Source organism: Brienomyrus brachyistius, unplaced genomic scaffold (genome assembly GCF_023856365.1).
Source record: "Brienomyrus brachyistius isolate T26 unplaced genomic scaffold, BBRACH_0.4 scaffold118, whole genome shotgun sequence".
NCBI lineage: Eukaryota > Metazoa > Chordata > Actinopteri > Osteoglossiformes > Mormyridae > Brienomyrus > Brienomyrus brachyistius.
The window spans coordinates 1-61,635 of record NW_026042393.1 but is presented as its reverse complement, the minus strand read 5'-3'; the positions used below and the strand labels follow the sequence as shown (position 1 = coordinate 61,635).

Sequence of the window (61,635 nt, the reverse complement as noted above, 5' to 3'; positions counted from 1 at the left end):
CACGGGCACACAGGACAGGGGAACACAGGGCACAGGCACGCAGGGCACAGGCACGCAGGGCACGGGCACACAGGACAGGGGAACACAGGGCACGGGCACACAGGACAGGGGAACACAGGGCACAGGCACACAGGACACGGGCACACAGGGCACAGGCACACAGGGCACGGGCACACAGGACAGGGGAACACAGGGCACAGGCACGCAGGGCACAGGCACACAGGGCACAGGCACACAGGACAGGGGAAGACAGGGCACAGGCACGCAGGGCACAGGCACACAGGGCACGGGCACACAGGACAGGGGAACACAGGGCACAGGCACGCAGGGCACGGGCACACAGGACAGGGGAACACAGGGCACAGGCACGCAGGGCACGGGCACACAGGACAGGGGAACACAGGGCACAGGCACGCAGGGCACGGGCACACAGGGCACAGGCACACAGGACACGGGCACACAGGACAGGGGAACACAGGGCACCGGCACACAGGGCACGGGCACACAGGACAGGGGAACACAGGGCACAGGCACGCAGGGCACAGGCACACAGGGCACGGGCACAAAGGACAGGGGAACACAGGGCACAGGCACGCAGGGCACAGGCACACAGGACACGGGCACACAGGGCACGGCCATACTGGACATGGGCACACAGGACACGGGCACATAGGACACGGGCACACAGGGCACGGGGACACGGGCACACAGGTATTTTACAACAAGAATCTGGGGATTTTTCTTTGGTAGCATAATACAACTATGAACCAATTTCATGTGAGATCTTAATAGTTTTTATCATTGAAACTCAATACAACATACTGCATAAAATTCATAAAACTTAGTCATATACACTCACTGACCACTTTATTAGGTACATCTTGCTAGTACAGAGTTTGACCCACTGTTACCTTCAGAACTGCCTTAATTCTTCATAACATAGATTCAGCAAGGTACTTGAGACATTCCTGAGATTATGGTCCATGTTTATCTGACAGCATCACGCAGGTGCTCCAGATTTGTTGGCTTCACCTTCATGATGCGAATCTCCTATTCCACTACATCCAACAGGTGTTCTGTTGGTTTGAGATCTGGTGACTGAGGAGGCCAGTTGAGTACAATGAACTCATTATCATGTTCAAGGAACATCTGAGATGATATGAGCTTTGTGACATGGGGTGTTATCCTGCTGGCAGTAGCCATTAGAAGATGGGTACACTGTGGTCATAAAGGGATGGACATGGTCAGAAGCACATTTAAACAATGCCCAGTTGGTACTAAGGGGCTCAAAGTGTGCCGAAAAACATCTCCCCATATTACACCCCCACCACACTTCATCCATCCATGCTTTCATGTTGCTTATACCACATTCTGACCCTAAAATCTGAATATTGCAGCATAAATCCAGATTCATCTGACCAGGCAACATTTTTTTCCAACCTTCTACAGTCCAGTTTCAGTGAACCAGTGCCCACTGTAGCCTCAGGTTCCTGTTCTTAGCTGACAGGAGTGGCACCCGGTCTGATCTTCTGCTGCTGTAGCTCATCTTCAAGGTTCCACATGTTATGCATTTTGAGATGCAATTCTGCAAACCTTGGTTGTAATGAGTGGTTATTTCAGTTTCTTGTTCAAAGTCACCATAAAGTTACTAAATATAATTTTTTATAATCAAATCCAGAAACGATTGTGTCACAGCGTCCCTGTTCATACCCAGGGAGTTACCACTGTTATTAATTACCAACTAAAGAACTACAAGGCATCACAACATGCTCTTACTGAGTGAGATGTATGTAGGACAGGGCAGATTACACTGAAATGTGCCACAGAGAGCCAATGATCGGCCTGTTCCCCTGTGTGCTTAATGAACACTCACTCCGACGCTGGAATAATTTTTTGGGGGAAACGGTGACATTTTGGGGATGACGTCCATGATTAGCAGCCATCGTCAACGGCTTAGGGGTCACCCCTCCCCTGAAGGCTATACCAGGCAGCGCAGGGCACAGGTGGGGGTCCATCCGGGAAGGGGCTCATACCACCCTCAGTCTGAGACTCCACTGCACTGTCCACTGCTGTCTGAACATTAATGTGTGTTCAATAGGAATGTTTAACATTGATCTGTGCAAGGTGAGTATTTCTTCAGTTATATGAGTCTAAATAGAGTCTCAAATTGGACCTAAGTGCCATTAGGGTGAGAAAACGTTGAACCTAAACATCAGCCTAAACGTTGACCTGAATGGCGTCTTAAACATCAGTCTAAACATCATCCTAAACGCCGGCCTAAACACTGACCTAAATGCCGGCTTAAATGTCAGCCTAAACACCAACCTAAACACCGGCCTAAACACTGACCTAAATGCCGGCTTAAATATCAGCCTAAACGCTGGCCTAAACACTGACCTAAATGCCGGCTTAAATATCAGCCTAAACACCGGCCTAAACACTGACCTAAATGCCGGCTTAAATATCAGCCTAAACGCCGGCCTAAACACTGACCTAAATGCCGGCTTAAATATCAGCCTAAACACCGGCCTAAACACTGACCTAAATGCCGGCTTAAATATCAGCCTAAACACCAACCTAAACACCGGCCTAAACGCCGGCCTAAACACTGACCTAAATGCCGGCTTAAATATCAGCCTAAACACCAACCTAAACACTGGCCTAAACACCAACCTAAACACCGGCCTAAACACTGACCTAAACACCGGCCAAAACGCCGGCCTAAACACTGACTTAAATGCCGGCTTAAATATCAGCCTAAACACCAACCTAAACACCGGCCTAAACGCCGGCCTAAACACTGACCTAAATGCCGGCTTAAATATCAGCCTAAACACCGGCCTAAACACTGACCTAAATGCCGGCTTAAATATCAGCCTAAACACCAACCTAAACACCGGCCTAAACACTGACCTAAATGCCGGCTTAAATATCAGCCTAAACACCAACCTAAACACCGGCCTAAACACCGGCCTAAACGTCTGCATCGCCCAGAATTCACCAGTGATATTTAAGCACATTCAACTCGACAGTACATAACATGGTAAAAGGGTTTTATTTTGAAATTTGCACTGCATTTCAAAACATTCTGAGGATTTTCCTTTCTCCTGTAATCCTGCTGTCCTTAATCCAACATCTCTGTATGCAGTGCAGAACTTTACAGTTAATGTAGTGCAGTGACAGTGAGCCTGACAATAACACTCACCACACAAACACACTTATAACCAGACAGTCGCCTTCTACAACAACTCACACAAAGCTTTGTATGTAAAACAAAGGATAATAAGAATAAATCTTTTTTTAACTATTTGTATTTAATTTTATTTCCTGGTGTAATCACTCCTCCATGTTACCATGAATAAATAAATAAAAACAAATACAGGCTTCTTCCATCTCTGGAAGACCCATGAATGTCAGAATTCTCTGATAATGAATATAAACTACTTTTGCCCCCCCCCACACACACACACACACACACACTGCACCACATACCACTCACAAGTTCACAGTCACTTGTACAGGGTTTAAAGTATCCAGTTCAGCCCTTTTGACTTGAACCAATTAAAATATTATTAGTCTCCAAGGTTACAATACTGACCAGCAGATGATCATAATGCTCACAGACAGTCTATTCAGTTTAAACCCACAGGTCAGCAGAACTGAGGCAGGGCTAACAGAAGCTACAGCTAGCAGTGAAAATACATGCAATGAACTGGCTTAGACTTCCCAGTAATAATAATACCAACATGTACAAATTCCTTTTCTACTTTTTCAAAATTTCAAATTTTCACACGTCACATCACTCACAAGGAACGGAGATAGTAACCAGGGCTCTGGTCTCACAGTGGAGCCGTCTGAGATCATGGTATCAGTGCCATGACACCAAATCCTGCTTCGCTGTAGGAGAAAATTAATACTCATCAAGTCATCCTGGTTTTTCCATACTGCCAGTAAAATAGCTAAATTTATTCACAGGAGCAGAGTGGAAAGCACTTGAATTATCGGGATTACAGAGACGTGACACTGCAGTCACTTTTGCACATTTGCTGCGGTTCCTTGCACCCTCTCAGGCCTCCTAGACATCAGCACCTCTCTTCCTGCTCAGTTTTCGCTGACTGCAGCCTGTTGGGCCAGATGCTGGGGGCACAGAATAAATTTTCAGAAAGATAAAAGTGAATATTTGTGTACTGAGGGCACATTTTGCATAACTGCTGAAAAACAGAACCCTAACCCCTAACTGCTGAATAACAGAACCCTGACCCCTAACTGCTGAATAACAGAACCCTAACCCCTAACTGCTGAATAACAGAACTCTAACCCCTAACTGCTGAATAACAGAACCCTAACCCCTAACTGCTGAATAACAGAACCCTAACCCTAACTACTGAAAAAGAGCCCGAAAGTGTCTATTATTCAGTTTTGTTACAACGGATTTAAGAATGAAATATATGCATTGAGCTGACAATGTGAAAATCTGGGAAGCTGCTTAGACAAACTTATGTTCATATGCAGTATATTGTGTGCTTGGGGAACTGCGGAGGTTCTCACCTCGGCAGGGGTCATACTTCAGAAGGAACTGATCCAGAGCCATGTAGACATTTCCGAGTCGAACCAGCACCAACCCAAAAAGCCTTCGAACTGAGCATTCAGAGTCCCAGAACTGTGATAAGCAGAAAGAGACCAGAATGTGCAGTTTACGTTTCCAAATGCTGATAATAACAAACCATTTCTGCATGCAGTCCTAAACTCAGCTAAAAAGCACCCGGCGTGGACAGGGATGGATTACGGACCGGGCCAGTGGGGCCGCTGCCCAGGGGCCCTTGGGGTGCTGGGGGCCCGTGGGGCCCCTAGCCCAAAACAATTTGCAACGCTTATCAACAATGTATTTTCGTTTGTCTATTTTAGAGGGCCTACATTCTTTGACCCTATAGGGAGGGCGTTTGGCTGCCAAGGGCCCGTGAATTGTGGTGATTGTGGTGGTGGTGGTGGTGGTTGGGGGCCCTCGCGAACATTTTGCCCAGGGGCCCACACAACCCATAATCCGTCCCTGGGCGTGGAGAACGCCAGCCAAAGTGCTGTCAGAGTGAATGCCCTCTTTGGGAGGTCTGGGCAGACCTTCCTATGAACAGGGCCAGTATGCAAGTGAACATTCATGGAGTGTTACAGGTAGTCTATTTGAAGAATAGTCAGACCAGCTGCTTGTGAGTCTCAATGAAAGACTCATGCATGCAGGTGCATTGACTCACCTTATACTTATCACCCCCCAGTGGTTCAACCTGGAACCGCTTTGCACATCTACACTGCACTACTTGTCTGAACATCTGAGACCAGAGGGACAGAGACAAAGAGAAAATCACATTGGCATTCTTACTAGCTCTGAGGAATGCTGATCTTTATGTGAGTAAAAATAAAATGCATGTCACCTCATTTTCCATGCTGCCCCTGTCACTGCTGAAATGCCAGTGGTCCCTGCTGGACAGTAGAGCTGCCACAAACTGGTAATAGTCGATATAACCATCCTGGTCAAAGATGTCTGCCACTGCCACCAGTTCCTGCTGACTGGTAGGAAAGTCTGAAAGAACAAAGAACAAACAGGACTAAAAGGGGCACATTACTCACTAAACCGAAGACTAGTAAACACACCTAGAATATATTTACTATCCATATCATGGTGACTGTGCGCTTCCCTAATCATCAAGACACCACTGCCCACTGCCTCCACAAGTATCTCACCCCCCAGTGCATGTTCACCACTCTGTGACGTCATTTTTGGGACACTGTAACATCATCGTCTAAAGAAAGTGATCACATTGTTAAACAATTATAAGCTTACTTTGAAATCATCGTGCAGCCACTATGTGCAAATCTGTATAAAGTATGGAAGGGTTAGGGTTAGGGTTAGGGTTTGATGTGTGAACATACTGGTATCCAGAATTCCCTCTGTGAATTCAAGCCGCCTGATCCTGCCATCTTGGTCTCTGTCAATGTTCCGGAAGACTTCCATGAGGCTGTCCTTCCGAAGGTGGAGCCAGAGCATATACCTCTGCCTCCATGTTTCAAAGTCAAAGGCTGGAGCCTCCTTCAGCTGCCAAACGAGATATGACATCACATCCAGAAACATTTTAGAGGTATCAGGGGAAAGTCTCATTACAGTAGAGAGCAAATAGTTACAAGACAATTAACAGAACAAATAAATAGATTAACAGTTCCTGTGCTCGGCAGTACCTCTTCCAACCTATAGAGGGCATCACTAAGCTTGCGTTGGTACAGAAGGGAGCTTTGCCACACTTTCTGCCACTGACAGCAGCATTTCTCACCTGCGAATAAAGGAGGTTGCCATGGTTACATCTGACATGAAAATTCATGTTGGTGAAAGAGAGACACACCATAATTAATGACTCACACATTCTGAGTCTCTCTCCAAAGCTGTTCCCTGATGTTTTCTTCCGATAGTTCTTGGGCATCTGGTCCACATCTTCCTGCTTGTGTTTCACTTCCTCCATGAAAGCCTGAAGAGAAGGTGAAATGCATTATGGCAAGTACAAGAAGCTAAGATAACAGACAAGCAATACGAAGGTCACAGAACACCAAAAGAGAAAGAACCAATAATCAAGAAGAATCATACATAGTGCTCAGAAATCAGTGCTCGGAGCTGCATGGGCTCCTGGGGCAGGGGGGAAGCTTCACGCTGAGCCAGTCGAGACTCTGCCCACAGCAGCCAAGACTGCAGATCTTGCAGCTGTACTGTGCCCTTCTGCAGCTCCTCCAGTGCTCTCTCCAGTCTCTGCTCATGCTGCTTAACCCATGTCAACACCTGCATGCACGGCAAAACACAAGCGTGAGGTCATCAGACCACTCTCCAAAGGTTGCTATGATTCTGCAGACGTCAGTACAGTGTTGCCAATTTAGCGACTTTATTATAGGATTTTGCAACTTTTTGACCTTCCCCAGCAACTAAAAATATTATCCAGCACCTAGCAACAAATTTGACAACTTCTTGCAACCTCTATTCTCGTTATCAAGCAACAGCAAAAAAATCACCTTTCACTTACCTGATATCACGTCTGCCTTCCTTAGTGCTTTAGTGCTACTCACATACATAAAGGTAATGACTGCCCTGTCTAGAATCAGCTGTTATGACACAGAAGTAGATGCTCCATAGACCAAACAGACACTACTGGAAGGCAGGCAGGCACCTATGGCTGTGCTGTGGGGTTAAAACTCCATCGGTATCAACAGAAAAGTGGGCATATCGGGAAACTCACATATAATAATCATTTTAGGCCACTGTTTCGTGCAGCTACATATACCAACATTTTGGCATTTATACACTCAGTACTGAACCACACTGACGTGGACACTCATGAATTAGACTGACCATGAAATCTGACGGCCCTTTACTGGAAAGCGAACCGTACACAGAGCGTGGAAAAAATTGGGGGTTGGAGTAGGGAGAGCGCTATTCTAATTCGAATAAGCGTTGTGCATGCTGTTAAGTATATTTATTTTTATAGAATTACAACTGAAGCAGTCACAGCAATAGTAACAATCCAATTATAGTGTTCTCTCATAATGTTGCAATTGAGAATATTGCCTTATTTTGGTAATGACGGCAGACTGATGCGTGAAGGTAAGTGAGCTGAGTGCAAACATGAGCAGAACACTCTCCTCCGAACGGAAAGCTTGGGATGGCGGTCAGCAGTGTGATGTATTGTGTGACGTCAATATGTAATCTAATGACTCTTGGGGCACATTTTCACCGCACCAGGTACCGTTCTTTCGGTACTATCGGTACCTCCATAAAGTACCAAAAGTATGCTACTTCTTTTGTGTTGGTTTTCCACTGGCATAAAAACTGGTACGGCACCAAATGACATCATCAATGACCGCCCCTGACTGACATCATCACAAAGCTCGGCGCGGAATTTCTTTCGCTGAACTCAAACATGTTATTATGATCCTTGACTTTCCTGTAGTCCTGCTTAAGTTTTTTGATTTTCAAGCGGCATTGTTGGGTGTTTCGCGTCTGCCCCATTTCTTCCAAGCGGCCTGCTATTACGGCAAATACTTTTTTATTTTGAGTCGTGCATCTAAATCCCACTGGATCTGTTCATCTGACTATATGGCGATTAAAGCCTGTGTTTCCTCATTTGTCCATCATTTCATTTTACTTTTGTAATATTTTTGTTTCTACAGCTTTTTATTTCATTTCCCGCAGTCCGCTGTGTGTTTCCAAAGATGCCGGTTGTACTTTGTGTTTCAGCGGCAGGCTATTTGCATAACCAATCGACAGCAAATACGTTTGCCAGTCCCACCCCAAAGTACCAAAGTACCAAATAAGTACCCCAGCTGGTTTGGCACTTTCGGTACTGGAACTTTTGGTACTGGTACTCGACCAGAAGTCGCCCATATCACCATCTCCCTGCCACTGAGGTGAGCCCACCTCTTGAAAGCGCTCTTGGAGACTGGCGACCCCCAGGTTGATGGAGATGAAGCCATCTGGGTGGCAGACTCTGAGAATGGCCTCCCCCAAGCTGACCACCCTGTCCACATCCTGGCGCTTTCCCTGCATGGCCTGCATCAGCTCCTTCTGGCTTTGCAAAAGTGCCTGCAAAGGGTGCTCCTCTTCCGGAAGGAGGCCGCGGTAGTGCAAGCCCTGCTCCAGCCCAGAAAGCCAAGCCCGTAGGCGTTGCACCCAGCTATGAAACTCCTCAGCCTGGGGTGAGAGAAGATCAGTGAGTAACGTGCTGAACAAGCATGGGCCACATTAGATTAAGGAGTAATAATTTTTAATACTGAGTTAAAAAAAAAACATCTGAATTTGTTACAATTCAATGAAAGTTAATTTTAGTAGTAAAAGTAATGAAAGCAAGTTAGTGCAAGTAACCTTTATTGTTCCATGGTAGTAAATGTGAGCGGGCTCTGGGTACCTGTTTGAGGGCCTGCTGTAGGCGGAGCTGCCTGGTAACGGACAGACTGCAGACCCTATCCCAACGCTGGCTCACATCCTGCAGCTGCTCGTGCAGGCCGCTCCTCTCCATCAGCTCAGCAGCCGAGTGCTTCAAAGCCTCAAAGCTCCCTGCTCTCTTCCCCAGCTCCTGCTGGAGAACCTGTCACCATGACAACATAGTTTCCAGTAAGCCAAGCAGCAGTATCTTCCACAGAAAACTACAGCCATGGTCAGGGGACTAGCTAGACATTATGGGCCCCCTGACAAAATATCACCTTGGGGCCCCCCGCATCCCTTATGTTACATAATTTTCTGCATTCAAGGGCCCCTGTAAAGTGCAAGGGCCCCCTGAATTTGTCAGGGTATCCATGCCCCTATTGTGGCCCCTGTAAAGTGCAAGGGCCCCCTGAATTTGTCAGGGTATCCATGCCCCTATTGTGGCCCCTGTAAAGTGCAAGGGCCCCCTGAATTTGTCAGGGTATCCATGCCCCTATTGTGGCCCCTGTAAAGTGCAAGGGCCCCCTGAATTTGTCAGGGTATCCATGCCCCTATTGTGGCCCCTGTAAAGTGCTAGGTCCTCTGAATTTGTCAGGGTATCCATGCCCCCCCCCCCCGATGCCCACAGCCACTGTAATGGTGCTACCTTATGTGAGTCGACCAAGTGGGCCACCAGACCCAGATCCCCATGCACCGGATCCTGCTCATCAAGCTGGGGTTCTACCTGCAGCAGCCAGTCAAGGATGCCCTGCAGGGCGACATCTACCTGGCCCACCTCGAGAAGAGCCTGGTCTAGCTGCTGCTGCCTGAAGGAAAGAGGTTCTGTAATGTTAAAATAATACAAACTCACCAAACACATAGCAACAGTATGCATAGTAACACACATGCAGATAAGACACCACATCTTTATGATGTACTGAATGATATAGATATGCAGAATGGGAAACAGATGGATGCATGGATGGATGCATGGATGGATGCATGGATGGATGCATGGATGGATGAACCCATAAAAAGTTTGCTACTCTTCTCTCTGCATTTCTACCTGCCCACTCTCCTTTTTGTTTGTCCTCTGTACCTGTCCACTCTCTTTTTTGCTGCTCTGACCTGTACCTGCTCACTTATTTGTCCACTGTACCCTCTACCTGCCCATTCTCCTGTTATTTGTCTCTCTCCTCTGCTACTGTCCATTTTCTGTTTAACTGTTGATCTCCTCAGTACCTGTCCTCTCTCTTTTTATTTGTCTCCTTTCCTCTGTACCTGTTTGTATCTGTTTCATCTGTACTTGTTTGTTGCTGTCCTGTGGACCTTTTCAATGTCTATTCATCCCTCTCCTCTGCAGCTGTCCATTTTCTATTAGTCTACTCTCTCCTCTATCTCTCCACTGTCATTATTTTTGTACCCTCTTCTCTATACCTGCCCACATAATTTTTTGTCCAGAATCCCCTGAACTTGCCGATTCTCTTATTGTTTGTCCATTCTCCTCTCTACCTGCCCATTCTCTTATTGTTTGTCCATTCTCCTCTCTACCTGCCCATTCTCTTATTGTTTGTCCATTCTCCTCTCTACCTGCCCATTCTCTTATTGTTTGTCCATTCTCCTCTCTACCTGCCCATTCTCTTATTGTTTGTCCCCTCTCCTATCTACCTGTCCCCTTTCTTTTTGTTTGTATGCTCTCCTCTGTACCTGTTTGTACCTGTTTCCTCTGTATTTGTTTATTGCTGTCCTATGTACCTGTTCACTGTCTATTTGTCACTCTCCTCTCTACCTGTCCTCTCTCTTTGTATTCGTTCCTCTCCACTGCAGCTGTCCATTTTCTATTTGTCTACTCTCTGCTCTATCACTCCAATGTCATTCTTTTTGTCCCCTCTCCTCTCTACCTGTCCCCTTTCTTTTTGTTTGTATGTTCTCCTCGGTACCTGTCTACAGTCCTCCCACAGACGTAGTCCCACTTATCACGGATCTTGCCCAGCAAGTTTCCCAGTTTCAATGTGTCAGCAGGCAGGGTGGCTTGCTCACGGATGGTCCGGCAGAATCGAACCGTGGTGTAAAATACTGGCCGCTTAGAATGAAGAAACTTCTGGAACTCCTGTGGAACAGATATGACCATATAACTCTGGCATATGTAATAAGATGTGTGCACATTTGAAGTGGAGGGTGAATTACCTTATGGTCAATCAACAGCCGGTTGACAAGTCCTGGGTCATTACTTATCTCCAGATCTGCATCCAGTCGGCTCTCTGCTTCCTGTAGCCATTCCCAGAATTCAAGCCACGCCTCCTTGAACTGCCAAAAGAGAGCACCAGGAATCAGAGCATTTTGGTTATGATATGGTTCGCAATGCTACTGGGTGGGTCAGTACCTTCTATCCGAGGTCTGTAATTTTATGTGGGTTAGTACCTTCTCAGCTGTGAGGCGGGCCTTTTCCAGACGTCGGTCCCGGTCCAATGAACTCTGTACAAGCTGGTCCCAGCGGGCATGCACGCGCAATAGGAGGCTGCGTATCAGAACCACATCTTGCTCCAAACTCATAGAACTCAGGTGGGACCCATCTGTTTCCAGAACCAGGACCAGGTTCCTGTGAGAATTCAGCCCAGTCATAAACTCCTGGGGAAAGAGTGATGAGGGACAAAATGCAAAGAGGAAGAGAAAGAGAAATGGAACAGCATAAGAGAGGAAGTTTGTCACATCCTGTCCACAGCATGATCCTGACTCACTGTAATATGGCACAAAGAAGGAATATGGATGAACATTTTTTAATAAATTTCCATTAAGTAAAATATAAATCCTAAAAAAATGGCAGCATATCCAGCCAGCAATGTCCTCAGCTGGACCTGGAGAAAGCCCCCATCTGGGCCCAGACTAACCCCCCATCTGGGCCCGGACTAACCCCCCATCTGGATCCAGACTAACCCCCCATCTGGGCTTGGACTACACTCTTCTCACCTGATGCTGAGCAATCTGGAGCAGCACGGTGTCCAGGATGAGGCTAGGGGGTGGGGCCATGTTGAGTGCTTGCTCCGCCTGGATCAGCCAGTTGATGCACACCTGCAGGGAGGCCTGGAAGGCTGTTGCCAGGGTAACCATCTGCTCCAGCCTCAGCTGTGGACAGTAGAAAGAAATGAAGGAAGAGATAGCATGTCGCTCAGCTCAGCTTCTTCAGTGAGCCCTGCATCCCAGCACTGCATCATATAGAAAATGAACTCCTTTGCTGGAAATTAATCATAGACATGTTATCTTACCAAGCTATGCTTCTATTTATGTTACACATATAATTGCCTTTGAAATATGAATTAATATTTGTATAGTATATGAATGGAAAACACTGAAATACCGAAAACCCAAAGAGACAACTTAACCAACCCATCGCAGGGCACACTCACACACCAGTCACTCACACACCAGTCATTCATACATGCATACCTACGAGCAATTTGGCAACTCCAATGAACCTCTACTTATTACATACAGCATCACAGTGAGCCTGGGACCTCAGGATACTGAGAGCATGATGGATAGGATGCATTTCCATTCCATACACCTATTTGCACAAAGAAAAGGGAGAGCATGCAAACACTCACACAACCAGAGTGGAATTCGAGCCTCCTGCCCTGGAGATGCCAGAATACAGGACTACCCCCAAGCCACAATGCTGCCCAAAGCAAATATCGACAATGTAATTAAGAGACCAGCTAGACAGCCATCTGTTTCTCACCTTCTTCTCCTCCATCCTGGTGTTAAGTGTGCTCCACTTGTTCTGAAGCAGAGTCAATTTCTGGAGAGTCTGTCCAATGCTAAGTCCACCCTCACCCTCCTCTCCGTGAGGTGGCAGCATAGTCTGTCTCTGGTCCAGGAGCCGATGGAACTGATCAACTCGCTGCAGCAGCTCCTCCTGCAGTGCCTGCATGAAGAACGATTGCATGGATTCAGAATGTCTGTGTGCACCTGCACGGCAGTGGCAGGCAGGGTTCTGCTAATTAGCAAAGGTAACTTTTTCATTAGCAGATTCGTGTTTCTGCTTTGAACATAAGAACATAATACATTTACAAACGAGAGGAGGCCATTCGGCCCATCAAGCTGGTTTGGGGAGAACTTAATTAATAGCTCAAACTGCTAGCAGACCAATTATCTTCCACTAAATTTAGTTTGGCTAACTGTAAAACTGTTAACATTATTTCTTAGGCTTAGTGAATAAAGTTTCATGGTCAAAAACGCTTGCAAACCATAAAACCATACATTCTTGATATGTCTGTTGTGAGTGTGCCTCAGACTGCAACAGTCTGTCTGGCATGCTATTGGCTGACTACAGGTAAACACATCATGTGATTGGTTGATAACTTGTCAGATTTAAGATAGACTGGGTTAAATGTAAGTGAACAAAGATAAAGTCAACTTAAACTGTTGGACCCTGAGATAAGCAGAAAACAGGGGACTGTAGTTTGCCTGATAAAATAAATATTAATGAATGAATGTATCACAAAGATGGATTTGTAGCTTAGCCGGATAACTTGGATTTAAGGTACCCGACTTTAAATGGACTTTAATTTCAATCACTTACATATAGCCCAGACTACCTTAATCTGACAAGTAATTTGGCTGAGCAAGAAATCCTGCTTCGTGAAACAGGTCCCTGGTTGTATTTTCCAGATTCTGATTGTCAGAGCTACAGTCCATTACAGAGCTGAGACCCTCCTTCTTAGTTCCAGGTAAACGGTGCCATGTTTGTAGTCCCCAAGCAGCTTCACTGAGGGCAAAATGTCAGCATTGAAAGAAAGTTTCAATGCAGGACTATTTTGGGGACTCGACAGAATGTATTGATACTCAATTGGGTTAGGGTTAGGGGTTAGGGGTTAGGGGTTAGGGTTAGGGGTGAGGGTTATTTACTCAATTGGGTCAGTTCTAAATATCTCCTGGTAATCACTCTAATTTGGCCAAAGGGACTCCAGTGTTAAACAAGTTAATATTTTCAGCTTTCTATGTGTGTTTTTAAGGGTGACAGAGTCAAAAACCAAACCAAAGCTAAATTCGTAAAATTACTGAAGTTAACTTTTTGTTAGCTGTGCCCACCACTGCTGCACAGCAGTGCTCATGTAACGGCTTAGTCAGGGACGGATTGCGGACCGGGCCAGCGGGGCCGCTGCCCAGGGGCCCTTGGGGTGCTGGGGGCCCGTGGGGCCCCTAGCCCAAAACAATTTGCAACGCTTATCAACAATGTATTTTCGTTTGTCTATTTTAGAGGGCCTACATTCTTTGATCCTCTGCCTACAAGGGCCCCTGACCCTATCGGGAGGGCGTTTGGCTGCCAAGGGCCCTTGAATTGTGGCGGTGGTGCTGGTGTTGGTGGGGGGGGCCCTCGCGAACGTTTTGCCCAGGGGCCCACACAACCCATAATCCGTCCCTGGGCTTCGTACCAAGTGACGCTGCAGCTGATCGCGGCCAGTCTCCGGCAGGCCCCCAGTAGGCACGGCATCCGCCAGCTGCTTTTCTGTGTCACTTAGCCACTGAATGCTGTCCTCCAGTTCTCTCTGGTATCGTTCTGCCTGGATAACAGACAGAAAACAAGCAAATTTACTAGCCCTCCTTTCTAAATGAGTGCCTTGTATTGCCTTTCCTCTTATCTCATTTTCAGCGCCGCCTGTCTCCATGAACCTTCAGCAGTGCGGCCTCCAGTATTTTCTGCTGCGCCTGGACCTTGAGTAGCAAACTCTGCCAACTATGATTGAGAGTCTCCAGTTGCTCCTGCAGATGGCTGGCCCTCTCCCCCGAGCTGGACTCCATGAGCTCCCAGCCCGCACCACTGATATTTTCCATCATGGAATTACGTGACAGTAGTTCATTCTTCAGTACCTGAGAGAGGTAAGTAAAGAAGATGACGGCAGACATAGACATTTATGATGCTTTTCCACTGGCATACAGGCACTGACCCATACCCGAGCTGTACCGTGAAGAAGGACTAGTTACAGCTAGCGTGGTTCCAGCTGGCTTTGATTTTCCACTGCAGAAGGGTTGGCTTTGCAAAGGCATTTTTAGGTTTGAAGTGCAACAGTGAAGTCAAACCAAAGAGATGCTTATTTTCTGTTCACACAGTGTACATTGTGGTTTACTATGTGCAATTATTATTATTTTATTTGTTATACAACCAGATCCATTTAGTCATGCTTTTGGCCCTGCAAGTAAGTAGGACCATATCAGAACATGTACAGTTCGGGTACTGCATCCTTTGCAAAGGAACACCGCAAGTTCGTGGTACGGCTTGGGTACAGCTTGCTTCTTGGTGGCAGTAAAAGTGCCATTGGTGTAGGGTGTATAAGTACCTATGCAAAGATGCAGGTCTGTAGATGTGCAGTGCGCATAAAACCAAAGAAGGAGGCCTACCCGGTGCTGGGCGAGCTCCATCTCAATGGTCCTGGGATCACAGCTGACTGCTTGCAGTGTTTCCAGGGAGATGTGGGTCTGGCACAGCCAGGACTGCAGCTCAGACAGGATGTATTCAAATTGGCCCAGAGCCAACAATGCACCCTGCAGCTGGTGCTAGAAAGGCAGCAGCAAAACAAATTGGTAACACTGAAGGCAAACATAAAGAAAGTGTTTACTATTCTCCTAATAAGAATGGTGAGCAGTGAATATAAGAAGCAGTGAATATAAGAAGCAGTGAATATGGATGAATGAGAATTATGGAGCCACAGACTTGTGTGTGTTTACTTGTCTCTGCATTATCTTGGTCCCCAAATGATCCCACAGCTCCCTCAGCACCGTGAGTGGCTCTTGGATCTTATTTTTCTCTGCAAGGTCTGTGGTCCTCTTTAAGAGTGCTGCTTGCTGGTTGGTCAGGGCCTCCATGTTGATCTGCTGCTGATATACACCTGCTCTGTACAGCTATAAGAATAGAGATACAGAAGACACTTAGTACAGCTGTGTCAGCACAGGGAAAAGAGACAGCCGAGCTTTTTGTGACGCCCCAGAACAAAGTGCACACAAGAAAATACACACATAAATGCCATGGGCTCACATGCATGTCCACAGACAAACATTACATGCAGATACATAGCAGTGTCATGCAAACACAAATACATGCAAATCCTCAACAATACCATGCAAACACTAACGCATGCAACTACACAGCAATAGCATGTGAACATTAACACAGGCAAATACACAGCAATAGCATGTAAACACAAACACAGGCAAATACACAGCAATAGCATGTAAACACAAACACAGGCAAATACAGAGCAATAGCATGTAAACACAAACACAGGCAAATACACAGCAATACCGTGCAAACACAAACACACACTACAACCTTGAGTTCCTCCATCTGCTGCATGACAGTTCCGAGATCGACCACCACAAGGGACATTTCATTGAGCTCCCGCACAGCACTGTCCAGGTAATCAAACATGTTCTGGGAGAGACATAGAGACCAGATAATCAAAGTAAGAAAAAGCCCTGTTATTCATCTAAATAGATATGGCGAGGAGCACTAACGAGCTCAGCAGCATGCTGGCAGCGCCTGCAGAGACCTTACCTGCAGGGCATGTTGGTACTGCAGTGATGTCATCAAGGCCTCTTCCAATCTTTCCTTTCTCTCTCCACATGTCCTGCTGAGCCTGTCCCAGGCTGTGTTTATCTGAAGGGTTTGACAGAAGAAAATCCAAAAAAGCATCAATTTTTGGAACACTGCCTTCATCCTGGTTTCTTGTTTCTCCCTTTTCTTGTTCTCCACTGCCAGCTCCTTTCCTTACTCATGCACTCCTCTTCCACTCACCTCCTCCATGGTTTTCACCACCTGTTGTTTGTCTGTTTCTCCGCAAGCAGCAATGAGATCAGCACCCAGTGTGCGCAGAGCACCCAGTTTCTGCCACAGCCCATCTACCTCAGTCCTAATGGACTATAGAAGCGAAGCAAAAACATAGGATACTTAGAGGCTCAACCAAAACAGAAACACTCCACTGAGAGACACCAGGCTTGAGAGACAGCAGAACTGACAAGCACCATCACCGAGAGACACCAGTGCAAAGATACCAGTGCCGAGAGACACCAGCGCTGAGAGAAACCAGGAAAATGCTTTATCATCAGAAAGTGGTACCAGGGAGCAGTATGTGGCTCAGAGGGCTTATCAGAAGGTCACCGGTTCAGTCCCAGCCTCAGCACGTCTGTGGGTCCTTGAGCGAGGCCCTTAGCCCCCAGCTCCCTGGGCTCCCCAACAGGTGGCTGATACAAAAAGCCTATGCATTACAAATCCTCCCGCCTGTTGTGATGCGTTAAAAGCTGACCTCTGTGATTTCCATCTGGTGCTTGATGAGGACTGGGTCAATCTCAGGAGCCTCCAGCTCCTTCACCGCGACGTGTGCGTCTCGCAGTGTGTCCTGGAGTTGCTCTGCCTCAGCCCAGAAAGCCTGCGCCAGATCCAGGGCCGCCAGCAGCTTTGCTTCACGCTCGTCTGCACGCTGGCGGATTTCATTCCACACGCTCTGCAGCCGCTGCAGCTGCACTGCTGCGTTACATAAAGGCGACTTACAATCATTCATATCAGTCACTCATTAATATTGTTACTTCATAAATTCAATATGATTCTGTAGATCTACTACTTTTCATCTCACTCTGGGTTTCTGGGTAGGCATGTTTCTCCCAGGTTGCCATTTCCTCCCCCTGGTGGCAGAGGACACCGTAGCTTGGAAGCAGCTTGTCCAACTCCCATCCAGCTGCACGGTGGACTGCAAGTTGCTCCTGAATCTTCTCTACCTCCACAGCCACTGGTGGGCGCTGTCTCAGACGCAGTGCTGCCCTCTCCAAGGTCTCCAATAAAGATCCTATCTTCTCATGGAACTGCATGGAGAGGATGTGAATATTTATGTGAGTGTAAGGCTTACAATTATAGTTCAAGCGAGAGTAATCGGAGTGTGATGTGAAGGCTGGGTAGTACCTGTGAGGACTGACAGATGGCCTCCACCAGGGCTCTGCCATGACTCCTAACCTTCTCCATGACAGCCACATAACGCTGCTCTGCTGAGCAGGAGCGCTGCCTCACTGGCACCTCCTCCAGGGCACCAAGGCTAATAAGCTGAGACCCAGTCAGGAGGAGCTTGCTGATATAGGCTTGGTGCTCGGAAATACACTCCCTTAGAAGCTGCAAGAGAGAGGAGAAAGAGCACTGATTTGTCCAGGTTTTGTGATAAAACTGTCCTAAAGTGTTTGTCCGCACAAGACAGAGAAGCATGTCCACACACACACACACCTCACCCTCAGCTGGTCCTGCTGCTGCGTCAGCTCCTCCAGGCCGCATGCTGGTGACAACAGCTGAGCGACGCTGGACTCCATCTCCTCGAGCCACGGGTCCAGTTCTGCTATGGTTTCTCTCCACTGGCTCATCAGAATCTAGAAATACAGCATGAGTGAAGGTTGCTGAAGGTAAGGACACCGAGCAAAACCACATGTGACACATTCACTGCTTAATGATAAGAAAATAACACGGATAAAATACAGTAAAAAATGGGAGTCTTTGTAAGTTCATTTTATAATGTCATATGCTTTTAAAAATGTTTATCTGTTTCTGAATTTTGGTGGTTAAGTGTCACCATTAATAACAGCAAGTAAAAGCCTACCCATGACCTTAATGATTAAACCCCACCTACATCAACTTTAAAGCCCGCCCACAATAACCTTAAAGCCCACCCACAGGAAACTCTTGCCACATAATGCCCCTAAGTTGCATTTCTCTCTATCCTGCAGACATAATGAAATGAAGCTGTTCTCACACGGTGCACAGACTGCTGCCATTTGCATACTTACATAAGAAGCGGCTCTTGATCCCTCACTTCCAGTAAATTGCCTGTTCTGCCTCCTGCATCCACTCTCTCGTACCTGGGCATGCACGCCTGCATGTGCACCCTTATCTTTGTGCGTGTCTGTGTGTGCATGAACTGCTCTATGGGGGGTCGGGGTGTGATCCAGGTATATAAGATTCTAAGATTCTAGGTTTGGATGCTGTTCAAACAAATAAGAACTCATGGATATAGGTGGAAAGTAGCAGGAGAACATTTTAAACTGGATTTGAGAAGCACTTCCTTCCACAGCGTGTCGAGTATGGAATAGCCCTGTTAGTGCAGTCCAAGCTAAAACCCTGGGTTCCTTTAAATCAGAGCTAGATAAGATTTTAACAACTTTAAGCTATTAGTTAATTTCTCCCCAAATGAGTTCAATGGGATGAATGGCCTCCTCTCCTTTGTACATTTCTTATGTTCATCGGCTGCTCCATTCCCAAAAGGTCCTGCATGTCTCCAGTGTAGTGTGAGAGGAGAGACCAGGGCTCTGTAATAATTAAGGCCCTTAGTGATTCTATTTTAGGACAATAAACGAGTTCATCCTAAAGTGGGTCAGGGACAGAAGCCGAGAATAGGGGGTAATGAAGAACACAGTGCGCCACTTAAATACTGAACAACTCATACGGACATGTGGACCATTAGAAGTAAGTGCCACTGCTGTTCAATTCTATATTAAGCACACTGAGGACCTACGTAATTCTAAATATTAAATTGGGAAAGGGGCTATATAATTACAAACTGAACACAAATAGTTGTAACACAGCCGCAATCAGAAATTCATACAATATTACAGATACTGCACCATTCAAAAACAGTGCATGAGCAAAGACACAGCACCAATTAACACTCAGTACAATAACACAGAGAGAAGAACCAAGGTGACTCAGTGACAGGTGCGTGCACTTGGCTCCAGCCCACGCTGCATGCAGCTTGCATGTCATACCTGTGCTGTATAGATTTTCTCTGGGTATTCTAGTTCCCTCCAATAGTTCACTGTTAGGCATGCATATCTAAATTACCCATAGTGTGCATGTGTGAGTTCTTTGATGGACTGGCATTCCATCCAATGTGTCGTATGATGGACCGGCAATCCATCCAGTGTGTCCTAATATGGACCGGCATTCCATCCAATGTGTCCTATGATGGACTGGCATTCCATCCAGTGTGTCATATGATGGACCGGAATTCCATCCAGTGTGTCCTATGATGGACCGGCATTCCATCCAGTGTGTCCTATGATGGACCGGCATTCCATCCAGTGTGTCCTATGATGGACTGTAATCCCACCCAGTGTGTCCTATGATGGACCGGCATTCCATCCAGTGTGTCCTATGATGGACTGTAATCCCACCCAGTGTGTCCTATGATGGACCGGCATTCCATCCAGTGTGTCATCTGATGGACTGGCATTCCATCCAGTGTGTCATCTGATGGACTGGCATTCCATCCAGTGTGTCCTATGATGGACTGTAATCCCACCCAGTGTGTCCTATGATGGACTTGCATACCATCGAGTTTGTCCCTCGCCTTATGCCCCATGCTGTTGGGTATATGTTTCCGATCCTCCGCACACCCTGCAATTTTAGAGTTGGCAGATAGAAAAGATAAAACACAAACACAACACCAATCAGAAGCAAGTTCAGCAGCAGACACTACAGTACAGCTGCATTTGTAAGTATGTCTGCATGTCTGTGTGATACAAGCTTAAGGGTGACTCATAGCTCTGCTGTAGCTTGCTGCTTTGTGCACTTATACAGGAGCACTTACACACACACCAGCACACACAGACACACACAAAAATAAGGGTGCACACGCAAGCGCGCATGCCCAGTGAGTGCAGGCCAGAGAGATGGAGGAGGCAGAACAGGCTGTTTACTGGAGGTGAGGGATCAAGAGCCGCTTCTTATGTAAGTATGCAAATGGCAGCAGTCTGTGCACCGTGTGAGAACAGCTTCATTTCATTATGTCTGCGGGATCGAGAGAAATGCAGTGTGGGTGGTTTTAGTAGGAGGTGGTACATAATGTTATTTAAAATGGGGGGCAGTTGGTTTCAGAAGAGGAGAATTAAGCTGAAAGAGGAATGGACTGTGATGAGAAGCACAATAATGTGTATCTACACAGAGAAGATGCTCCACTACTCCATAGTGTGGCTAAGAAGATGGTGTTTAGGAAGACCACAGTGTGTATTTGTCAGACACTCATACATTTGCAGACTAATATGGACACACTGTGCAACTGACACCCTCACTGATAAATGTATGACTGACGTAATCAGTGTTTGACATGTACAATTGGCACGGGCAGATTTTAAAGAGCTGCTCTACCTTTATGAAGGGGTTCTGCTCCTCGACCTGCTCTGATGGCTGCAGTCCATCCTCCACCTCTTTTGCTTCCTCTTGTCCTTCACCTTCTCCTTCTCGTACAACATTGGACCCGCAGTCACACGGCCCCAATTCGTGCTCCCACTGGTCATCTCGGAAAAGCTCTTGCAGGACTGCTGGTTCTAGCTCTTCCCAGTGATCCCAGCTGGGCAGGTCTGGTGCTCGCTCAGACCCAGATCCATCCGAGTCCCAGTCACTTTCGCCGTTCATGGAGCCCAGCACAAAGTCCACTCCAGATCGACTATCTTCTGAACTAGAACCCTGGGAATCTCCACATGCACTGCTCTGCCCTGGAGCCAGTGTGAGGCGCTCTGGAGCAGCCAGGTACACAAAGCTGTCTGTGGAGAGAAAGTCACTCTCCTCAGGCCAGGGCTGAGGCAGGGCTCCGGGACTGGGGGGCTCAGAGCCATCCAGGGAGGGGGGCTTGGTGTCCTGCGGAAACGGGGTCAATGCAGACACTGCCAGGTAAACAAAGCTGTCTGTGGTGACAAAGGCATCAGCCTTCCCCTCCAGGGCTGAGCCACCCAGCTCGTGCTTGGAGGGGGACAGGGGGAGGGGCAGGTCTCTGCTGCGACGGGAAGAGTCCACTTTCCCATTTTGCAGGTCAACGCTCACCTCCTGCAGCCTGACAGCCTCCTTCTCCTCCCCCCCCTCTGAACATGCCTCCTCCTGGCCTTCAGTGGCTCCCATCTGGAGGCTTTCTGTGTTCCCAGCATACTGAGTATCCATGACGACATCTTCCCTGACAACTCTACTCTCTGGCAAGGCTTCCTCTGATGTGGTGTTAATGGTGTCCGTGCTATAATTCGCCCTGCCACCATCTGACAGTGCATCCAGCTCCCCCAGGTTGTCTCGTTTGAACACCTCCGATTCCTGTGCAGTAGTCCTGTCCTGCCCGTATTCGTTAGCACTATGCTGCTCGTCCTCCCTCTCCTCTGCAGGGCTGAGCTCCAGACTTGGCCTGGCTCCTGGAAATGTGCTGGGCCTGCTGGAGGCTCGCCCCACCATGGGGAATGTGGGGCTTGTCAGACCCACCCCTTCCTTAGCCTCCTCTCCAAACCCCTCCAGCTCCAGGTCGTCAGACCCAAGCTCAGACCCTGGGCCAGAGGGGGGCTCTGAGCCCCCAAACCCAGCGGGGGGGCGCAGCAGTGGCCAGCGGCCCAGGGAGCCCATGTGCTGGGGGTCCCAGCCTGCCATGTCGGCCCCCCCTGCCATTGGTTCCCAGAGAGAGTCGACCTGCCGAAGCAGAGCCTCCCAGGTGTACTCATCTGTCTCCTGTCTTCCCTCACTCCCCTCATCTTCCTCCTCTTCTTCCAGTTGCTGAAGGCCCCGCCACTCCCTGTCACCTAGGCGCAGCTCACCAGCCACGCTGGGCCGTCCCTGTGGGAAAAGTGAGGCAGGGCCAAGCAGGCAGACTACCTCATCCGCACCACTCTGCTCAGCCAGCAGAGGGGGCAGTGGTGGCAGGATGGGGAGATTGTGGAGCACGCCACCCTGGCTCACAGTCCTCCTGCGTCCCATCAGCCTGCGGGGCCAGGTACGCTCTGTAGATGAGGGACAGAGCGTGGGTGTGAGGGGAACCAGTGGAGGAAGAAGAGGGACTTTATCACCATCCAATTCGGCAGCCAGAGGATCCCCTTCAGCTTCAGTATCCCTCTTCAGTGCCATGCAGGTGAAAAGTGGCTGAGGCAGTGGGGCAGAGCCGAGCCGTACGGAGGGAAAAGTCTGACTGGAAGAGGAGACTGAAACCAGCCTCAAATCACTGGCTGGGGTAGTGTTCAGGGTCTGGGAGGGAACGCAGGACGCTGCTGGGCTGAGCGGAGGGGTCTCACCCCTCTCCGTGAAAGAGATCTGAGTGGGAGGACTGTCAGTGGGGGATGCCATGCAGGGAGCAGGTGGGGTTCCCAACACTTGTTTTTCTGTTGCCTCCTCCACAAACTCTGCAGGCAGGAAGGTTTTCCAGGACCGGCGACTTTGTTCATTCCGTTCAAAACCAATGGATCGTCTGGCCCCCCCAAGTACGGATGAGCAGGATGAAGCCCCTGGTGACACGGAGGCCCCAACCTCGCCAGTGGACAGGCTCAGGGGCTCTGCACTCAGCTTGAGGGCATCATAGATTTGCCTCTCATCAAGCTTTCTGCCTGAGCCAGGCCGAGATGTGCCCACGGCTCCCAGGGTGCCTTCTGTGGAGAGGGTGCTGCCTTCACCCCCCCCAGAGGCCAGTGTGCTAGAGACAGAGCCCTGGTCAATTTGCTCATTGATGCGCACGGTATCGTAGATGGAGCGTTGGGGGATGTAACAGTCCTCAATGGCCCCATCCTCCCCTTGTCCTTTCCCAAGGCAGCGGGAGCTGTGGTGACCCCGTCTCAGGCAGTCAGGCCTGCTCAGTGGCTTCCCCATGTCTTCTTACAACTTCTGCTAAGACAATAATCTGCCTCTACAATTAAAAAACTGCCCCACAGGCAAATCACTTTGCTGATATCGAAGGACAAGCCCTGCACATAAAACTGTCTTGACAGTGAAATTGATTATAGACAACTAACAATATACTCCATCAGCTGTAAGATTACTCCCAGTGAGTAACCCCCCTCCCCACACACACATACACACACACATACGGGTATATCCAGATGTGTGGTAGCTTGAATATGGATGTTTAGTTAATCATTTGTACTCAGTTCCAGGGTATTGGCAGACAATCATCTATCAGAGCAGGAACAGGGCCAAACTCTACTAGCAGTTCATACAGCATCTCTCTCTGAGTCCATCTGCCACACTGCATCCTCTTTTGCTCCCTGTGGTAACATCATGTTAATATTAATAAAGCCTCTCAGTGTCCCTCAGCCGTACCACGTTCCTTTCACGCCTACTGTGCTAACGTTATGCTAATAGCAACCCTCTCAGTGTCCCTCAGCCGTACCACGTTCCTTTAACACTTACTGTGCTAACGTTAAGCTAATATCAACCCTCTCAGTGTCCCTCAGCCGTACTACGTCCCTTTCATACTTACTGTGCAAACGCTTGCTAATAGCAACCCTCTGTGTCCCTCAGCCATACCACATCCCTTTCACACTTACTGTGCTAATGTTATGCTAATAGCAACCCTCTCAGTGTCCTTCAGCCGTACCACGTTCCTTTCACACTTACTGTGCTAACGTTATGCTAATAGAAACCCTCTCAGTGTCCCTCAGCCGTACCACGTTCCTTTCACGCTTACTGTGCTAACGTTATGCTAATAGAAACCCTCTTAGTGTCCCTTAGCCATACCATGTCCCATTCTTTCTGTGGAAGTATGCTAATTTCAACCCATTTACCTAAATCTGTCCCTGTTCCAAGCTTTAGCTGAGTTATTTTATTGATAACGTAAGTCCTCCCTACACAGCAACTGTTTGGTTGCCGATTAACCCACTAAATGAAGCATGCAAGTCACACACAATGAGAGACTTTTTACTGAGTTTTCAAGGATGCCATGTTGACGGTTTCCTTATGGTTGTCATGGCTTTCTTACCCCAAAAATATGAGCAGTCCCTTTGTCTGTCTTCTCTTCATCAGAATCATCATCCTCATGAACAGTACATGTGAGCTGAGGAGCTGAGAGCAGATGATTGAGTCGTGCTCTTCCTCCAGCATTTGCCCAGCTGGAGCAGCTCAGATGGAGGTCTCCTGCCCCGACGGACGGTCCGGCAGACGCCTGAGGCTCTCGCTGCTGCCTTTCATTCTCACTCTCCCACTCAGCCTCTCACACTCCCCCATCTCAGGTCCCCACTGCTGAAATAGTGCGGAACTGCTTCTCTCTCATCACCACCCTCTCTCTCTCTCTCTCTCTCTCTCTCTCTCTCTCACACACACACACACACAAACACATACACAGACACACACAGATACACACATACTGCCACACACACACACACAAACACATACACAGATACACACATACTGCCACACACACACACACAGACACACACACTCTCGTAATTTAATTTCATTCTGTTCAGTTTGCTGTTTTACTGGGAGTAAGAGATATGCGTCAAAGCTATAAACATACAAGTCAGCTGAAAATAAATTTCTGTAAAAATGCAGTATACCAGCTAAATTAAAAATGAAAGCGTATTCATTTAAAGCAAATAAGACAAAATAATAAAAATTTTGATTTGTAGCAATTTTTTCTGTCAAACGGAAAACAAAATAAATAGAAATTTGAATTGAGAAAAAAAATAAATAGGTAGCTGAGTCTGAGGGAGGTCAGACAGAGAGGTAAAGCCGAGGGGATGTGCACGATACACCATTCAGCTCTACAATATACAGACAAAAAAGATACACTCTGCTCTGTCCTTTTAAAATATCTGCTAACTATATTGCTTGTAATATATTTATTATATTTATCAGCTGCATTTTCCTATCGGTGAGGAGCAGAATTAGCCAGATGAATGGGGGCCCACCTTTCTCTTTTACTCTCTTTTTCTTTGTCCTGTTGCTAAAACCAGTCTCTTTAAAATGAGAGTTTTGAACTATTTGTCAATCAAAAGCTCACCCAAAATGGTCCTGCATTCTCAGGTTCACTCATGTTCATTTGCTTCTTCCAGAATGAGCTGTGCATAAGACTAGCTCTCTCCAGAATCCTGCCCCAGTTTTTCTGCAGCTGTTATGTTGGTTTCCTGGACCAAGTTCTATAACAAGAAGATGACTGTCCAACCCACCCTCCCTCACTCTATACTCAAGATGAAAATGTGCCCATGTAGGCCAGCTACCAGGAGAGGAGAGAATAAGAGAGAGGGAGGGACAAGTTCATATAGGGCTGGGGGAGGATAGGGAGCAGTCAATGACATGGATTTTAATGTGTCACTTCAATGTACATGGATGGCAAGAGAGTCAAATCACAGGGTGGCTGTAAATGGTGTGTTGATGAACTAGGCTACTTTGAAGCAGGGCCAGGCTACACTGCAACAGGACCAGGGTACACTGGGGCAGGACTAGGCTCCACCACAGCAGGACCAGGGTACACTGTGGCAGGACCAGGCTCCACTGCAGCAGGACCAGATGACACTGCAGCAGGACCAGGCTATAGTGCCAGCAAGTTAGAATTCTGTCTCTGTCCTTACTTCTCACTCAAAGCTTTTGGAAAAGTTTGAGACAACAATTGTCTCCCAAATAACCTTGTAAAATTAAGTGCAACAATGAACTAGTACTTGGGTGTTCTACTTTTTTTGCTACTAGTACTGGCACCTCCACATTTAATGTCTGGCCACAGATATTAAACACATGAGTGTGTGTACTGAGGTTGCACTGCAAGTCTCTCTGTTGTGTTGCAGTCATCAGCAGGTGGTTCAGATAGCAGAGGATGCAACCAGGACCCTGCTGGGTAACAGCGTTTGAAGTTTTCATTGATTTCAGACGTCTTTCGCCTTATCAGTGAGAAGCACGAAACCACAGGGCAGAGTTGGACCTGAGGGCTGTAATGTAATGAATAAAACAGCAGAGGAGTAGTGGTTATAGTCATATTCATTGCGGCCCTTAGTTCTAATTTGACAAACAATAAAGGGTTAACTGTGGTTCAGAAATGGCCCAATTTTGCCAACAAATAAAGCTGCAGATCAAATGAGAAAGAACCAAACCATTACAGTGAAGAGAGTTAAATGCATTTGGAGGTTGATCCAATTAGAAAACACCGAACAGAGACGTGGGAAATAAAAATGATTCACAGGAGACACTCCGATTAAACCGACCTACATAAGTGTGATATAAATGACAGCAATCAGAAGTCTCCTGGGGGAATGCCTGGGATCTGAACTGCTGTTAAGAACAAACAGCTTGCCCTAACCAGCTCCTGTTAATATCTTAATATATAATTATTATAATTATGATCACTTTTCTTGGGGCATTCTCAATATTGAACTTACTGCCGCAGAAATTATTTTTCCACGCTCAAAACCCTTTCATATTTTTTCCTTTGAAGACAATATCCACTTAACCTCAATGAATGATTTTCAGTCAATTTCTCTGGCAGAGAAAGTCAACTGAACAAAATGGAATAATCCTAATTTTAAGATTGGAGTCTAAATGTGGAAGATAAGCAGGTGATGGCAGGCAGGTGACGGCAGGCAGGTGTTGGCAACAGGTGATGGTAGGCAGGTGGTGGCAAGCAGATGATGGCAAGCAGGTGATGGTAGGCAGGTGATGGCAGGCAGGTGTTGGCAAGCAGGTGATGGTAGGCAGGTGGTGGCAAGCAGATGAAGGCAGGCAGGTGATGGCAAGCAGGTGATGGTAGGCAGGTGATGGCATGCAGGTGATGGCAAGCAGGTGATGGCAGGCAGGTGTTGGCAGGCAGGTGATGGCATGCAGGTGCTGGTGCTGCTTCTGACAGCAGGATGTTCCCTCACAGGTCTCGCTCTGTGTTTGCCCTGTGATACTGCATGTACCTTCAATGATTCACATTTAAGTGGTTCTGGAAAATGGATGGATGAAATAATATTTTAATATGCATTAGAATTCTGCAGCTTAATCGTGTTTCTGTATTTACAGAACAAATTTTGTAGTTTTAGCAGCACATGAGAATCATCAATTGGCTATTCTAGCTTTGTATGATTTCTACACACCCACGCTATGGGACATTAATGCTATTTAAGAAGGATCTAGTGCCATCTAGTGTATCCATACAGGACTTAAATCTCCCCTCAAAACCTGACAAAACATGTCACATTGAATAGTAACTTCACTAAACATCAAACTACACTAAATGGATAAAAATACTGGAATACGCCTCTTAATCATTGAATTCAGGTGTTCCATTCAGACCCAGTATCGCGGATGTATAAAATCAGGCACCTAGTCTTGCAGTCAGGTTTCCAAACATTTGTGGAAGAATGGGCCGTTCTGAAGAGCTCAGTGAATTTAAGCATGGTGCTGTCATAGGATGCCACCTTTGCAATAAGCTAGTTTGTGAATTTTTTTCCATGCTAGATATTCCATAGTCAACTATAAGTGGTATTATTGCAAAGTGGAAGCATTTAGGAACAACAGAAACTCAGCAATGAAGTGACAGACCACATAAAGTAACAGCAGGGTTGCTGAATGCTGAGGTGCTTAGTGTGTAAAAGTCACCAACACTCTGTTGACTCAGTAACTGCAGAGTTCCAAACTTCTTCTGGCATTAATCCCAACACAAAACCTGTGAGCCGGGAGCTTCATGGAATGGGCTTCCATGGCCGAGCAGCTGCACGTAAGCCTCACATCACCAAGCACAATGCCAAGCGTCGGATGCAGTGGTGTAAAACACACTGCCACTGGACTCTGGAGCAGTGGAAATGTGTTCTGTGGAGTGATGAGTCACGCTTCTATGTCTTGCAGTCTGATGGACAAGTCCGGGTTTGGCAGATGCCAGGAGAACGTTACCTGTCTGACTGCATTGTGCCAACTCAGAATGGTTCTAAAGGAGGCCGGAGCCCCCCTGACCACATGCATGACCCCCATGACCTCCCTAAAATATGCATGATACTTGGGTCTGAAATAACTGTATTACTACTGTTATTATTTACATTTATATATCTGCACTGATAAAAATTAAAGGTTTTAATGGTTCTATTTTAATACTTAGGGGTTCCTATTAGCACTGAAAGGAGTCTTAATGCTCTCTGATGTTGACACCTTTGAGTTCAAAACATTTCTCATTTGGAACCATTCATCCATCCATTTCCTGAAACCACTTATCCTATTCAAGGTTGCAGGGGGTCCAAAGCCTATCCCAGAGGTTATGGGTGCAAGGTGGGGAACAACCCAGGATGGGGCACCAACCTGTTTTGAGGCACAGAATGTATTTTGAGCACGAAATCGAGCGCATGACACTTGATGACCCATAAATTCTTTTCATTGGAACAATCAGTGTTTTTTCATTTTTTAAGCAAACTGCCAATCTTGCACACAAAGTATAACTTCTATGTAATGGATTGTGTATGTGAGAAAACCGCTGATTATTTGTATAAATGTCAGAAGTTTCATGAAGCATTCCAGTCTGTTCATTTGATTGTACATTATTTATGATCATGCAGTTGTTCATTTAAAATAGCTCTACTGGGAGAAAAGAAACATCTACTATTGAAACAAAAAAAAATTTAAAAGCAGTACAACAGATTCAAAACAAAAACAAATACTAAGGGTGTTAATATTTTACTAATCTAGCGCAATTATTATGTGGCCCATGCGAGTTTGGACAAGTTCCAGGGTGGCCCATTAACGAAAAGGAGTTTGACACCCCTGATCAAGAACCTCCACTGTGCCAACTGCACAGTTTGATGGAGGAGGGATAACGGCATGGGGCTGTTTGTTATGGGTTGGGCTAAGCCAGTGAAGGGAACTCTTATAGCTTCAACATGTCTGGGCTCGTACTGCAACTAGGAACATTTAGGTTAAACATAAAACAAAATTTCTATTAGCTCTCAGTGTGTAGAACTAGATGAAGAAACTGGACCATATTGTAGACATGATGCTACCCGACCGACCTTATCACACTTGTGTGCAAATAGTGGACCAGATATTTTCCCGACTATTACTGAGTAATTTATTTTGAAAAAACAAAGATTACAAATCAAACAGGACCAATACAACAAGAAGTGCAGTTTCATCACTGCATTTTACACATATCCCATTAAGTAAAATGTGCCCAAGTTTCAAATATCTCAAATGTATTAAATTTGATAGGAAACAAAAAGCAGAGTTTCATTTAAACACACTGCAAAATATTCCAGTTCATTACTGAACAGAAATAAAGGAAGTCTAAAATTAAATGTTGAATGTGGCATATTCAGAGCGATTTCTTAGGTTGTAATTTTTGGGCTCATCAGAACTGCCTGGTAATGTTTCCAGTTTCCTGATACAAATTTACAAGTACAATATAGTTTTTATAGAAATTACATAATTCTATCATGTTCTGTATGCCCATAATGTTTCAATTTCTATGCTTATAAATCACACATGACCTACATATGCATTCCGTATTAAATTAAATCAAACTAATAGCAGTTAAATGTGGATATTCCCCAACTGTGGTTATCATTATCCCACCAATATACAGTCCTATGATACTGAAATGAATGCATATTTTGTCAAATATTTGCAAAAAGGACTTTTAAAGGCATCCATTTGACAGGCAATCGTTCACTCCTGCAGAGGCTGATGCTTTATGGAATGTGACATCTGCAGGTCCTCCAGTTGCACACAAAAGGTGTGTGTGTGTGTGTGTGGGGGGGGGGGGGTCAGTGTATCTTGCTTTTGGTCCCACAGCCCCGGACAGCCAGCAGCAGCAGCAGTCCAAGGAACACAGCCGCAGGACAACATGTGTAGAGAGGCTGCTGCAGCTTCAGCAAGGTGAATACAGCCACTACAAAACAGTGTGCATGGGTGTGTTAGCAGAGACCGAAATGCACCCAAAGTGACCTGTGTCCCCCCCAGTATTTACCATTCAGTTTGCTCAACTGTTCTTTGTTTTAGCTGTGTTATCCTCTACAGACACTGAACATGGCATCTCATCCATATCCTTACTTGCTGTGCAGATTAATCTGAAGATAAGTTTTTACCATTTAGCTCATGAGCAAGCTTACCACTGGGTTGTCATTTTCTAAATGTCGGTCAAAAAATAAAATCAGTTATATTACCTTTCTTGCCATATTGCTGTTTTATAAATCTGAATTATACATGAAATTAAATGGGGAAACACAAGGCCCACAGCACAAGCATATGATCGCTACACAAACACAGTCCACCCATCTAACCACGAACTTCTGAGCTGTCCACTATAACGCCTCAGGAAAAGACCATACTGCATATATCAGCTTGCGATCTTGGTTCCTCACCCATCATGACCACGGAGAGAACAAGATTGCTGATCTCCTGCAAAATTCTGGGCCCAAAAGCCAGCAAGGCTCCAGCTACAAGCTCCAGCCAGCCAATGACGATCAGGTACTGCTCAGGCTCGAGATGGAGGCCAACTATTCGCAGGGGGAAGACGGCCGAGAACTCCACAAACTGGGTGCGCTAGATGGAAGATGCGCAGGTTATCACATTAACCGAAAAAAATGCGAATACGCTTATAAACCATTACGTGTGTATGATATTCAACATTTAATCCTGTTATTTGTGAAATATATATATTTCTATTGTAGGTAAATGTTAATATTTACAAAAGCTATCGTTGCAATTTGGGGATACCGGTGATAAAAGGTAAAGTACCGGCACCAAGCGAAAATGGCCTGGATTTTGGTGCATTCTTCGCGACAAACAAGAGCAGCAGGGCGGTTTCCAGCACCGGAGACAAAATTATATTTAAAATATTAATTCATATTTAAAAACATTCAGTATCATGTAGAGTAATGTTTTAGTTTTACGTAAAACATTAACATTTATAGCTTACGCACCTGAAAACTTGAATTTCTGAGAAAACCCCCGGTTCAAAAAGCGCGCTCGGCGCACGTCCCCGGACTCAAACCGCGTCGTTTGCTGCGACCATCCGATCGGCTTCTTACAGTAAAAAGGTCCATATATGCATGAACACTTACCATGTGCATGTAGATGTCCTCCGATATCTTATCTGTTAGTTTCACTGCACCTGCAAGCACAAACAAAAGCCCCAGCAGTACACGCAAAAGTGTGAAAACCAGCGCCATTATAGAAATGACAATATGGGCAGGATTGGGGAAGGAACAAAAAAAGTCGCATAGCGTTTGTCACAATGCTCCAGCGACTCGCCTGCCCCACTGCTCTTTTTTCCTCTTCCTTTTGGTAAGTGGTGGACTTCCGGCTTGAATCGTTTCTGCGCGCGACGATCCCTTTTTCTGTGGCGCTGATGGTTCTGCGGCCTCCATTTCCCTATATTCATTGCGGTAATGATATTTTTCGTTGCTCTATAATCTCTTGACAAGTAGGTGAAAATGCAATGGTGGCAAGTAACGAAGTACAGTTACTTAGTTACTGTGAAGTATATTTTTCACATATCTGTACTTTACATACAAGCACATTTAGCCGTGGACTTACTCTATCGGTCTTTGTCAGTCACGTGTCTGCACTGTCTGACACGCCCCCCATTCGTCATTTTGGGTGTATCGCATGTAAACATTTGGTTAAACTTAATATTTAATATTCAGTGTTTTTTTCTCCACAAAATTATGTTTTATGTAATCATTAATAAGAAATTTTCATCACCAAAACACACTAGTAATTTAGGTGTTTAAGAAAGGAAAAGAGTCAAGAACACCACAAAAATGTCATTGGATGGACATAACTTTATTGGCCATATTTAAAATAAATTATCAGTGGCAAGCAGAATGCAGGCCCGGTATACAATGAGTTTATACAGATCCTTCCAGACATCATGTGAAACGTTATAAACTGTATTTGCAAATGTTTCTAGATGTAAACTATACTTGGGCATTGGTTTCTCAGGGTACAGTACAAAGTGACAACCTTATCCAGCATTGTGGCTTATAACCCATGCACGCGAATATACACAAACATGCACAGATAAACGTGTCATTACAGTTCTGCTGTTTACTTTTGTCTTTAAAAAGCATTCACTCTGTAACGCTAGTTTAACACGAACAGATTAACCCATTTCTGCTATCCTCTGTAGTGAGGCTAGCTTGCTAGCGTAGGTGAACCGATGTGAAAATACCAACTTTAGAAGACAAATGCATATTCAGTAATACTACTTAAACAAAAAATATCTTACTTGTCTTTACGAAAATACCGAGAGCAAACACGCATAAAGGGAGATATCGCGTTCACAGTGATCTCCTTCCGTCTCACCGCTGCGACCCAGGCCGCCTGATGCCTCTTCGTTCCCTCTTCTACCTGCTGTCCATATCCTCTTTTCCAAGTGGGAACCCGGAAAAATCTCATGTTGTGGTCCACCTGTCTGCCATTTCTACTATGTGATTTAGTATGAAAGCCTTTCACACAGCACGGATGTCCCATCTTACTAAAGATAATGCCACTGCGCGCAAATGCCCGCTCTTGAGTTGTATACACCCAAAATGGCGATTCGACCCACAATACACTGCTGCTATAGCGAGTGTGACGTCAGTTGCAAAATACCGATTATATTGTACAGCAAATATTTACACTTTTTACTCTATTAAATTTATACTACATTTTAAAATCACTTTGCTGTTTTTTAAGTGGATGACGATAGGGGAAGCAAGTCATGGGACAGATAATGCCAGATTTCAGAGGGTTTCTCCTCAACATAAAGCCCACCGACTTGAAGTAGGGAGTAATCGTCAGAGGTTTAGAATCGTGTCAGATCTTAAAAACTTTTATGAAAGCAAGATCAGGAAGGCTAGCTCTGTGGTCGGCATGAAGCTGGACACTATGGCGACAGTGGCAGAGAAAAGGACACTAAAAAAATTGCTGGACATTATGGACAATGCTGGGCATCCTCTGCACACGGCCATAAACAACCAGAGGAGTCTGTTCAGTGACAGGTTGCTTCTCCCAAAGACAAGAACCAACAGACTTAAAAACTCCTTTGTCCCATACGCCATCAAGCTGTTTAACTCCTCTCTGGAGGGGAGAGGGAGGGGAAACAGGTGGACAAAGGAGGGGGGGACAACTAAGCTGTAGTGCCTCTTCACTTCACTGTGCAATACTCTTGTGCAATACCTTTGGTTTTTGGTTCAATACTGGAAATGTGCAATACTTTTGGTTTTTGGTTCAATACTGGAAATGTGCAATTCCCTTGTATTCTCTTATTCCTATTTATTCTATTTATCCCTTTTGTATTTTATTTTTCTTTGTATCTATATATGTATATATATAACATTTGCTCACGTTGTTATTTTTTTTTGTAACTTCTGTCGGTGCTGTGCTCTTGGAAACCGAATTTCCCAGAGGAATCTACCCGAGGGATTAATAAAGTTTCTATCTATCTATCTATCTATCTATCTATCTATCTATCTAAGATAAAACCTTTGAGCATCGTGTTTTTTTCCAATTGGGGAGATTGGTTGCAATACAGTTTGTACTACATGCACCACCTTTTGATGCTTTATGGAAAGTGGAAGGAGGTTATCCTCGGATGTTTGTCATCAGGCTGCCTTACTGGTGAACTGTGAACAGCATGTTGGTAATGCCATGACAAACGTGTTAAAATCAGCATCCTTTGTCCATTAGCTGGTATGTGTCATTTGATAAAACACACATATAGGGCTTTGCGATATGACCAAAATCTCATATTCAGATACCGATACATATCATAACACATTCTCTGTAAACTCAATGAATAAATGGTTTATATAAAATGACCACAATGAAAGATCTATTTCTTATTATATTTAGAATTACTTGACAAGTAAAAGGTACAAAAAGGTGCAAAAAGACCCCAGTAATGAAATATATTTCATTATTTTTTCCTTTTATTTAGATCATTTTCGCAAATTTCCAACTAAACATGTAACAGAACTCCCACTTAAATGAGCCAGACTTGTCAAAATAAGTCAGATTTTCCTTAATCTTGCATCCTGGAACACCCCCCTAGTGTTAATTTCATGGCAGTAGCCCCATTAAAAATATATTTACTGAGAAAAATGTTGACAAGTTCAATATGTATTTTCCCTGGTGTATGTGTGACTTCATTTTACACAGGCTGGTTGTCCCCTCAATACACAAACAAACCAACAGGAAACATACCAGCATCGCAAAAAGTAACAGGCAGCGTGATCTACAATGACATCACATTTAAGGGCATTTTAAGAAGCATGTTTGCACTTAATAATAATAATTGATACTTTATTGATCTTTGTTTTCATGCAGGTGACCATCTGATTACAGACACACAGGCTTGCCACTGAGTCACACACTGCCTCCTCTTAAGCATCTCGGGGTGAAATGATACCTGAAGATGTGGGTCGTTAGAGTTCTTTATACTTGGGGAAAATGCTAACGTCCCAGCTGTGACAGGGAAGATAATTCCATGACTGAGGGGGTAGGGTCAGACTTATGATGTAATTACAGATCACAGAGGTCACACTGGAGTGTGCAAAGAACTGATGACTGCTTCCAATGGGATATAGCCGTGTTCAAAAACTGGTGTTTGACTTTTACTTGTATTCTGACAGACAAATACTGTTTTGCCAGCACTCACACCAACATACATACTTTTCAAAATATTTATTACGACATCATTCCAAAACAGAACACCGGTCAAACGAGACTTCCGGCTGGACATGCTTTCATGTCTGAGTTGGGGATGTAAGTGTGCCTGTCACAGTCAGTGTATTGTGTGCTGCCATTGATGAGAAAGGAGCTTGGTGAGCCTTATGTGTCCGTGTGGGCGCTCTCACTGTCGCCTCCTTGCTGTGATCGACGGTACAGCTGGTGCAGGTGCTCTGCCCAAACCTCTGCCTCTTCCGCACCCTCGCAGCAGCGCTGCCAGGCAGGTGGGATGGCATCTATGCCATAGTGAGCCCCTGCGATGGCCCCTGCCATGCAGGCGATGGTGTCCGTATCCCCACCCAAAGCTAGGCAATATGCTAATGTCCTCTGCAAGCCCCCGTAGGCATCTGGAAGGCCTGCTCGGTGCTCCAGACAATGCAGCACACAGAAGATGGCTGTGGGCACAGAATGCAGGGCTGCGATGCCGTTCCCTGGGTGTGAAAGGAAAGACAGGCATAATGGTAAAGGGAGGGTATTGGTTAAACTGACACTGGTCTCCGCTTTGTTGCAAATGCCAGTCTGAAGCAGATCTAAGCCAAATAGACAATATTTTTGCATTTTTTTAGGTTTTAAAAATCTTAATCATTGAACTCAGTGTTTATACAGTCCCGATATTTTCTGTATTTTTGTGCCAAATACTTCACCCGACTACTGCATCATTAGTTGCCAGTTGACTGTGATGCTAATTATGCATCTAGAAAACAGATGAGCTATTTTTCCATTTTTAAAACACAAAGTATCCATGCAAAGCTCATTCACAATGCAATGCATATCACAAAGAACAATGGAGTTAATGCTTATTTCTATGCTAAATGTAGCAGCAATCACCCTAATTGACTAGTCTGACTCTGGCTAGCACCCAGCTGTAAGTAAATTATTTTAGTATTCCTTGCCTTTTATAATTGGTATGATAAAAAGTTTTAACAGTCTCCACTCAAAAAAAAAAAAGTGGTTTTCTGCCATGGAATGGGTACTGACCCAGCTCCGAAATGACCTCCTCGATGCTCACAGTGCTCCTCTCCATGAGCTCCTTCACCTTGTGCAGGCGGGTGCAGTAAGGGAACTCTGGTTCATTCAGTCTAGGAGCCAGAAAGACACACAGGCTGTAAGACAGGCTAGGCCACCCAGAGCCTCATGAAAAATGAGACTCAAAAAAGGCAAATCTTTAACAGCTTCTATCTGGCGTGACAGAGTGGGGTGAGGTTAGCACTTACGCACGAGCGTCACTACGCGCATGGTCCTCTGCTTCAGCATCCTCCATCTCTGTTATCAGGCTGTTGATGAAGGCCTGGGGAACAGCCAGCGCCCCCTGTAGGGCCAAATGTACTGCCAAGGCTTGCAGCACAGCCCCATTATAGCCTAGAGCACAGGAGTGTGTCAGCATGGCACCCAGCCGGGAGTACTGAGTGAGAGAGGAAGCAGAGCAGGGAGGACATTCAATATACAGAACAGTGGGATACAAAAAACAGATTACTAATAATAATACTATTCATCTGCAATTGTGCAAGAATGTACCAGGTATCTACGGAATTGTCCCTGGATTATTAAAATGAATTCAACTCTTCATTCATCTCTTTTTCACTCCAAATTAAATAAGAGTCTTGCATAAGCTTTCCCTTAGTCTTATTAAAGCTAAGCTCAGAAAAAAAGATTTATCTTTCAGAGAATGTATGCATCTTTACAGAAATCAAAAACAGGGGTCCATCAAATTCGCTGCCTGGATCCCTAATTAAACAGGTGCCACTCTCAGAATAGACTGTGCAATTCAGATACAACAGAAGCAACCCCAGTACACAAACATAAATAAGCAGAAAGGAAAATCTGGAAACTAAACACTGCCTCACCCTCTTAATATCCACTGGGTCGCTGAAGGCCAGAGCAAATGGTGCTGCCCGCATGGCTCCCCCATTTCCAAAAGAGCCACGGCCACCAAACTGAGCACGTGCAGGCTGGTAGACGTCGCTCAGGCGAGGGGAGGACAGCCTCCGCAGCACCTGGATCACCCCTGAGCCATAGCCCCGTCCTGGAGCGTGCTTATACTCCTCAGCAAACCTGGAACACCAAATGCATCAATACACAAGCCCGTGGCCTCCCACACCTAAGGCTCATGCTGTGTCCGATTTACCTGTGTGCAAGGTCATGCTGGTCGAAGGCTCCCCTGGTCAGAAGAGACTGGACCACACAGCGCGTCATAGCTGTGTCATCACTGTACTGCAGGATTCCTGGAGAAAGCACAGACTCACATCAATACGTGTGAAAATAGCGCTTGTCAATAAGAAATCTTATAAAACGTTTAATTGGCATTTCTTTTCAGATGCTTAACACATTCATAAAAACTTAAGCTGAATCACAGTGACTTCGATGTTTCTATTTTGGCTTGACGAATGCGACAATATTTATATAGTAAATATAGATAATACTCCAGTATCCCGCTACATTTAGTAATAATATCCATAGCGTATGAAATCGATGAATAAAATGTCAATTTTCATTTCGTAAAACGTTAACTCAAATCCACCATCTACCTAATAATCAAAACGCTACATTAGCCCGGTTAGCAAGGGTGGCTGCTATAGGAGCCGCACCATCGCCGCGGTCATCCTGTTCCAGCCCGTTCAGATGCTGCAGGACGCGCTCCATCGGAACATCTTCCGCCCCTTCGAACTCTCCGCCGACGCAGTCGCCAAGCACGGCACCGACCAGCGCCCCTCGGAACCGGGCGAGGGACGCGGGGCCTCCCGCTCTCAGCCGCGCCACTGCCGCCGCCGCCGCCATCACCCTTCAGGCCCCGCTCAGCTGGAGCTTATTGCATACAGCCTTTCCCTTTAACCCTGCGTTTCTTCTTCCCGTACGACCAAAGCTATCAGTATTACGCTGAAGTGCGTAGTGGCCCTAGCCTAGTCGGTGTGGTCACACCGCCCTCTGCTGGCAACAGCAACGCAAGGACTCTGAGCAGTGCCAGACTTCGGGTTTGGTAGGTTTTGCTTGTTCACAGGTAGTCTTTTCAACCAGTTTCCCCACGACCTTTATAACATTTCAACAGTTCTCTGTGAAGACACGAGATATTTCTTTTTTGCGTATTCAAAAACGTTTGTTGGATCAAAATTACGGTGGCCCTGAAGTCCAAAAACACTTCAATGTGTTTAAAAAAACGTAAGAAAAAAAGTTATTTTATTATTTGCTGTATTTTGCGCTTCGGTGCTGGCTGAACTTTTACAATTATAAGTCTACAAGTCAAGTGTACGTCAGCCTAAGGAAGGAAGCAAGCTTAAAAATGGCAAACATATGTTACCGGAATGAGAAAGATCTTTATATTAAATATACAAGGTATAACACCAAGCAAGCAAATATATAAGTATGTACGCATGACTGCCTACCGACAGTGAGAAGCAACATAGGGTGGAATAGAGAGTCAATAAACAAACAAAAAAGCAAATAAATAAATAGTAAATGTGAGTAAACTGGTGTGTTGCTAGGTTATAAAACGAGTTATAAATTCCCGGGTGAATAAAGTGCAAAGCAAGAAAATATATAAGTATGCGTACTGGCAGCTGTTTTCCATTGTTGTTATAAAAGTATTTTTTATCAGTCCTAGCAATGGCAAAAGTTAAATGAGAAGATATCATTTTTGTTATTGCATATGATTAAAACGTAAATCGTTTATGTACATTATGGGAGGTATTTCCTGTCAGATCGAAAACGATAATGATAAAAATACAATCTCCAGTTTGCTATTTAGTTTTCAGTCTAAGCGCAAAGATCCTGCGGAAATGAAAATAAAATGAAATAACACCAGGTCCATTTTAATTATCCACACAAGCAGAGGTATTTCCTGCAAAAAAAGAAAGAAAAATAATATTGATAAAATAAAAATACAATCTCCACTTTGCTATTTAACGTTTTCAAAGTCTATGCCCAACGATCTTTTCAATGTGAAAAAGAAAATGCAAATATGGTGGTATTTTGCCTTTTTTTTAAGCAGGAAATACCTCCCTTACTACATAGCTGTGATGCCCGGCTCGTCCGATCCTCGTGTGTGCCACGCCCCCTGATTACCCACGTGTGCTTCTCTGATCTTGCCCAGCTTCTGTCCACTTATTTTCGCCCAGTCTCGTCTATCTGAGTCCATGTCTTGGTTTGGTTTTTGGTCCGTCATTGATGTTAGTCAATGTCCGATGTTCTCTAGCTGTTTCCTTGATCGTCCCTTAGTTAAATCCCCGTTTTCCCCGTAGTTTGCCTGCTTGCCTGCCCGTCGCTCACCCGCTTTAACCGGCGACCCTGACAATGGCAGTTCGACCTTTTAAGCTTTGTTTATCTTTTTTTCTTACTGAACAAATTTTTAACCGGTAAGGTTTTAATCTGTTTCATTAATGTGTCTTCAACCAAATTGTACTTCACACCATGACAACAGCCAGACTGTGTAATACTTTGGTGGAAGGACTTTACTTGCCAAAACTCCTCTCTCACAGCAGGTACCGAACGTCTCTTACACCAATGGTAGAGTAAATGGATTGTATTTATAGAGCCCTTTTCTACTCCTATAAGTACTCAAAGCACTTTACATTTCATGCCTCACATTCAGTCATCTACACACACACATTCATACATCAGTGGTGGAGGCTGCCATGCAAGGTGCCGACCTGTCGCCTATGGCTTACTTACTGGGGGCTTTAGGTGAGGATACTGTAAAGCGCTTTGAGACAATGTAATGTTGTGATAATGCGCTATATAAAAATAAATTTGTTGTTGTACACCAGGAGCAATTTGGGGTTCAGTGTCTTGAGACATTTTGATGGGGTCAGGAGGAACCAGGGCTCAAACCTGCAACCCTCTGGTTGCCAAACAATAGCACTACCTCCTGCGCCGCCATCTTTCCGTCAATCACTTCGCCTGGCAGAAGGGTAGGGTTGCTTGACTCCCAAAACCAATCACATCACATGGCAAATAAATAATTTCTCCTCTCCCAACATAACTCTATTGCTTGGACATGCTGCAGCTTTGTACCTGGCTTGGCTTCCTTACAGATGAAGTATTTCATCATGTGCCAAACAAGCTCGCTGGGCTTCAAATCTGTTTAATTGTCATATACCACACTGTCCCTCATTGCTTACCAATATCAATCTTATTACCTTGTTTAGGCCTGTAATTATTATACTGCACACATCTTGGGTCCTCCACAGCTCCAAAAGGTGAAGTAAAATACAAAATCCTAATTTAATCAATAAACTGACTAAAAACACATTTAGCTAATTTTAGGCCATCTTTGTCTTACAACAGAAACAATTTCTTAAATTTCACAGGCCGTTTATTGCAGTGTACACTGTAAAAAAAAAAGTGCTGTTTTTACAGGAAAACGCTGGCAGCTGGGGTAACCAGGAACTTCCTGTAAAAAATACAGCAGCACAATAGATTGCTTTACAGATGCAATATGTAAATTGATTTACAGTAAATGAAACACATTAAAAACTTAAATCTACAAAAAAAGAAGTTAATATCACACAATGATGTTATATATAAATAGACTATTTCCTGTATCTTTTACATGTAATAATTGCTTATTGTGGATTCATAAATTGTAAAATTAACAGGGAAATATCAAACAAAAAAACTAATTTAAACTGGTAGAACAACGTCAAAACTGCATATTAAATGGAGCTGCTCTGTATATTATACATACATGCTGTATTTTATGTTTTAATGTAAAATTATAGTCATAAACCTAATTAACAAACTAATTACTGCTATTCCTATAGCTAAACATGCAAAAATACATCTTGAGAAAAGACAAGAGAGAAATATCACTTTTGGGAAATTTATTTTGCAGCCAATAAAGCAAATGACAACAGTTGGATGCATTTTTCCAACTAACATAATATGCAAGGCGCACAGCAACTACACAATTGAATCAAAAGCTATAAAGCTGTTGAACATTCCTGCAAAGCAAGAACCATGTTCATGAAAAAAGCATTTGTTAGACACTCTACCAGGAAAAGTTAAATAACCTGTTAAGATTTAAAAACAAAAATGACATATTGTGCCAAAATTATCATAATCACCATGCAATGCAACACGCACCCTGCTGTCACCACAACCATGGCCTTGGTCAAAGAACACATCAGGAAAACCACCTGTGGTGAAACAAACCTATACAGGTGGTCTAGAAACACTGCAGTAGCAGCATGGTTAAAAAAAAAACAAAACTGGAACATTCCTTCAAAAGCAAGAACATCTTCATGAATCATTTATTAATTGGCTTCATGCATTCGACCAGAAAAAGGTTTAAGTACACATTGTGGATTTAACAAAGTAAAACTAACAGTCCACAGAGAGTCAATACTTAGGCTTAGCGCCACTCGTGGTCGGCGAGATCCTGAATCAGGGTGAGGACTCGAGGGTTCACACTGAGATGATGCTTCGAGTTTTTGTTCTCTACTTTGGTTCCTTTTTCTGAGTTCATGCAGAAGAAACACCTGTAGAATAAAAACATATAAAAGTATATTAAGCATTTTGTAATTGATCAGTTAAAATATAAGTACAAAGTAAGTAAATAAAAATTAAGTATATACGTATATATACACAGTCATGGCCAAACTACAAACAACAATTGGTTTCACCACGTTCAAGACAAAATATAACCAAAATGCTGTGGGGAAGTGAACAATGCATGGTCAAAAGTATTGGCACCCTTCACGAGTATCTTTTGCAGTGATAAATCACACTTTTGCATTTTAAAATCCAAAGCAAAGGTTATAGGTAGTCAGACGTCAGCTGACCCTTGGTCTAGCCCTGAGTCTCGGCCAGGCTTGGACCCGGATTCAGACTTATTTTATAAAAAAAAAAAAAAACACTCTGAATCTGGGTCCAAACCGAACCGAGACTCAGTGCCAGACCTGAACTCCAACCACATCAGAGCCAGACTCCAGATCCCAGAGTCTCAGTTATCAGTCCAGGTCTTAGAAATAAGAAAGCCTTATTTGCTCACCTCTGAAGAAACTCCAGAGTGGAAGCCAGCTCAGATGGATAATGGATGTTAAAATTGTAGTAGCTCCCGAACATGAGGCACAGTGTAGAAACGAAGGAGGATATGTTTGTGCTGACGAGGTTCCGATCAATACTCAGCATGTATCTTCTTGAGGAATAGCAGGACTGTCCTGTGAACAAATTATTTAACAGGTTATATTAATAAGCTCAGCAGTCACATGACATTCTATAAAAAGTGCAATTAAAAAAAGAGAGCTATGAAACAGACTTACCACACACAATAATAGTGGGTGTCAGAGGCACTTGCTCCAGTTGTACCTCATCTGCCAGACATGTATCTTCAACATGGAAAAGCATGTACTCCTCCTTCTCATCAAAGTAGCTGAGCAGAAGCAGGACCATCTCTTTCACATCATCTGAGCAGCCACTCTGCGGTCCCCGTATCCTCTGAAGCCTTGCATAAGTCTGAAGGAACGTCTTGCTTTTGCTGACAGCAACTGTGGTCATGTACTCCAGAAGCCTTTTCCCCTTCAAGTCCAAATTTCGTGTGAATGTCTCTTTGAGGTCAATCCCAGGAAGTTCCTTGAAGTGGACCGACATGCCAAGTTCATCAAACCAAAATGGCCACTCCTCTCTAAGGCATTTGATACTTTTCCCCTGATTGACATGTTGACGCTGTGTGTAATAAGTGGACTTCATTAGACTTTTTACCTCTTCTGGATTGGCGTCAGCTTGTTAGAACATCACCTTGAGTTTCTCCATCTTTTGCTGTTGGCTCTCTGGAGTTTCTTCAAGAGGCAGAAATTCTACATTCCATTTAAGGCACCCGTATGTATCCTGCATTGCTGCTCTTTCTTCTAATGGGATCTCGTCTGTGTGGTCTGAGTCAGTCTGATGTTTTCTTTTTCTTATTTTGGGTGTTGAAGTGCGCCTTACATTTTCAATTCTGTTCTGCAACTGTTTGACAAGGGAAAGGTAGCCTGCACCAACAATATCACCCTCTATGACATCTTGCAGAGAATTGGGATATTTTGCTACCATTTTTTTTGCAACGTCAATTGAATGTTTTCTACCTACATGAGGGCATTTTTCCATCATCTCAGTCACAACAATCCAGACCATTTGCCTCCTCAGTTTTGGCCGAGGCCTTTTCCCCCTCTCAAGAAAATGCATAACTTCTGCAGGAAGTTTACTCCATGGAATTTCGAAGTTGTCATCCCAATGTATGTCACGTCCTGGGCTGCTGGAAGAGGTTGATGATAGACTTTGGGGTGAAACAGAGAGCAATGACAGCGACTGGGTGGGTGAGGCTTCCACAGATGATAGCGAGCTGTTCTCTGGAGTTTGGTCTTTTAAATTGCAAAAAAAAATACAATTATGATTCACACTGTATGTCTGTCCATGACCATCTCTACTTTTGATTTTGAATAGTTGTCTGTTGTTTTTACTTACATTTCTGTTTCCAAGCAGAAAGAAGCTTTCTCGCTTGTACAGGTCTTAATGCTGTCATCAAATCTGCCTCCGTTACGAAGCGTAGATCATCACTTGTCTCAACTCCGATGGACAGCAAGTGCTCTTCCAGAATGTTTTTGTTCACTGCTTGAAGTTCTGGTAGGACTTCCGTGATGGCGACATCTAGGAAGGTTCGCTCTGAGTCACTCATACTTGCACTGAAGAAGAAATGCCACCACCAAACAAAATAGAAAATCACATAGAGTTCATATACTTAATGGAGCAGGGTATGGATCAGGTAACACTTATATTAATGTTAAATATGTGAGAAGTGAGAAGTGAGCTATTAATTGGACGTTATTTTGCCACAATACTGTGCTTTAGTGGAATGACTCGTGTCCTTCAAGAATGTATGATACCAAAGGATAGAAGTCAGGCAGGTCATTAATGTTAATACACTGTAACCCAAGACTGTCCTGTGTCACAGAATACAGATGGTATTCTGAGAGGAAGATGCCTTTGTGGATATCCATCAGAACATACACAGATGTGTCATTTTGAATCAAGATGAGTAGAAGTTCACCAAACTCCATACACTCATCATTTCTGTACACAAGAAACTGTCCCTTTTTATATGCAGTGCCCTTGTAGTGAATGTCTGTGGTAACTGTGGTATTGCTTTCTGAAAAAGCTAACTCCCTGACTGCATGCTGAATAGTGTCACTGTAGAGGTTGGGATAAAACACACAGCTCTCCTTCACTTGCAGCAGTTCACGGCATTCTTGCCCAGCTAAAAGATAAGCCTGATACATCTGATGACGTGTTGACAAAGTTTGACAAATATTTTTGAAGCTTTTCAAGTGTCTGGCACATCTTTTAAAATAACTGTGTTTACATTCAAACCTAAGCGTCCATAACCTCATCAATGGACCAAATTTCAACAACAGTGCTGAATAATGGCGCAAATAGTGGTGCTTGGGTTTTAGTTGAATTTCAGGAAACAACATCTTTCTCATCTCCAAATACTCTTGGATCAAAATGTCAGCAAATGCTATCTGGGACAAGGAAATGCTCTGAGCACAAATAAGATCCACAATGTCTTTTAACTAGAGAGCTAACTGCCATACTTCATCCTCATGGTTTTTCACTTTGTCACCAATCAAAACTGGCAGCAATCTCAAAAGGTTCCAGTTTTGAACGGCTTGCCCTGATAATTTGGATCCGTCAGGTTTGACAGTACATGGCTTTGTAAGTGCTTCGGATCCTTTATATTTAAACTGTTTAATGCGCCTGTTTAAAAGGGAGTATGTGAACCATTTTTTATTTTTTATAATGTTCTTCAGGTACAGTGCTAGATCATATGACACAACTCCTTCAAAGAGGTCATGACCTAGACAAGGTGGGAGACCAGGCTGGGATACGTTAAAAGACTGAAGGGTATTGAAGATGGAGTTTACCTTTATTCCTCTAACGTCTTGGATAGTTTCAGCCTGGAGATCAGCAACAGCTGCGTCATATGTCTCCGGAGTGCGTGGAGGACCACAGGCATTCGGATCAGCATAAAACTCACTTCGTGTTACTTCACAGTACCTGCAAAAATATTGAGAGCAGCTGAAGTTTTCTGTAAACCCTCCTATGCAATGAGAACCCAAGTTGTCCCCAGCAATACAGTAAAGACCCCCTTTTACTGTTTCTCCATCTACATCTAATCCATCTGTTTCCAAAGATTTCAGATCTTCCAACAACTCTGAAAAAACTTTGGTTATTCCAAAACGCTTGAAGTCATTCTCAACACACAACAAGACTAAAAACATATTACCTGTATTTGAACGCAAATGAATGGGTAAATTTGCTAATGACAGATAGACTGCAAGAAGTTTGTGCATCTTTTTAGCAGAACCCAGGGGATTCACTACCTCAAATGAATCTTGGAACAAAATCAGTTTGAGGCTTTCAGGGTTTTCATTAAAGAGCTGGTGACATTTGAAATTTTTTCCATCATATAAATCCTTAAAAATCTCTACATCAGGACCCCCAAACTGTTGTGACGGTGTATTCTTCCATAACTGTGACTCTAAAAAGCTCTTCAGAGTTTCTCCCATTGGTATGTAGTAAGCAAATTTTTCTATCATGTTTTCATCCATTCCCAATGGCACTTTCTTGGGTTCTGTGTATTTAAACATTTTTTTGAATGTTTGATTTCTGGTGTGTGTTGTTCCTAATTGTCCTTGATGGCAAGCAGAGAACAAATCTGACTCTTTAATGCAGTCACAGATTTTAGTGACAGCTTCATCTGATAGGCTCATTTCATTTTGTAGTAAACAACTTACCTTATTTATTGTGTAGGCTTGACCCAATTCGTGCACATTCTGCATTTCCTCAGCAATACTCTGTATAGTAGAGGCAGGAATTAGCAGCTGTCCTTGCAGTTTAAGGTAAAAGAGACACATGTTTCTGAGAAAAGACTGACTATCATTTTCTGGCATATCACTGGCTGAACTAGCAGATGGCATGGCTTCATGTATGTTTTCTGAATATTCTGTACCATCATTTAGGGACTGAGGGCGAGATTTCTTGTACATGTCATCAATACCATCTGGGGAACATGCTTTATGCTTCCTACACATGTGAGAAGTAAATGATGACTTTTTTGTAAACACATGCTCACAACCACTTACTGGACATGACACAGACCTGCCCTCTGCAATATGATCATTTAAGTGGGACACTAGCTCTTTCACTGTTTGAAAATGGCGGGCACATAATGAAACAGCACATTTTAAATCTGCAACAAGAGCTTTAGGATCAGCTTGAAGTGCAGGTGCATTGTGCACACGATAAAAATGCCCCTTGAAAGCAGAGTAAGTGGTGAATGTTTGACTGCAACTGGCGCCAACACATTTAAAAAGACAACAAGGCTCATTCCTATGCACTCTGCAATGTAATACATAGCCTCTTAATGTGACCAATATCTTTTTACAAAAGACGCAGGTGATCATTTTTAGTATTTCAAAAGTTTGCCCGTGCTTTTTCGCTGAACTAGCATGCTAGCGCTAAGTTATCAAGCATTGGTCTGAGTATCAACTGGTGCTTGTGATGTTTTTTTCTCGAAAAAAGTCGCCAAAATATTAAACTTACCGTGCAAACTTTCTGATGAACAAACACAGATCATCAAAAGAAAATTCAAATCGTATGTTTGTAATTTGTCCTAAAGACTTCGACGTTTTCTGTCTTCTCCTTCTCCACTCTGCAAATGGTGCGTGCTCCCGCCCTCACGTCATTATCCAATCAGAGACGAGCTTCAGATGCACATTCAAAATTAGGCGCACTCAGTGCAGCAGAGAGTGACCTACAGCTCTGTGAAGAGGAGGCACCATAGAAATCCTATAGGTGGCATTGTAAGTTTGTTTAGCCTGTAATAATGAGACATTGCTAACAACCCAAAACAGTAGTCTAGTCTAAGTATCACATTGTCATTAAAAGAAACATAAAGAATACAAGCATTATGACTGAACAGAAGCATTACTTAGGCGTTAAATGATAATTTCTTATAGGTTACTCAACAATAGGCTGCAAATAGCCCGAATGATTAAAAAAACACATAATGTAAACAATTATAATTGTATATTTTTATATAGCCTATAAATAGAGAGGCAACCTCTCAGGTTCACATCTTCTGTGAAAACATTTTTATTAGTCTTATACCTGAATTTGCATCATTTCATGATCATGTTAAAAGTAGGCCCAGTAAATGCCTACAGTATAAACTTGAAAAGTGACTTACATATAATTCTTGTATTTTTTAAAAACAACTGACTAAAACTATATATTTTTTACAATATTTACATGTCAAATTAACAAAATTGTTTTGTTATAAGTATTAAAGTATTTCACTGTTTTTGTTCCTAGTATTTGTAGTTTTAACAAATAAATTTGATTATAATCACACATTGATGTTGTACATATAACAAAAATATTATATTTAATAGTTTACAAAAGTCCGCTGTGATTGAAGCAGGAAAATTGTGTTTTTGGGTTTACTATACTTTTCTGTAGTGATTTTACATGGTTTTAATGTCAAATTCACTGCCATTTCTTACAGTGTAGTCAGTTTATTAATGAAATTGGAATTTTGTCTTAATATAAGAAAATTATACTTAGATTTTCATTTTTTGCAGTGAAGTTACTGTACCTGATTTCAGGTACAGTGAAGGATATAAGTATTTGACCCCCCACTGAATTCTTAAGTTGACCCATTAATAAAGAACTGAGAAGTCTGTAATTTCACTGGTATGCTTATTTGAACAGCAAAAGATAGATTATTAACAAAACAAGCATGTAAAAAGCATTACATAACACTTACAAACCAATTACAAACTTCTCACCTGTCTCACTGTGGCCCCTCCTCCATCTCTGTGGCTACTCTGCCAAGGTTGGATTTGAACCAGCAACCCTAACCCTTCTAATCACAGAAGCAGAGGCTTAGCCCACAGCACCACTCACCATTCCTACCCACATGCTGTTTTTCGTATATATGTCTTTTTCTTCCCTATCTTGCCAAATAAAGGATTCACACACATATACCTATCATTTCTGCCGAGGCTGGATTTGAACCAGCAACCTAGTGTAATCCGGTGTTCGATTCTTTTTTTTATTTTATTCTGCGGAGTATGAATAGAATAGTATGAATAGAACATGATATATGTGCTGCGCTGATGCAGGCACCGCATATGTTGTTTTGTATTCTGTTTCCGTTTACTTTAATTGGGTACTGTTATGTCCACCAATCGGGAAAAGGGGCGGGAGCATAAGACGCTGGCGGGAAACGAGAGACGCTGGCGGGGAACGGAGAAGCGGACAAGACTGCTCGTCTTGTGAGCGACTGTTTCAAGCCGTGGAGCGGTGAGAAACGCCAGTGTACCCAGTGAGGAGAGAGAAGCCGGCTGGAGCGGGAGTCGCAGGACTGCTCGTCTTGCGAGGGGCTCGCCACAAGCTGCGGACAGCGGCGAATCACCAGCACAGCGCTTCGGAGAGGGAGAATAAATTGGCCCTACAGGAGGGAAAGACCGTGGAACGAAAGAAAAATATTGCTTACTCCGGGATTTGGAGCACGCCTGAAATTGGGTGGACTGGTAGGCATATTATTTTTTATTTATTTTGTTTTTGCTCTTCAGAGTGAAGTGGCCATTTTTCCGTTTGTGGTCACTACGGGCGCAAGCATCAACCAGGCCTGCCACGGTCCTTTGCTTTAATTTTCTTCATATTTAAGTGTTTGATGGACTACCGGACTGAGGGTTATTGTATATTTGTTGTTATTTTTGAATATGTTTGAATGTATTATGTTTGGTGTCGATTAGTGTAATTTAGCAAATGTTTTAAAGTTAACTGCATCATTGTGTATTGCGGAGAAGATTGCACCGAACATAGCCTATGCTGGCTTAGCACAGGCTCTGACTAGATCGCAACGCATAAGGAAAGGAGAGGACGAACGAAACCAGGGCCCCCCGGTTAGTGTTAATGCAGTGTACGACCCCATAGAGGGCCGACGGGGGCGCTACATAAATTGGAGGCACCGCTGGGATCTGCTTTGCGTTTATTAAAATTAACTGATAGTTAGGTGCGGTCTTCTTCTGTTTTATAAAATTGCCAGGCGTTTGTCAAATGGAGTCCCAGTTATATTTAACGTTTCAGGGCGAGCTTGTTCGTTGGTGTCAGGGGGAAGGTCTTGAGGCTAACCATGCCTTCTTAGTGGTTGGAGTAGACGAGGAAGTTACCTGTTGGCAAATTGAGGAAGTACTTCAAGCCGTTCAGGGTTGCGGACGCGTGAGTGTGAGAGGTAAGACGTACAGTAAAGAGGCCGATTGCCTGATAGGCCTCTCTACTGCCCCCAGGGAAGTTAAATATATTGATGGAGCCCAAGTGTGGAAAATTGTAGTGGCTAACCTGGCTCCTATGGTTCCAAGTGGGTTCACAGAAAAATTGAAGGACCTTTTAATGACTGAAGGGAAAACGGTGGCTGATTTACGGAGTTATTGTGCTGCCAGTAGTTCTAAAAGGGACAGCGAGGAGTCACTTTTTGAAGTAATGGGAGAGTTGTTAAAACAGGTTTATAAGGGTCAGTCTGAGGGTCAGGGTTACCGCCGCCTCAGGGTTTTTTCAGGCATCACTCCCACTCCTGCAGGGGAGGAACCCTTGGAGTATTGGCTGGAGCAGGCAACTTTGATGGTAGAGGAGAGTGATTGTCCTGATAGAGAAAAGAGGTGTAGAATACTGGAAAGTTTGAGGGGCCCTGCTTTAGAGATTATCAGGGTTCTGAGATTCAGTAAACCTGAAGCCAAGCCCGAAGAATACCTGGAAGCTATAAACAGTGCTTTTGGGTCACCAGAATCTGGCGAGGATTTGTATTTTGCATTCCGTCTTGTGCAACAAAAATCTGGTGAGAAATTATCAGATTATCTTAGGAGACTGGAACCTTTCCTGGCAAAAGTGGTAAAGAAAGGAGGAATAATGGTAAGGGATATGGATAGGGTAAGGGTAGAGCAGTTACTCAGAGGAGCAGTGGGCGCTGATTTGCTGTTATTACAATTGCGCCTCAGAGGAGGAATAACCCCCCTGCTTTTATTGACTTACTTACTGAGATTCGGGAAGAGGAAGAGTATGAAAAGTCACGGCAGCGAGTAAGTGTTAGGGTTCGTAATGTTGGAGCTCAAGAGGATTCTGTTGTGTCAGGATTTGAGATGCAGGAGTTAAAGGCTGATCTAAAGGCCTTGAAGGCTAAAGTAATAGCAATGAGCAGCAATCCTAATGCTACTAGGGATGCTGTGGAAACACAAATTTTACCTTTGGAACCATTATCTGTGGATAAGGACAGGTCAGATGTTGTTGCACTGCAGAAGAGTTAGTAGGCTTAAACAGAAAGTAAGGACATTAGAAGAGGACGGGGGACGATCGGTTTTGGCTAGTGCTGTGAAACCGATTTCAACCGAAGGCAGTTCACCATCTTCTTACAAGACACATGGCATGAGAGAGGCTGACCGTTTCTGTTACCGTTGTGGAGGAAACGGGCATATAGCTAGGAAGTGCACGTATCCAGAAAGTAAGGAAGTCATAAAAAAACTGATAGCTTCACTGCGTAGAGCCAGGGAGAAACATGGTAATAGTGACCGAGAATCTGGGAACGAGGCATTGCATTGTTCTGTAAAAAAACAAGCCATACAGTTCAAGTCAGTAAATTCTGTGCCGAAAGGTTTAGTATGGCCTGTATCTACAGTGCAGCTTAGGATCAATGGTCACTCGTGTGCAGCACTGTTGGATAGTGGGTCACAGGTAACTATTATCTTTGAGAAGTGGTATGCACAGTACTTGTCTAATGTCCCCATCCACCCTGTATCTGGTTTTGCCATATGGGGCCTTAGTGAAGCCAGTTATCCATACAAAGGCTATGTGGTGGTGGAGGTTCAGTTCCCAAAAGAGTTTACAGGTGCTCCTGAGAACATTGTCTGTTCTGGCACTGATTTGCCCGGGCCCAATTACCCCAGATCAGACTCTAGTAATCTTAGGGACTAACGCCAGTTTGTTTCAGAGGCTCACTTCTTTGTGTCAGGGAGCACAGGGTGCAGTGTTGACGCGTGTTTTGAGGGCCACCGGTACGACCGATGCATGTGCCCCTGCGTTGCGTGGTTCAGATGATGTGATAGGTCAAGTGAGATGGACGGTTGGTGGGCAACTTCCTGTGCTTAATGTGAACCTTAAAACCATGAAGGATGTTTTGATCCAGATGGGGCACATGCTGAATATCACAAGGGTTGGTTCTTGTATTAGCTGTACAGTGTGAAGATGCAAAATAGTGTTTTTGTCAACCTTACTCACCTTTTTAACTGAATTTTTTAACAAAATAATTGTGTCTATATAATTATATAATCATGCACTAAATCTCCAAATGGTATATCGCAAACAATTTAGAAATATCAGGTAATTTCGCAATTTCTAATACAAAGTCATGGTTTAAAATTGAGGGTTAACTAAGGGCACAGCTGGTAAAAAATTTACAAATAAAATTTTTTTTGAAAATCATGAGTCTGATTATGCCTCATATTAGGCAAAAATTGGATTTTCTCGCATCTAATTTCATAAATCTAAAATATTTAATTATATGAAAGTTATGGTAAAGTCAGTACAACAGCCCTAACCTTTTTTGTTTTAATTACTTACCTTTTCTTTGAAGTGTAAATACTCAGTTTGCTATGCAAGAGAGAGGACCATTCTTAAAATACTTTGAACGAGAATATAACGTTAAGGCAAGTAGCTAGCATTGCTGCTGCCTTAACATACTTTGCAAAATCACCTATTATTGTTAGAAATATGCTAATATGCTAGCATGATTGTAGTTTTTTATACATTGCCTGTTTTGATGCTAGTTTTATGTCTTCACTCTACTCATCAGCTTTGATCTGAGTAACTTTGTTTCTTGTGTCGACGACATTCCTAGGGTGAGTTACGCCCACTTCCGGTTTTGTTGCTAATATGCCAACATGATTGTAGTTTTTTTTGTGCATTGCCTGTTTTGATGCTAGTTTAATGTCTTTACTCATCAACTCTGATCTGAGGAACTTTGTTTCTAGTGTCGACGACATTCCTAGGCTGTGTTACGCCCACTTCCTGTTTTGATGCTAACATGATTGTAGTTTTTTTGTGCATTGCCTGTTTTGATGCGAGTTTAATGTCTTTACTCATCAACTCTGATCTGAGGAACTTTGTTTCTAGTGTCGACGACATTCCTAGGGTGAGTTACTCCCACTTCCGGTTTTGTTGCTAATATGCTAACATGATTGTAGTTTTTTTGTGCATTGCCTGTTTTGATGCTAGTTTTATTTCTTTACTCTACTCATCAACTCTGTTCTGAGGAACTTTGTTTCTTGTGTCGACGACATTCCTAGGCTGTTACGCCCACTTCCTGTTTTGATGCTAACATGATTGTAGTTTTTTCTGTACATAGCCTGTTTTGACGCTAGTTTTATGTCTTTACTCTACTCATCAGCTTTGATCTGAGTAACTTTGTTTCTTGTGTCGACGACATTCCTAGGGTGAGTTACTCCCACTTCCGGTTTTGATGCTAACATGATTGTAGTTTTTTGTGCATTGCCTGTTTTGATGCTAGTTTTATCTTTACTCATCAACTCTGTTCTGAGGAACTTTGTTTCTAATCTCTAGGGTATTCCTAGGCTGTGAGATGCTGACTTCTGGTTTTGATGCTAATATGCTAGCATGATTGTAGTTTTTTGTACATTGCCTGTTTTGACGCTAGTTTTATGTCTTTACTCTACTCATCAGCTTTGATCTGAGTAACTTTGTTTCTTGTGTCGACGACATTCCTAGGGTGAGTTACGCCCACTTCCGGTTTTGATGCTAACATGATTGTAGTTTTTTGTGCATTGCCTGTTTTGATGCTAGTTTTATCTTTACTCATCAACTCTGTTCTGAGGAACTTTGTTTCTAATCTCTAGGGTATTCCTAGGCTGTGAGATGCTGACTTCTGGTTTTGATGCTAATATGCTAGCATGATTGTAGTTTTTTGTACATTGCCTGTTTTGACGCTAGTTTTATGTCTTTACTCTACTCATCAGCTTTGATCTGAGTAACTTTGTTTCTTGTGTCGACGACATTCCTAGGGTGAGTTACGCCCACTTCCGGTTATCTCACTGGTGATTTCCTGGAGCGGCTAGATTCCCTCAACCTATAACAACATGTTGATGTCCCCACACATTCCAGGGGTCACACACTTGACTTGGTCATTTCAAACTTCGCCCCCATCAGTAATCTACAGGTATATGATCTTGGTATCTCGGACCATAAAGTAGTGTCAATGGAGCTGCCCTTTCTCTCCCCCCATATCAAACCAAAACGTCAGATCCATTTCAGAAATCTGAAGACCATCAATGCAGATGCCCTGGACCTTAAATTTCTCTCCTCTGAACCTGTCAGCAGTGCAACAGCAGAGGTGCAACATGCACATCAATTTTCTTCAGACAAAAAGTTGATAATATCCGTTCATACCTCTCCATCACGAATATCTTGCCTCCTCCAACTGTCGACCTACTACCTGAGAAGGTCCAGCCACTTTGCTCCTTCTCTGCTACCACACGGGAAGAGGTGGAGAACGTCATCAGGAAAATGAAACCATCTACCAGTTCCCTGGACCCTTTCCCTTCAGCCCTGCTAAAGGTCAACATCTCTGCCGTCTCTCCACTCATCACCCGGATCATAAACCAATCCCTCCTGACTGGCCATATTCCTTCTACTTTAAAAACTGCTGTCATCAGACCTCTATTGAAAAAACCCACCATGGACTCTGAAGTTCTCTCTAACTATGGGCCCATCTCCAATCTTCCATGCCTCTCTAAAGTTCTGGAAAAAAACAGTTGCAGCACAACTTCATGATCACCTCAAACTGAGTAACCTGTTTGAAAAATTTCAGTCCGGTTTCCGCCCTGGCCATAGCACAGAAACAGCCCTGGTCAGGGTCACCAATGATCTTCTGATGACGGCAGATACTGGTTCCCCTTCTATACTCATCCTCCTCGACCTGACAGCTGCTTTTGACACAATAGACCATAACATCCTCTTTCACCGCCTGCAATGCACCCTTGGACTCTCAGGAACTGTTCATAACTGGTTCACGTCATACCTAACTGGCAGAACCGAACATGTCACCCTTGGCAGCGCAAAATCTCACATCCGCAACGTCACCTGTGGTGTCCCACAGGGCTCCGTGCTTGGCCTCACTTGACACCAAGTCAAGTGTGTGACCCCTGGAATGTGTGGGGACATCAACATGTTGTTGTAGGTTGAGGGAATCTAGCAGCTCCAGGAAATCAGCAGTGAGATAACCGGAAGTGGTCTTTACTCTACTCAACTCTGATCTGAGGAACGTTTTGTTTCTAGTGTCTACGACAATCCTAGGCTGAGTTACGCCCAGACTTCCGGTTTTGATGCTAATATGCTAGCATGATTGTAGTTTTTTGTACATTGCCTATTTTGACACTAATTTCTTCACTTGATTCTACTCATCAAGCCGGATCTGAGGAACTTTGTTCCTAGTGTCGACGACATTCCTAGGCTGAGTTACGCCCACTTCCGGTTTTGATGCTAATATGTTAACAGGATTATCTGCTGTATTATCCCCCCATTAAACTAAAAAACCTTGCAGTGCCAATTCATGTATCTGCATTTTAAAAAAAAAAATAATAATTTGTATCCTGGTGCAGGGATGCCTTCCTTGGTCCAAAGAGGTGAGTGCTCAAATGATGTTAGTGGTATGATAGAAATGTTAATATCAGCACACATATTAGTGTGTGTTCCTCAATATAATAGTAAGTGTCCCCGTGCTTTGCATACATAAATGCTACACAAGTTATCCCCCCTACAAACTGAATCCATTTCTGATGTTGCCAGCGGGTTCCTGAGGCCACCCCCCGCCAAGTGTGCCCCACGTACCTCATATTAAACCCTTGAGGTGTCCAGGTCTGTAGTCGCTGGATCCACCTGTATTCCATTCTGACCCTTTGTGCGTGACCATGTACTATTTGCTAGTAAGCCTGAAATTACTACATTGTTTAGGCCATGTTATTGGAAGTGTTGTGCTACCATAATGAGCTTGGTATTCTGGGAAAATGTGTACAAGTGTTGTTTAAGACTAATGGTTTACTAATTTGTTGCCCGTCTCTCCCACATACTTTTCCTGACAATGGTTACATTGGATCAGAAAGATCACATTACAGGTAGTGAGGGAGATGTTTTCCTGAATAACAAATGTGAGATCCCAATGCCTTATGCTGTTAATTGGTTTAAAATAAGGGCATACCTGTGCTAAGGTATTGTCTTTAAAAGTATTGAATTTGGAATGCACTAAATATCCTTAAGATTTTTGTTTACCGATAGGCGGAGATGAACCTGAATTTTTGCAACTGTTGTGTCCTCTGAAAGTAATTTTTAAGCTTATTTAATGTTATAGCTTTCGAGGAGTAGGTAGTGATAAATATAATTATTGTACATTGCTCTGTTATAGACTGGGTTGGTATATAGATGTCCCTTAATGTTTTGGCTTGATTTTGTCAGTGGGATGTAATAATTAGTTTCTTCCAATTGCCTTAGTGCTTCTAATTTGTACTGCTGTGTATCCAAGATAAAGCCTCAGCGATCGTTATCTGCTGGTTTAATGATTATATCTTTATTCTTATGTAATGTTTTTATGGCCCTCTGCTGCATTGTAATATTGGGTTTTTGTGTGTAATGGTGTGTGAGTGATTAAACTCATATAATGATTGATAACAATATTTAATTTAATCGGTAGAAACCTGCAGTGCTTTTTTTACTGTAGTGCTGTTTGAAAATATTAGATTACTTTATAGTATTACAATAGGAAACTATACATCTAGTATAAATGACTGTTCCCCGTAGTGGTAAGCCCTGGGAAGTAAGCATATGGCAGGCAATGGGTTTTAAAGGTAAGTTCATATCTCCTGTTTTTTGTTTCAGAATTTTTTCTTGCAGGTCACCTTGGTGATAATGGTTCAACTGAATAAAATATCATGCCCCCTGGTGGTTGTTGTTAATTATTGCCTTTGGGAGAGGGGTTTCAGGTACATTTACCAAGGGGATCCCAAAAAGGTAAGTAAAAAACGGTAAGTAGGGGGGTTAGGGTGCTTTAGGGGGGTTAGGGTGCTTTAGGGGGGTTAGGGTGCTTTAGGGGGGTTAGGGTGCTTTAGGGGGGTTAGGGTGCTTTAGGGGGGTTAGGGTGCTTTAGGGGGGTTAGGGTGCTTTAGGGGGGTAGGGTGCTTTAGGGGGGTTAGGGTGCTTTAGGGGGTTAGATGTTGAGGTTTATGGTTGGGGTAAGTGTTAGGTTTATGGTTGGGGTAAGTGTTAGGTTTATGGTTGGGGTAAGTGTTAGGCTTGGGGGTCTCTAAGTGCTAGGGGTCTCTAAGTGCTAGGGGTCTCTAAGTGCTAGGGGTCTCTAAGTGCTAGGGGTCTCTAAGTGCTAGGGGTCTCTAAGTGCTAGGGGTCTCTAAGTGCTAGGGGTCTCTAAGTGCTAGGGGTCTCTAAGTGCTAGGGGTCTCTAAGTGCTAGGGGTCTCTAAGTGCTAGGGGTCTCTAAGTGCTAGGGGTCTCTAAGTGCTAGGGGTCTCTAAGTGCTAGGGGTCTCTAAGTGCTAGGGGTCTCTAAGTGCTATGGGTCTCTAGCTAGGGTCTCTAAGGCTAGGGGTCTCTAAGTGCTAGGGGTCTCTAAGTGCTAGGGGTCTCTAAGTGCTAGGGGTCTCTAAGTGCTAGGGGTCTCTAAGTGCTAGGGGTCCTAAGTGCTAGGGGTCCTCTAAGTGCTAGGGTCTCTAAGTGCTAGGGGTCTCTAAGTGCTAGGGGTCTCTAAGTGCTAGGGGTCTCTAAGTGCTAGGGGTCTCTAAGTGCTAGGGGTCTCTAAGTGCTAGGGGTCTCTAAGTGCTAGGGGTCTCTAAGTGCTAGGGGTCTCTAAGTGCTAGGGGTCTCTAAGTGCTAGGGGTCTCTAAGTGCTAGGGGTCTCTAAGTGCTAGGGGTCTCTAAGTGCTAGGGGTCTCTAAGTGCTAGGGGTCTCTAAGTGCTAGGGGTCTCTAAGTGCTAGGGGTCTCTAAGTGCTAGGGGTCTCTAAGTGCTAGGGGTCTCTAAGTGCTAGGGGTCTCTAAGTGCTAGGGGTCTCTAAGTGCTAGGGGTCTCTAAGTGCTAGGGGTCTCTAAGTGCTAGGGGTCTCTAAGTGCTAGGGGTCTCTAAGTGCTAGGGGTCTCTAAGTGCTAGGGGTCTCTAAGTGCTAGGGGTCTCTAAGTGCTAGGGGTCTCTAAGTGCTAGGGGGCTCTAAGTGCTAGGGGTCTCTAAGTGCTAGGGGTCTCTAAGTGCTAGGGGTCTCTAAGTGCTAGGGGTCTCTAAGTGCTAGGGGTCTCTAGTGCTAGGGGTCTCTAAGTGCTAGGGGTCTCTAAGTGCTAGGGGTCTCTAAGTGCTAGGGGTCTCTAAGTGCTAGGGTCTCTAAGTGCTAGGGTCTCTAAGTGCTAGGGGTCTCTAAGTGCTAGGGGTCTCTAAGTGCTAGGGGTCTCTAAGTGCTAGGGGTCTCTAAGTGCTAGGGGTCTCTAAGTGCTAGGGTCTCTAAGTGCTAGGGGTCTCTAAGTGCTAGGGGTCTCTAAGTGCTAGGGGTCTCTAAGTGCTAGGGGTCTCTAAGTGCTATGGGGCTCTAAGTGCTAGGGGTCTCTAAGTGCTAGGGGTCTCTAAGTGCTAGGGGTCTCTAAGTGCTAGGGGTCTCTAAGTGCTAGGGTCTCTAAGTGCTAGGGGTCTCTAAGTGCTAGGGGTCTCTAAGTGCTAGGGGTCTCTAAGTGCTAGGGGTCTCTAAGTGCTAGGGGTCTCTAAGTGCTAGGGGTCTCTAGTGCTAGGGGTCTCTAAGTGCAGGGGTCTCTAAGTGCTAGGGGTCTCTAAGTGCTAGGGCTCTAGTGCTAGGGTCTCTAAGTGCTAGGGGTCTCTAAGTGCTAGGGGTCTCTAAGTGCTAGGGGTCTCTAAGTGCTAGGGGTCTCTAAGTGCTAGGGGTCTCTAAGTGCTAGGGGTCTCTAAGTGCTAGGGGTCTCTAAGTGCTAGGGGTCTCTAAGTGCTAGGGGTCTCTAAGTGCTAGGGGTCTCTAAGTGCTAGGGGTCTCTAAGTGCAGGGGTCTCTAAGTGCTAGGGGTCTCTAAGTGCTAGGGGTCTCTAAGTGCTAGGGGTCTCTAAGTGCTAGGGGTCTCTAAGTGCTAGGGGTCTCTAAGTGCTAGGGGTCTCTAAGTGCTAGGGGTCTCTAAGTGCTAGGGGTCTCTAAGTGCTAGGGGTCTCTAAGTGCTAGGGGTCTCTAAGTGCTAGGGGTCTCTAAGTGCTAGGGGTCTCTAAGTGCTAGGGGTCTCTAAGTGCTAGGGGTCTCTAAGTGCTAGGGGTCTCTAAGTGCTAGGGGTCTCTAAGTGCTAGGGGTCTCTAAGTGCTAGGGGTCTCTAAGTGCTAGGGGTCTCTAAGTGCTAGGGGTCTCTAAGTGCTAGGGGTCTCTAAGTGCTAGGGTCTCTAAGTGCTAGGGGTCTCTAAGTGCTAGGGGTCTCTAAGTGCTAGGGGTCTCTAAGTGCTAGGGGTCTCTAAGTGCTAGGGGTCTCTAAGTGCTAGGGTCTCTAAGTGCTAGGGGTCTCTAAGTGCTAGGGGTCTCTAAGTGCTAGGGGACTCTAGTGCTAGGGGTCTCTAAGTGCTAGGGCTCTAAGGCTAGGGGTCTCTAAGTGCTAGGGGTCTCTAAGTGCTAGGGGTCTCTAAGTGCTAGGGGTCTCTAAGTGCTAGGGGTCTCTAAGTGCTAGGGGTCTCTAAGTGCTAGGGGTCTCTAAGTGCTAGGGGTCTCTAAGTGCTAGGGGTCTCTAAGTGCTAGGGGTCTCTAAGTGCTAGGGGTCTCTAAGTGCTAGGGGTCTCTAAGTGCTAGGGGTCTCTAAGTGCTAGGGGTCTCTAAGTGCTAGGGGTCTCTAAGTGCTAGGGGTCTCTAAGTGCTAGGGGTCTCTAAGTGCTAGGGGTCTCTAAGTGCTAGGGGTCTCTAAGTGCTAGGGGTCTCTAAGTGCTAGGGGTCTCTAAGTGCTAGGGGTCTCTAAGTGCTAGGGGCTCGAAGTGCTAGTCTCTAAGTGCTAGGGGTCTCTAAGTGCTAGGGGTCCTCTAAGTGCTAGGGGTCTCTAAGTGCTAGGGGTCTCTAAGTGCTAGGGGTCTCTAAGTGCTAGGGGTCTCTAAGTGCTAGGGGTCTCTAAGTGCTAGGGGTCTCTAAGTGCTAGGGGTCTCTAAGTGCTAGGGGTCTCTAAGTGCTAGGGGTCTCTAAGTGCTAGGGGTCTCTAAGTGCTAGGGGTCTCTAAGTGCTAGGGGTCTCTAAGTGCTAGGGGTCTCTAAGTGCTAGGGGTCTCTAAGTGCTAGGGGTCTCTAAGTGCTAGGGGTCTCTAAGTGCTAGGGGTCTCTAAGTGCTAGGGGTCTCTAAGTGCTAGGGGTCTCTAAGTGCTAGGGGTCTCTAAGTGCTAGGGGTCTCTAAGTGCTAGGGGTCTCTAAGTGCTAGGGGTCTCTAAGTGCTAGGGGTCTCTAAGTGCTAGGGGTCTCTAAGTGCTAGGGTCTCTAAGTGCTAGGGGTCTCTAAGTGCTAGGGGTCTCTAAGTGCTAGGGGTCTCTAAGTGCTAGGGGTCTCTAAGTGCTAGGGGTCTCTAAGTGCTAGGGGTCTCTAAGTGCTAGGGGTCTCTAAGTGCTAGGGGTCTCTAAGTGCTAGGGGTCTCTAAGTGCTAGGGGGTCTCTAAGTGCTAGGGGTCTCTAAGTGCTAGGGGTCTCTAAGTGCTAGGGGTCTCTAAGTGCTAGGGGTCTCTAAGTGCTAGGGGTCTCTAAGTGCTAGGGGTCTCTAAGTGCTAGGGGTCTCTAAGTGCTAGGGGTCTCTAAGTGCTAGGGGTCTCTAAGTGCTAGGGGTCTCTAAGTGCTAGGGGTCTCTAAGTGCTAGGGTCTCTAAGTGCTAGGGGTCTCTAAGTGCTAGGGGTCTCTAAGTGCTAGGGGTCTCTAAGTGCTAGGGGTCTCTAAGTGCTAGGGGTCTCTAAGTGCTAGGGGTCTCTAAGTGCTAGGGGTCTCTAAGTGCTAGGGGTCTCTAAGTGCTAGGGGTCTCTAAGTGCTAGGGGTCTCTAAGTGCTAGGGGTCTCTAAGTGCTAGGGGTCTCTAAGTGCTAGGGGTCTCTAAGTGCTAGGGGTCTCTAAGTGCTAGGGTCTCTAAGTGCTAGGGGTCTCTAAGTGCTAGGGGTCTCTAAGTGCTAGGGGTCTCTAAGTGCTAGGGGTCTCTAGTGCTAGGGGTCTCTAAGTGCTAGGGGTCTCTAAGTGCTAGGGGTCTCTAAGTGCTAGGGGTCTCTAAGTGCTAGGGGTCTCTAAGTGCTAGGGGTCTCTAAGTGCTAGGGGTCTCTAAGTGCTAGGGGTCTCTAAGTGCTAGGGGTCTCTAAGTGCTAGGGGTCTCTAAGTGCTAGGGGTCTCTAAGTGCTAGGGGTCTCTAAGTGCTAGGGGTCTCTAAGTGCTAGGGGTCTCTAAGTGCTAGGGGTCTCTAAGTGCTAGGGGTCTCTAAGTGCTAGGGGTCTCTAAGTGCTAGGGTCTCTAAGTGCTAGGGGTCTCTAAGTGCTAGGGGTCTCTAAGTGCTAGGGGTCTCTAAGTGCTAGGGGTCTCTAAGTGCTAGGGGTCTCTAAGTGCTAGGGGTCTCTAAGTGCTAGGGGTCTCTAAGTGCTAGGGGTCTCTAAGTGCTAGGGGTCTCTAAGTGCTAGGGGTCTCTAAGTGCTAGGGGTCTCTAAGTGCTAGGGGTCTCTAAGTGCTAGGGGTCTCTAAGTGCTAGGGGTCTCTAAGTGCTAGGGGTCTCTAAGTGCTAGGGGTCTCTAAGTGCTAGGGGTCTCTAAGTGCTAGGGGTCTCTAAGTGCTAGGGGTCTCTAAGTGCTAGGGGTCTCTAAGTGCTAGGGGTCTCTAAGTGCTAGGGGTCTCTAAGTGCTAGGGGTCTCTAAGTGCTAGGGGTCTCTAAGTGCTAGGGGTCTCTAAGTGCTAGGGGTCTCTAAGAGCTAGGGGTCTCTAAGTGCTAGGGGTCTCTAAGTGCTAGGGGTCTCTAAGTGCTAGGGGTCTCTAAGTGCTAGGGTCTCTAAGGCTAGGGGTCTCTAAGTGCTAGGGGTCTCTAAGTGCTAGGGGTCTCTAAGTGCTAGGGGTCTCTAAGTGCTAGGGGTCTCTAAGTGCTAGGGGTCTCTAATTGCTAGGGGTCTCTAAGTGCTAGGGGTCTCTAAGTGCTAGGGGTCTCTAAGTGCTAGGGGTCTCTAAGTGCTAGGGGTC

The 61,635-nt window shown here is 44.8% G+C and overlaps 3 protein-coding genes and 1 long non-coding RNA gene across 9 annotated transcripts; all 4 read right to left on the bottom strand.

Annotated features, from left to right (window-relative positions):
- Window positions 1-3,036: 3,036 nt before the first annotated feature.
- On the bottom strand, window positions 3,037-26,944 carry LOC125727804 (microtubule-actin cross-linking factor 1, isoforms 6/7-like). 6 transcript variants are annotated; one of them, XM_049004748.1, is made up of 30 exons: window positions 24,661-26,944; window positions 21,096-23,603; window positions 20,280-20,345; window positions 18,191-18,325; window positions 17,874-18,077; window positions 17,551-17,776; window positions 17,224-17,444; window positions 16,716-16,838; window positions 16,476-16,577; window positions 16,251-16,352; window positions 15,650-15,823; window positions 15,323-15,478; window positions 14,597-14,794; window positions 14,359-14,487; window positions 12,663-12,848; window positions 11,894-12,049; window positions 11,348-11,554; window positions 11,114-11,233; window positions 10,867-11,036; window positions 9,594-9,753; window positions 8,931-9,110; window positions 8,444-8,716; window positions 6,626-6,814; window positions 6,404-6,509; window positions 6,226-6,317; window positions 5,923-6,085; window positions 5,424-5,572; window positions 5,247-5,321; window positions 4,549-4,660; window positions 3,037-4,137 (listed from the first exon to the last, which is right to left on the bottom strand). In XM_049004748.1, the coding sequence occupies exons 2-30, from the start codon at window positions 23,550-23,552 to the stop codon at window positions 4,076-4,078; spliced, it is 6,693 nt and encodes a 2,230-aa protein (XP_048860705.1). In that variant the 5' UTR covers window positions 23,553-23,603; window positions 24,661-26,944; the 3' UTR covers window positions 3,037-4,075. The 6 variants fall into 6 exon arrangements, with proteins under 6 accessions (XP_048860705.1, XP_048860706.1, XP_048860707.1 ...); XM_049004749.1 differs by having other exon boundaries at window positions 21,096-23,583; XM_049004750.1 differs by having other exon boundaries at window positions 21,096-23,567.
- A 2,745-nt stretch (window positions 26,945-29,689) lies between these two features.
- On the bottom strand, window positions 29,690-31,953 carry LOC125727805 (transmembrane protein 35B-like). The gene is made up of 3 exons (XM_049004754.1): window positions 31,697-31,953; window positions 30,995-31,175; window positions 29,690-30,522 (listed from the first exon to the last, which is right to left on the bottom strand). Exons 1-3 carry the CDS (start codon window positions 31,802-31,804, stop codon window positions 30,398-30,400), a joined length of 414 nt encoding a protein of 137 aa, XP_048860711.1. The 5' UTR covers window positions 31,805-31,953; the 3' UTR covers window positions 29,690-30,397.
- A 2,952-nt stretch (window positions 31,954-34,905) lies between these two features.
- Window positions 34,906-38,211, bottom strand: adprs (ADP-ribosylserine hydrolase). Its single transcript, XM_049004764.1, has 6 exons — window positions 37,934-38,211; window positions 37,474-37,570; window positions 37,193-37,400; window positions 36,563-36,750; window positions 36,327-36,427; window positions 34,906-35,779 (listed from the first exon to the last, which is right to left on the bottom strand). Exons 1-6 carry the CDS (start codon window positions 38,121-38,123, stop codon window positions 35,451-35,453), a joined length of 1,113 nt encoding a protein of 370 aa, XP_048860721.1. The 5' UTR covers window positions 38,124-38,211; the 3' UTR covers window positions 34,906-35,450.
- A 7,062-nt stretch (window positions 38,212-45,273) lies between these two features.
- LOC125727803 (uncharacterized) lies at window positions 45,274-47,091 on the bottom strand. Its single transcript, XR_007388860.1, has 3 exons — window positions 46,920-47,091; window positions 46,112-46,171; window positions 45,274-45,371 (listed from the first exon to the last, which is right to left on the bottom strand). It is a non-coding gene; the product is annotated as an uncharacterized LOC125727803 (long non-coding RNA).
- Window positions 47,092-61,635: the final 14,544 nt, after the last annotated feature.

Coding starts and splice junctions, on each gene's coding strand:
- LOC125727804 (XM_049004747.1), bottom strand. CDS start 23,552: ATGGGGAAGCCACTGAGCAGGCCTGACTGCCTGAGACGGGGTCACCAC. Junction 16,353..16,475: donor AGTACCAACATGCCCTGCAG/GTAAGGTCTCTG, acceptor TGTCTCTCCCAG/AACATGTTTGATTACCTGGA. Junction 8,717..8,930: donor TACAGCAGGCCCTCAAACAG/GTACCCAGAGCC, acceptor CTCTCACCCCAG/GCTGAGGAGTTTCATAGCTG.
- LOC125727805 (XM_049004754.1), bottom strand. CDS start 31,804: ATGGCGCTGGTTTTCACACTTTTGCGTGTACTGCTGGGGCTTTTGTTT. Junction 31,176..31,696: donor AGGACATCTACATGCACATG/GTAAGTGTTCAT, acceptor TCTTCCATCTAG/CGCACCCAGTTTGTGGAGTT. Junction 30,523..30,994: donor TCTCTCCGTGGTCATGATGG/GTGAGGAACCAA, acceptor ACTGTTTTGTAG/TGGCTGTATTCACCTTGCTG.
- adprs (XM_049004764.1), bottom strand. CDS start 38,123: ATGGCGGCGGCGGCGGCAGTGGCGCGGCTGAGAGCGGGAGGCCCCGCG. Junction 37,401..37,473: donor CAGCATGACCTTGCACACAG/GTAAATCGGACA, acceptor TTGGTGTTCCAG/GTTTGCTGAGGAGTATAAGC. Junction 35,780..36,326: donor GGAGGTCATTTCGGAGCTGG/GTCAGTACCCAT, acceptor TTTCACACCCAG/GGAACGGCATCGCAGCCCTG.